General features: G+C 41.9%; 2 protein-coding genes and 1 long non-coding RNA gene across 5 annotated transcripts; 1 reads left to right on the top strand and 2 right to left on the bottom strand.

Annotated features, from left to right (window-relative positions):
- The first annotated feature begins 21,206 nt into the window (after positions 1 to 21,206).
- Positions 21,207 to 27,158, top strand: mterf2 (mitochondrial transcription termination factor 2). Of its 2 annotated transcripts, none has more exons than XM_034177007.1 (2): positions 21,207 to 21,384; positions 25,831 to 27,158. In XM_034177007.1, exons 1-2 carry the CDS (start codon positions 21,296 to 21,298, stop codon positions 26,984 to 26,986), a joined length of 1,245 nt encoding a protein of 414 aa, XP_034032898.1. In that variant the 5' UTR covers positions 21,207 to 21,295; the 3' UTR covers positions 26,987 to 27,158. The 2 variants fall into 2 exon arrangements, with proteins under 2 accessions (XP_034032898.1, XP_034032899.1); XM_034177008.1 differs by lacking the exon at positions 21,207 to 21,384 and adding an exon at positions 21,510 to 21,532 and having other exon boundaries at positions 25,833 to 27,158.
- Positions 27,159 to 36,468: 9,310 nt separating this feature from the next.
- Positions 36,469 to 50,828, bottom strand: zgc:153031 (uncharacterized protein LOC557552 homolog). 2 transcript variants are annotated; one of them, XM_034175630.1, is made up of 7 exons: positions 50,689 to 50,828; positions 43,621 to 43,670; positions 43,336 to 43,441; positions 38,856 to 38,982; positions 37,346 to 37,461; positions 37,030 to 37,154; positions 36,470 to 36,834 (listed from the first exon to the last, which is right to left on the bottom strand). In XM_034175630.1, the coding sequence occupies exons 1-6, from the start codon at positions 50,799 to 50,801 to the stop codon at positions 37,055 to 37,057; spliced, it is 612 nt and encodes a 203-aa protein (XP_034031521.1). In that variant the 5' UTR covers positions 50,802 to 50,828; the 3' UTR covers positions 36,470 to 36,834; positions 37,030 to 37,054. The 2 variants fall into 2 exon arrangements, with proteins under 2 accessions (XP_034031520.1, XP_034031521.1); XM_034175629.1 differs by having other exon boundaries at positions 36,469 to 37,154.
- A 1,150-nt stretch (positions 50,829 to 51,978) lies between these two features.
- Positions 51,979 to 59,894, bottom strand: LOC117515146. Its single transcript, XR_004562080.1, has 3 exons — positions 59,862 to 59,894; positions 58,389 to 58,397; positions 51,979 to 52,104 (listed from the first exon to the last, which is right to left on the bottom strand). It is a non-coding gene; the product is annotated as an uncharacterized LOC117515146 (long non-coding RNA).
- Between the last annotated feature and the right edge of the window lie 12,195 nt (positions 59,895 to 72,089).

The raw sequence follows: 72,089 nt of genomic DNA, 5'->3' as shown, positions 1-72,089 counted from the left end.
CCTCAAGCGACCAAGCTGTTTTAGCGACTAATGTGGTGGGATAATTATAGCATCAAATATAGAAGAACAGGTGACTAGCAAATATGCCAGTACTTTAACACAAATCTCAATGAACTCATCAGTCTTCCTTCCTGATGATCATGAGCTATTTTCATCCTTACTCTGGGCATCAAGAATCAGTCTTAATGCTTGTACAGCTGTAAGGCCCCATAAATAATAATAATAATAATAATAATAATAATAATAATAATAATAATAATAATAATAATAATAATAAAAAAACAGTTGATCATCCTTGACATGAGAAAAAAATGGTGATGGAAACAGGTGCATACAACATCATTTCAAATCCAAAAAAAACGACACATACAGCACCTGCATACCAAGTGAGGAACAGAAAATATCAGATATTTTTTAAATAAATCGTGTTTCCATGAGCTACACGCTAGTAGCATGATAAAAATGCATACTGTGTGTGAGTGACACGAAGCAGCTGACTGGTGTGGTTGTGTGTTCCAGGCCCGTCTCGGTAAACTTTGGCCGCCTACAGCCAAAGCATACTCGCCACTTAGCAGACGTGCCGGGTAGAGGTGGGCGGATGGATCCTAATATCGATACCAACGCTGGTATTGATATTGAATGATCCTCGTGTAAAAAGATCGCTACTCAAGATTTTTTTCTCTCCCTCCTGCACTGACTGCTGAGCACGCAGATTCATCACAGTCTACTCTCTGTAAGAGCAGCACTGCGCTGTGTCACACAACATGGAGCAGCGCACCCTTGTATTGTGGTTTGTCAGCCCTCTACCTCAGGAGATTTTGTTTTAAGTTGTGTTGAGTGATATTTTTTTAAACAAAAATGTTGATTGTGATAATAAAGTATTTTGTTGTCACGTACAATGTTTGGCGAAATTCTATCTGAGGTCTTTTGGATCCTTTGGATCGCCAATATCGATATCGATACCGATATTGGCGATATTGGGCCTGTATTTACTTGGTATCGGACCAATACCAAAATTCCCGGTATCGCCCACCTCTAGTGCCGGGTCTTGCACCAGCTGTACCACTGTGAATAAAGTTCACAAAAAAAAAAAAAAAATTGATGTGGGCTGATTTCGGCATGCGGGCGGGGATGATAAACAAATGTTTTGTTTTATTATGGGGCCTAAATCTTGCTATGCTAGGTCTATTGGCCATGCTTCTGTGCAAAAAAAACAAAATATAATGATTAGAGTTGGCAAATTACAATGCTATCTGAAGCTATAATGTCAAAAATCTCATAGATCTTCCCGGGGGGGTCATAAGTGACCCCCGCACAAGTTTGGATTATACTTGCCACACAGACTGGTTGATCCTTGCAAAATTCTATGACCAAATGCAAGACAAATAGATTGACAAATTCATGGTAGGAAACTTTTTTCAAATTAAAATTAGACAAAATGGTACACAAAAATATATGCCCAGGCTCATAAATGACCCCATTCGGTCGCTTGAGGGTTAAGAGACTTTTTTCTTGTGATGGACCAATGAATTTGCAGGAATGTCACCGTGGAATGCGATACTACTTGGTGCCTGTGAATGCTGCTGGGACGCACTGAAGAAGTTTTCAGCAGAAAAAGAAAATTGGGAGAGTTCAGGAAGTGTGGACGTCAGGCTCTTGATGCCATTTTGAAGAGTGGATGCATTTTGTAAGAAGCAGTTTTTACACCAAAAGTTGGAGCTTTTTTTTTTTTACTTTTGGTGACGGCTGGACTGTGAATGGACAGAAGCTGTGACAGGAAAGTGATGGAGTACGAAGTGTGCTGTGGATGGGGAGGGTCCACTAGTCCTAACCTCTTTATATTATATGAGGGTGTATATTACAAACCCAAACTGATTTTAAAGTTCACAAATAAATGTAATACTTTCAAATAGTTAGCAAACCAGATCCAATTTTGTTCATTTTACAGAAATAAAAGATGATTCTGTTGACACACACCATTAATCACCTTTAATAGTACCATTGTCTATAAATATGTTGAATTGAAAATCAACATGTAGTAGTAATTTACCATAATGAAATGGTTTTGTTTTGCTTTTTTGTTGTTTTTAAATTGTCGCACTTTTGTAACATTACTTAACCTACTTTAGTGCAACATACAGTCTACCATAAATGTAAAAACAACTTCAACATGCTCTCTTTATAATAGGACTAGTGGAACCTAGGATTAATGGATTCTAGGACTAGTGGGAAGTTCCCAGATGGGGGAAGGCGTGAATGGTAAAGAGTGGAATAGGGGGAATAAATGGAAGAAAAACCAGAATGAGCATATTGAGGAGGAAAATGTTGAGTCAAATGTGATGGAAAAGAAAGAGAAGGTGTTTATTTCACTGGGGGAGCTACTTTTGATGAATGGAGTCCTGTACAACTACCAAAGTGGTACACAAAGAAACTGGGGAGGTTAGGAGTGAGGGAAATTTAAGGAATGGGTGATTGCTTGTGGAGTGCAGGGATGAAGAACAGCAGAAGAAAGCAGTCAGGATGAATACAATGAATGGTCAGCGTGCGGCATCTACTACAGCCCACATCAAAAAATTATCAGAGGAGTAATAACAGCAATTCCTGTGAAAGAATCTGTGGTAAAGAACAGTGGAAACATCAGTGTGTGAGAAGCCAAACAATTAAAAACAAAAAAAAGAATGGAATTGTGTGTGACAGCCTCTCAAGTTTACTCACATTTGAGGAAGAAAGACCTCCAGAGAAAGTGTTTATAGGGTATATCAAGGCGTACCTCCCCCTCCAAGGTGGTTCAGCTGCTAAAGATTTGGGCACGTGGCAGTGGTACGTAAAGGAAAATTAAGGTGCCGTAAATGCAGTTTCAATTTTTCAATTTATTTTCATTTATATAGTGCCAAATCACAACAAAATTGCCTCAAGGCGCTTCAATGCAGTGGAGAACATATGGGGGCCGGGGGCCAGGGGGGTCCACCATGCACCCCCCAACCCCCAGATGAATTTTCACGGGTGACAAATTGTTCCCTAGGGTTTACAGAATGAGAAGAATATTTGTTTCCAGGAATAAACTCATTCCCACTATGTTGTCATTTCCATGGCAACCTTTATTCTTTCAAATAGTAGTGGCTACAGACTTTAAATCACTCATATCTTGCTCATTTCTTAAGCTAAACTGACAAAAGTGGCACCAAAATGAAGCAGATGCATCGTTTTTTATCATACTCTATCAGTATTCTAATTAGCCCATTTGCATATTTATGCATATTTGTTATAATTTTTGGGGGGAGGGGGGAGTTCAAATTTTGTACAAAATCCAATTTCCATCATTTCTGAGGCCTGTTGCAATGACAAGGTTTATACTGTAGACAAAAATGCTCCAATGTCCTCACTGAGATAGGAATATGATGATTAAGCTAATTATATGCCTGTAAGTGAGTGAATTTCAGATAATATTCCATAATACTGTTTTTATGGCAACCATTAAGTAAAAGTAAGTAAACCATCTCTGACAGTTTTAAGGATACAATACTAAGCATTGTACTAAACTAGAGAAGAGATATTGGGTTCTAATTTGAGGCATAGGTATGTTGATTGTGTCATTTGCATACTCATGAATATTCATGTAAAAAATAAAAACAAACACAAAATCCACATTTATTAAATATCTATATATGGAATTTTGTTAAAATTTTCCACAAATATGAACTTACAAATATGAACTTTCTGTCCTACATTTTTATTACATTGGCAGATTTTTCTAGTGCCCCTTGAGACAGTTCTCTCTCCCTTAATACTTATAACATTTCCTTATCCTCAGCCTTGTCTGACTCTCCCCTAGTCACTCATGAGACAACTCTTAAATCCCACTATTACTTATGAGACAACACATCCTCCTCAGTCCTCAGTCACATTTACTTCTCCAAATTACTGATGAGACAACTCTTTCTTCAACGATCACTCACTGTCACAATCACACATCACTTCAGTTCTCTCTATGACTTCTTCATCCTCTTTAGTACTTTCCTCATCCAACGTTTCCTGAAGTATGCCAACCACTGATGATGGAAGAATATCTCCTTGTATCCACAGTGGTTCAATCATTCCATTCACCCAGTGTCCAGCCATGATCTTCTGATGGGGTTGGAACATCTGGCTGTTCGATGTAGGCATTCTTCCAAAGTGACACTTAATAAGTCACATGCCTGATGTGTTGAATCAGTTTCTGCAAGGAGGAAGGTTGCCATGTCGACATTGCGTAAGGCATCAGTAGGCTTGTCGTCACACTTCTCCTTAATCCCAAACGGCCTTAGATATACTTTATTGATCTCACAGTGGAGAAATTCTGTTTACACTCCAGTTACCTCAGACAGCAATTAGTCCATAATTATTACTTGTTTACCATAATAACGGCACACATCAGAATTAAAGGCAACACATACACATTTGACGTTGTTTATGTGCACTTATTTTGAAGAAGTCCGTTATCTGAATTGAGGCAAGTGGGTGAAGGTCACGCAGCAACCCTGAGATGTGCCGCCATCAGCTTGGGGGGGAGTGACGGGGGCTGCAGCTAAAACTGCACCGCCTCCACCAAAGGGGGAAGGAATAACGTTTAGCAGGTGCCGGAAAGGGTGGGGGGGGGGGGGGGGGGGGGTTGTGTTGATGGGGGAAGGAGGGGGTGGGGGAGAGAATGGAGCATGCTTCAGTCCTGTGAAAAGTAGTTTATTGTCTTTGTGAGATGAGATAAGAAACAGCCAATGTTCCCCAGGCCGAAACAAATCCCTCTGGAGGAAAAACAGTCGGGCAATTTGACCTTCAGGCTTGAAAAACACTTTTAAACAGTTCCACTTGCACAACCAAATCCCAATTATGAATTAAGAATATTCACCGGCCTCTGCAATCTTCAGCTTCAACTTAGCTCATTGACTGAACTGAACCTGTGGTTTCTCTGACTCGACTAGTAGTTCAACTGCAATGTTTCCCTGTTGCCTGTATTCAGCTACCTTATTCTTTGATGACTTGATTTTTACTGCCTTTCCCGTACGCTCCATTGTCTTTAGAATAAGCATCTTCACAGGTTCAAAGAATGTGTCATTTGCTTCTAATCTAGCTTTAATGAAGGCTTCCTTAGCTTCCTTTCCTTGAGTTTCAGCCATGAGAATATCACTCTTGTTGGCACCGGGCACTTGAGCTCCAGTGGATATACAACTCGTCACTTAGACTCATATAATTAGCTTAATCGTCATATTCCTATCTCAACAAGGACACTGGAGCATATTTGTCTACAATGGAAAACTTCTTGTCATTGCAACAGACTTCAGAAATGATGGTAATTGGATTGTGTAAAAAAAAAAATTGCACCCAAAAATAACATGCTAACGAATATGCATACATATGCAAATGAGCTGATTAGCATACTGATATAGTATGATAAAGGACAATACATTGGTTTCATTTTGGTACCACGTTTGTCAATTTATCTTAAGAAATGAGCAAGATATGAGTGATTTAAAGTTTGTACCCACTACTATTTGAAAGAATAAAGGTTGCCATGGAAATGGTAACATTGTATATAGTGGGAATGAGTTTATTCAAGGAAACAAAAATTCTGTAGACACTAGGGAACAATTTGGCACCCGTGAAAATGAAGTATGGTGAGTGTGGAGGTGGCAAAGCAAAAAAAAATGTTGTTATTGTGGAGGGGAGCATAATGCTGGTGGATGCAGGGTTTACAAAAGAACGCAAGAGGTCCAGAGAATTAAAGTGATGCAAGGACTTTCACATACGGAAGCTGTCAGGAAAGCACCAAAACCGCCAGAGATGGTGACAACCAAAGAAAAGACTAAAAGCATCAGTGTGTGTATGACATGTGACAAAAGAAGAAACACTGATAGTGAGGTATGGGGACTTTCTGCTTATCATGATAGATATTATTAATTGCTCAGGCCAGACTACTAGCAGAACGGAAATAATTTAAATAATTGTGAAGTCTGCAGAGAAACTTTTGGATAAGGAAGGGCCACAATAGAAAAATGTTAGAGACACTCACTCCACAGGAATCACAACAACAACCCCATGCACAGGATCCTCCTAATGGTTTTAATAATGCCCAAGTGAAATGCAAGGAGTTTAAGGGTGATTCTTAGACTACGGGCACTTATTATGTCCTTTGATCATATTGTATGAAAAACAGAAAAAAGGGGAAATTTCACACTTTTATAGTTATCTTTACAATGAAAGTGTGTTAAGAAATTTGTTCTAGTAGTCTATGATGACTTATATTGCCGTTTTGTGCTTGTCCCACACCCAGACTTTTGAGCTTCAATGATAAAAATGAATGGTAAAAAAAAAACTTTTTTCTAATGTTTTAAAATATCTCTGAATAAAATATCAGTAAAATAATCAAAACATAACTGGGGTATTCAATGTCATACAACTGTTGTGATTTTTTAAACAAAATGTAGTTGTCCCACACTATTGCTGTAATTTCCACCACAACACTGTAATGTCCCTTTAAACAGTTTGTATGAAAGATTGTTTGGGTAGTTTCTATGGAGATAAACAGTGACATCAGAGCACATGTATATTGCACCAAATCACAACAAACAGTTGCCCCAAGGAGCTTTATATTGTAAGGCAATGGTGTGGTGGAAATTACATTTACAAGGCCAATAGTGCCCATAGTTAAAGAATCACCCTTAAGTGGAAATGATCAGGAGTTTAAGAATTATATGGAAGATGTTGTGTGGGCCGCTGAAGAGGAGGTACGGCTGGCCCACCACCAGAGGGCACCCTGCCTGAAGTGCGGGCTTCAGGCACGAGAGGGCGCTACCGCCTCACAGGAACAGCCGGGGGTGACAGCTGTCATTCATCAACTCCTGACAGCTGTCACCTATTACCATCTCATCAACCACTCCATAAAGGCCGGATGACATCTCCACCCCGCTGCCGAGATATCACCTACCATTGGAGGTAATAATCCTCAGCCATTTCTGTGCTGTATCGCACACCAACAGTTTTGTCTGTCTATTACAGGAGTACCTGATTACTTGTGTCAGCTGGAGGCTGAGCTGGTCGGTGACGGCAGGGTGACTGATCGCACCCTTCACGATCAGTGAGACAAGTGTCTGTTTCAGGTTCTGTAAAAGAACTGTGTGTTTCGTAATTGCGGAGGTGGAGGAGTAATTCCCACTTGGATTGCTGACTGTTACTGGGTGTGCACACACCCACACCTCACTGTTTCTGTTTCCTGCCAGCAGTACCAGATCCGACAGCCGGAGACGGTGGCCACCTGGGGACTCGGGACTTGGCGGCTCCAGTATCTTCCGGGTTCAGTGGCAGTGGAAATCGTGTGGGATTCGGTTCCTGTCTGGACAGACGTCTTCTATCCTCGAGCCTGCCCACACATCACCTCTGTGGATTGACTACATATAAATTCCGTATTCGTCTGTATTTTGTTGTGCACATTCACAACAGTAAAGTGTTGTATTTTGGCTCATTCATTTGTCCATTCATTTACGCCCCCTGTTGTGGGTCCGTGTTATTACACTTTCACAACAGAAGAGTTTAATAACAACCCTAGTATTATTTGTGTCCAAGACTTGACTTTATATAATGGGATATAATGCAGTAAGGAAGGACATGTAAAATGGTAAAGGTGGATGAGTCATAACATTTACAGAAAAAAGAGGGCTTCAATATAGAGAAGGAAAGAGCGGAGATGCTATGGAATACAGCATTGTGGAGGTTTGGTTGAATGAAGGTAAGATAAAAAATATAAACTTTTACAACCCATGTAGGCAACTCAGCCAGTTAGAAGAAATATGGAAGAATCTAGAAGGTAAAACGATTTGGTGTGGTGATCTTAATGGGCACAGTACATTGTCGGGTGATAGGGATGATATAAATGGGCAGGTTTTGGAGAAACTTATAGAGGAGGAAGAATGAATCTGTCTTAATGATGGATCTGGCACTAGACTAGATGTTACAAAGGGAACAGAATCAACAAATAGATTTAATTATAGGCACTAGAACCGTTGCTGATAAGTGTGAATGAGAAGTATTAAAAGAAAATACAATAGGAAGTGATCACTAACCTATTAAATTATAAATGGCGTGGAGCTAGAGCAGGAACTGGACGATAAAGAGCTGAGATGGATTTTAGAAAAAGCTGATTTTAGAAAAATCAGTGATGAATCTCTATCTTTTCTTGAGGGTGATGAAACCACTGAGGATTTATTTGATATCAGCACAAGTGTATAGTTGGTGCAGCGGGTATGGCAATTCCAAAAACTAAGCCTAAATACTTAAATAAAATAGTGCCATGGTCATCAAGGGAGTGTAAGGAAGTAATAAAGAAAGAAATAGAGCATTTCGAATTTTAAAAAGGATACATAATTTTCCAAATTCAATTGAGAACAAGAACACTCATGTAGTTGTGCAGAAAACTATAAGGAAAGCAAAAAATATTGGAAGAAGGTTTGTGACTGTTGGTCAAACCACTCCAATAGAGAGGATTTGGGGTATGATTAAAAATGGAAAAGGAAATGGAAAGGAATATGGACGCCCAGTGTTGATTAATGGCAAAGAAGTATTAGTATTACTAATAGTAGGTACTAACACAAACATGAGTAAAGTTACATGGTTCTGAAAATTTAAGTAATAAGGAAAAGGAAAGAAGATATGAAACAGTTCCAAGGAGTCTGTTTGTAACTGACATTGGAACTAGGGAAGAAAATAATATTAATATATTATTTACTATAACAGAATTGAATAATGCAGTGGGAAGATTAAGGAAATCATCACCAGGAAATAATTCAGTCTGTTAAATAAAATGGACTGCATTTATACGTATATATCAGGACTGGTTCCACAGAAAAGCTGGACACAAATGCAGGACTTGATAACAGAGCTCTGTGAGTAAAAACAGTTTACTGGAGCAGTAAACAGGGTCCGGTACACAAAAAGGCAGTCCAACAAGAGCAGAAATACTTGGAACATCAGGCTTAGACGTGGTCGATAATACAGGTAGGTGGTCATTACACATGAGAGGCAAGCAGGTCAGGAATACACAAAAACAGAGCTTGAGAGAAGGCACAAGGCACATCAATCTGGCGAAGGAATAAGGCAAACAGAGGAGCTTAAATACAACCAGGTGATGAGGTGCTGATTGGAAGCAGGTGTGCATGGAATGCACCAGAAAGGGGGTGTGGCCAGAGAGAGGAAAACACCCACCACCAAGAGCCAGCAGAGACAGACAAGAGAGAAAGGGACAGACAGACCCAAATGGGAAAAACCCTCACAAGAAAAGCAGGCGAACAATAAAAAAGCAACCAAAACACCACAATAGCTCACATCCTGACAATATAGCACTTTTCCATCTGCATCAGACGCTCAAAGTGCTTTACAATTATGCCTCACATTCACCCCGATGTCAGGGTGCTGCCATACAAGGCGCTCACTACACACCGGGAGCAATAGGGGATTAAAGACCTTGCCCAATGGCCCTTAGTGATTTTACAGTCAGGCAGGGATTTAAATCCATGATCTTCTGGACTCAAGCCCAACACCTTAACCACTAGACCAGGGGTGGCCAAGTTCGGTCCTCGAGAGCCACCTTCCTGACACTCTTAGTTGTCGCCCTGCTCCAACACACCTGAATCCAATGAAAGACTCGTTAGCAGACTTTTAATGAGTCTTTCATTGGATTCAGGTGTGTTGGAGCAGGGCGACAACTAAGAGTGGCAGGAAGGTGGCTCTCGAGGACCGAACTTGGCCACCCCTGCACTAGACCATCACCTCCCCCAAAACTGGACTGGACAATAAAACATACGGTGATAGATATGGGGGCGTGTACACTAAAATGAGTCCCACTGTGATATACCCAGCTGTGTCAACCTTGGTTACTTGGTGAAATAAATATATAACCCCAATTCCAATGAAGTTGGGACATTGTGTAAAATGTAAATAAAACAGAATACAATGATTTTCAAATCCTCTTCAACCTGTATTCAATTGAATACACCACAAAGACAAGATATTTAATGTTCAAACTGATAGACTTTTTTGTTTTTGTAAAAATATTTGCTCATTTTGAAATGGATGCCTGCAACACATTTCAAAAAAGTTGGGACTGGGCAACAAAAGATTGAGAAAGTTGACGAATGCTCAAAGAACACCTAATTGGAAACAGGTGAGTGTCATGATTGAGTATAAAAGGAGCATCCCCAAAATGCTCAGCTGTTCACAAGCAAAGATGGAGCGAGGGTCAACACTTTGTGAACAACTGCATCAAAAAATAGTCCAACAGTTTTAAAACAATGTTTCTCAAGGTTCATTTGCAAGGAATTTTGGGATTCCATCATCTACAGTCCATAATATAATCAGAACTTTCTACACGTAAGCAGCAAGGCCAAAAAACAACATTGAATGCCTGTGACCTTTGATCCCTAAAGGATCTTACCGCGTGGGCTCAGGGACACTTCAGAAAACCATTGTCAGTTAACACAGTTCGTCGCTACATCTACAAGTGCAAGTTAAAACTCTACCATGCAAAGTGAAAGCCATATATCAACAACATCCAGAAACGCCACTGCCTTCTTTGGGCCCGAGCTCATTTGAAATGAACAGACGCAAAGTGGAAAAGTGTGCTGTGGTCTGATGAGTCCACATTTCAAATTGTTTTTGGAAATCATGGACGTCATGTCCTCCAGACAAAAGAGGAAAACGACCATCCAGATTATTACCAGCGCAAAGTTCAAAAGCCAGCATCTGTGATGGTATGGGGGTGTGTTAGTGCCCATGGCATAGACAACTTACACATCTGTGATGGCACCATCAATGCTGAAAGGTGCATCCAGGTTTTGGAGCAACACATGCTGCCATCCAAGCAACGTCTTTTTCAGGGACGTTCCTTCTTATTTCAACAAGACAATGCCAAGCCACATTCTGCACGTGTTACAACAGCGTGGCTTCATAATAAAAGAGTGCGGGTACTAGACTGGCCTGCCTGCAGTCCAGACCTGTCACCCATTGAAAATGTGTGGCGTATTATGAAGCGCAAAATACGACAACAGAGACCCCGGACTGTTGAACAACTGAAGTCGTACAACAAGCAAGAATGGGAAAGAATTCCACCTACAAAGCTTCAACAATTAGTGTCCTCAGTTCCCAAACGTTTATTGTGTGTTGTTAGAAGGAAAGGTGATGTAACACAGTGGTAAACATACCACTGTCCCAGCTTTTTTGAAACATGTTGCAGGCATCCATTTCAAAATGAGCAGATATTTGCAAAAAAGCAATAAAGTTTATCCATTTGAACATTAAATATCTTGTCTTTGTGGTGTATTCAGTTGAATATAAGTTGAAGAGGTGTTGTGAAAGTGTAGTGACACGGACCCACAACAGGGGGCGTAAATGAACGGACAATGAAAGAGTCAAATATGAACACTTTACTGTTGTGAAAAGCACAACCAAACACAGCAGATAACAGAATATGTACAATAGTCAATTAGCAAAGGTGACGTGTGGGCAGGCTCGAGGATAGAGGACTTCTGTCCTGAGAAGAACCGGAACCACACGATTTCCTCCGCCACCGAACCTGGAGAATACTGGAGCCGCCAAATCCCGAACACCCCAGGTGGCCACTGTCTCCGCGTGTCGGATCTGGTACTGCTGGCGAGGAGCAGAGACAATCAGATGTGGGTGTGTGAACACCCAGTAACAACAACGGTGGGAATTCCACCTCCACCTCTAACACACACTCGTGCAGTGTCTGAGTAACCACTTATCTGGATATGCAGGCTGAGAAGGTTACCTCCTAAGGTAGACGATATCTCGGCAACAAGGTGGAGATGACGTCCGGTATTTATGGAGTGGGATGATGAAGTGTAGATGGGTGACAGCTGTCAAGAGATAATGAGTGACAGCTGTCACCCCCGGCTGTGGCCGTGGCGGCAGCGCCCTCTCGTGCCTGAAGCCCACACTTCAGGCAGGGCGCCCTCTGGTGGTGGGCCAGCAGTACCTCCTCTTCTGGCGGCCCACACAACAGGACCCCCCCCCCTCAACGGGTGCCTCCTGGTGCCCGACCAGGCTTGTCCGGGTGACGGCGGTAGAAATCGGCCAGGAGGGCCGGGTCCAGGATGAAGCTCCTCTTCACCCAGGAGCGTTCTTCGGGTCCACACCCCTCCCAGTCCACCAAATACTGGAACCCCCGGCCCATCCTACGGACGTCCAGGAGCCGGCGTACTGTCCAAGCCGGCTCCCCGTCGATGATCCGGGCAGGAGGCGGCACCGGTCCGGGAGCACAGAGGGGTGAGGTGTGGTGGGGTTTGATTCTTGACACGTGAAAAACCGGGTGGATCCGCAGTGAAGCTGGGAGTCGGAGCTTCACTGCGGCAGGACTGAGGATTTTGAGGATTTCATACGGTCCAATGTACCTGTCCTTGAGCTTTGGAGAGTCCACCTGGAGGGGGATGTCCTTTGTGGATAGCCACACCTCCTGCCCAGGCTGGTAAGCAGGGGCCGGGGACCGCAGGCGGTCTGCATGGGTCTTCGCCCTCGTCCGGGCCTTTAACAAGGCAGAACGGGCGGAGCGCCACACCCGACGGCACTTCCGCAGGTGGGCCTGGACCGAGGGCACACCGACCTCTCCCTCCACCACGGGAAACAATGGGGGCTGATACCCCAAACACTCCTCAAATGGGGAGAGGCCGGTGGCAGAGGACACCTGGCAGTTATGTGCGTACTCGATCCAGGCCAGATGTTCACTCCAGGCCGTCGGGTGGGCGGACGTCACACAGCGCAGGGCTTGCTCCAATTCCTGATTGGCCCGTTCTGCCTGTCCATTGGTCTGCGGGTGATACCCGGACGAGAGGCTCACAGTGGCCCCCAGTTCCCGGCAGAAGCTCCTCCAGACATGTGAGGAAAACTGGGGACCATGATCAGAGACGATGTCAGTAGGTATCCCATGCAGACGGACGACGTGGTGGACCAGGAGGTTTGCAGTCTCCTGGGCCGTGGGGAGCTTCGGGATGGCCACGAAGTGGGCCGCCTTGGAGAACCGGTCCACTATCGTGAAGATGGTTGTCATGCCCTGGGACGGCAGGAGGCCCGTGACAAAATCCAGACCGATGTGGGACCAGGGGGGATGAGGCACAGGAAGTGGCTGAAGAAGTCCCTGTGCCTTCTGGTGGTCTGCCTTGCCCCTGGCACAGGTGGTGCAGGCCTGGATATATTCCCGGACGTCGGCCTCCAGGGACGCCCACCAGAAGCGCTGCCGGACCACTGCCACGGTCCTTCGCACCCCTGGATGACAGGAGAGCTTAGAACCGTGACAGAAATCCAAGACAGCAGCTCTTGCCTCTGGTGGGACGTAGAGTCTGTTCTTCGGCCCTGTTCCGGGGTCCGGGCTCCGTGCCAGGGCCTCCCGGACGGTCTTCTCCACATCCCAGGTGAGGGTGGCCACGATAGTGGACTCCGGAATGATGGGCTCCGGTGGATCCGACAGCTCAGTCTTGACTTCATCTTCATGCACCCGGGACAAGGCATCCGATCTCTGGTTCTTGGTCCCGGGGCGGTAGGTGATCCGGAAGTCAAAACGCCCGAAGAACAGTGACCAGCGGGCTTGCCTGGGGTTCAGCCGCCTGGCGGTCCTGATATACTCCAGGTTCCGATGGTCAGTGAAAACCGTGAACGGCACAGACGCTCCCTCCAACAGGTGTCTCCACTCCTCAAGAGCCTCTTTCACCGCAAGGAGTTCTCGATTGCCGACGTCATAGTTCTGTTCAGCTGGGGTCAACCTGCGGGAAAAATAGGCACACGGGTGAAGGACCTTATCGGTCTCTCCGCTCTGGGATAGCACGGCTCCTATCCCTGAGTCAGAGAACCGTCGTTTCAACTCCTTGAATGCGGCTTCGCACCAATCCGACCAGGTGAAGGGGACTTTAGGAGAGGTCAGGGCTGTCAGGGGGCTAACTACCTGGCTATAGCCCTTTATGAACCTCCTGTAGAAATTTGCAAAGCCGAGGAACTATTGCAGCTTCCTCCGGCTTGTAGGTTGGGGCCAATCTCTCACCGCCGCAACCTTGGCCGGATCAGGGGCGATGGAGTTAGAGGAGATGATAAACCCCAGGAAGGACAAAGAAGTGCGGTGAAACTCAAACTTCTTGCCCTTCACAAACAGCCGGTTCTCCAACAACCGCTGCAGGACCTGATGTACATGCTGGACATGAGTCTCAGGGTCCGGGGAAAAGATGAGAATATCGTCCAGATATACGAAGACGAATCGGTGCAGGAAGTCCCGCAAGACATCGTTTACCAAAGCTTGGAACGTTGCGGGGGCGTTAGTGAGGCTGAACGGCATGACCAGGTACTCAAAGTGACCTAACGGGGTGTTAAATGCCGTCTTCCATTCGTCTCCCTTCCGGACCCGAACCAGGTGATACGCATTCCGAAGATCCAATTTTGTAAAGATTTTGGCTCCATGCAGGGGGGTGAACACGGAATACAACAAGGGCAATGGGTATCGATTGCGAACCGTAATCTCATTCAGCCCCCTGTAATCGATGCATGGACGGAGTCCGCCATCTTTCTTGCCCACAAAAAAGAAACCTGCACCCATCGGGGAGGTGGAATTTCGGATCAACCCGGCAGCTAATGAGTCCCGGATGTAGGTCTCCATTGATTCGCGTTCAGGTCGTGAGAGGTTGTACAGCCTGCTGGACGGGAACTCCACGCCTGGTATCAAATCAATGGCACAATCGTACGGACGGTGCGGAGGAAGGGTGAGTGCCAGATCCTTGCTGAAGACGTCAGCAAGATCGTGGTACTCAACCGGCACCGCTGTCAGATTGGGAGGGACTTTGACCTCCTCCTTAGCCTGTAAACCGGGAGGAACCGCGGATCCTAAACACACCCAATGGCAGGTTTCGCTCCACTGAACCAGCACCCCAGACGGCCAATCAATCCGGGGATTGTGTTTCAACATCCAAGGGAAGCCCAAAATCACGCGGGAGGTAGAAGGAGTCACAAAAAACTTGATCTCCTCCCGATGATTCCCAGACACTACCAGAGTTACTGGTTGTGTCTTGTGCGTGATTCAAGGGAGAAGGGTGCCATCTAGTGCCCGCACCTGCAATGGTGAAGGAAGCGCCACCAGAGGGAGCCCTGCTTCCCTAGCCCATCTACTATCCAGCAGATTCACTTCTGACCCCGTGTCCACCAGTGCTGGGGCTTGAAGGGTTAAATCCCCACTCAGGATTGTAACTGGGAGTCGTGTGGCAATACGTGTGTGTCCCACGTGCATGTTATGACCCCCCTTTAGCCCAGTCTCTAAAGGCGAGTGTTGTCGTTTTGGCCGTTTGGGGCAGTTTCTCTGTATATGCTCCTTTGAGCTGCAGAAAAAGCACTCCCCGTGGACCAGCCTCCTCATTCTGTCATTTGATCTTATATTGGCCCTGCGCGTTTCCCTAGCAACACCAGCAGGGGGTGCTGTTGCCCCACGGAGCGCTGCGGCTGTGGAGCGTGGGGAGGGCGGAACCTTTTCAGACCCGGAAGGGAGAGGGACGGCGCGTGCCCGGCCACGTCCTTTGTCTCGCTCCCGACGGCGTTCCTCTAACCGATTGTCTAACCGTATAACGAGATCAATAAGTCCATCCAAATCCCGCGGTTCGTCCTTGGCCACCAGGTGCTCCTTCGGGACCGACAACAGTCCGTTTATGAAGGCGGCGCGGAGCGCAGCGTTATTCCAGCTGGACCTCGCAGCCACAATGCGGAAGTCGACTGCATAAGCGGCTGCGCGCCGGCGTCCCTGTCTCATTGACAGCAGCACAGTTGAAGCGGTCTCTCCCCTGTTAGGGTGGTCAAACACGGTTTTGAACTCCCTCACAAACCCAGTGTACGTATGAAGGAGCCGTGAATTTTGCTCCCAAAGCGCCGTAGCCCAAGCGCGTGTCTCTCCTCGAAGCAGATTAATTACATAAGCTACTTTACTAGCATCAGACGCGTACATGACGGGACGTTGTGCAAAGACGAGCGAACACTGCATGACAAAATCCGCGCACGTCTCCACACAACCTCTGTACGGCTCTGGGGGGCTTATGTATGCTTCAGGGGATGGTGGGAGGGGTTGTTGAACGACCAGTGGAATGTTTATATCCTGCACAGGGTCGGCAGGAGGAGGAGCTGCAGCAGCACCCTGAGCGCTCGCTGCCACCTGTGCGGAGAGAGCCTCCACCCTGCGGTTCAGGAGGATGTTTTGCTCGGTCATCTGATCCAACCGAGCCGTAAAGGCGGTGAGGATGTGCTGCAACTCACCAATCACGCCTCCTGCAGACGCCTGTGCACCCTGCTCCCCCATTGGCCGTTCAATGGCTGGGTGACGCCCCTCGGAGTCCATGACGCTGGCCGAGATATCCTGTTGTGAAAATGTAGTGACACGAACCCACAACAGGGGGCGTAAATGAACGGACAATGAAAGAGTCAAATATGAACACTTTACTGTTGTGAAAAGCACAACCAAACACAACAGATTACAGAATATGTACAATAGTCAATTAGCAAAGGTGACGTGTGGGCAGGCTCGAGGATAGAGGACGTCTGTCCTAAGAAGAACCGGAACCACATGATTTCCTCCGCCACCGAACCTGGAGAATACTGGAGCCGCCAAATCCCGAACACCCCAGGTGGCCACTGTCTCCGCGTGTCGGATCTGGTACTGCTGGCGAGGAGCAGAGACAATCAGATGTGGGTGTGTGAACACCCAGTAACAACAACGGTGGGAATTCCACCTCCACCTCTAACACACACTCGTGTAGTGTCTGAGTAACCACTTATCTGGATATGCAGGCTGAGAAGGTTACCTCCTAAGGTAGACGATATCTCGGCAACGAGGTGGAGATGACGTCCGGTCTTTATGGAGTGGGATGATGAAGTGTAGATGGGTGACAGCTGTCAAGAGATAATGAGTGACAGCTGTCACCCCCGGCTGTGTCCGTGGCGGCAGCGCCCTCTCGTGCCTGAAGCCCGCACTTCAGGCAGGGCGCCCTCTGGTGGTGGGCCAGCAGTACCTCCTCTTCTGGCGGCCCACACAACAAGAGGATTTGCAAATCATAGTATTCGTTTTATTTACATTTTACACAACGTCTCGACTTCATTGGACTTGGGGTTGTAGATCTCGGGTTACTTGAGTTAATGATTACTTAAAAAGCACAGATAAGCTGGTGGGAGTGGCACATATTTTCCTTGAGATGGGTCTTGCAATAGTTAAAAGAATTACAGATGATTTGGTTGTATACATCGCTGAGTTTATAGCTATATGGTTAGCACTGATTATGGATAGAGAGTAATAGATGTATGCATGCAGTGATTGCCACAGTCTAGTTTGGCTGTAGCCAACCTCCAGACTTCCCACTCTGAATCAAGGAAGGATATTTTAATAGAATTTTTTTACAGTTAGTCAATAATCTTAAAAGGTCGGGTATAGACATAACATTCCTGTGGGTACCAGCTCATTTTGTAGAGGATGGGAATGGGTTGGCGGAAAAGTACGTGAAAATGAAATTGAAATTGACATAGTAACATAGTTGCTATGTTACTATCAGTGTTGCCACAGTTACTTTGAAAAAGTAATCCAATTACTGATTACTGATTACTCCTTGAAAAAGTAACTTAGTTACTTTACTGATTACTCAATTGTAAAAGTAACTAAGTTAGATTACTAGTTACTTTTTTAGTTACTTTTCCCAGCTGCCGAAAACAACCCTCTGCCACCTCAACATGACAATACCTGTTTTGCCAAAACTCACTTTATAGTCACCCTTTCTTGACTTCAATGAAAATAAATACTTGTTTTATAAAAAGTAAAATAAAGACCTCTTTCTTGACCTCATATTTAACTGTTGACAGCACTGTAACAGTAAAACTTGCAATTTCGAACCTACATTGTTTATAAATGTAACTATTAAATTCTAACATTTTTCTAACATTTAAATTCTCTATAAACATTTTTCTTGTCGAAATTATTATTATTTAAGCAATATTAGTAGTTGTAGTAAAAAACGGCTTCAAAACTGGACCTTTAATCTAGGGGTGTTGTGGGGGAGGGGGGGGCACATCCTTGCCCCACGCCCCCATTCCATCTGGATTCGCCCCTGCTTTGGCGTTTGAGCACAAAGAATGGATAACATTTATTTATGCAGAAAACATGACCAGATTTACAGGTAAGAAAGTTTTATTGCGTTTTCACATCATGTGGTCCTCAGAAAGAGTGTTTAGGTGCATTTAAGTGGAAAATAGTGTTAGTTGTTGACGCATCGCGGAGGATCAGCTGTTTTTAACGAGACGATACAGAGTGGCTCAGCTCAGAATTCTAAATAAAGGAGAAAAATAAAGCATAAAAATGTCTTTGTAAAGCTCAGTGCAGGTGTGCTGATCACCGCGCTTTAAGAGGTGAGGATGAGTCGAGCAGCTGCAAAAAAACGCGGATGAAAAGCTCACAGCTCGCTTAAAGTGGGCAGTTCAGTCGAACCCCGACCTCCTGCCCACAGACCAAGTTTAATGCTGCTATCGACCCACAATGAAAAATAATAGTAACGCACAGTGACATGGAGAAGTAACTTTAATCTGATTACTGATTTGGAAAGATTAACGCGTTAGATTACTCGTTACTAAAAAAAGTGGTCAGATTATTACGACAGATTATATTACGCCATTCGAATATTTCTGTGTAGGCTCTCAGTTGTCCAGGTGGTTTCCACAGTAGAGAAGCTTGAATCTTCGACTGGACTGGGTTGCTTGATGCGAGGATGTTTCGCTTCAAATCGCAGAAGCTTCCTCAGCAAAAATTCTTGCTCTGGTAGTCTGACTTCTGTCTCACCCTTGTCGAGAAGAACAAACAGAAGCCACAAAAGCTGGAGTTTTAAACCTAACCAGACGCCTCCTACCGAGAGGCAGACTGCTGTTGGCTAGTGACTAAACAATTGCTTTAATTAGCACCTATTGTGCTCTAGTTTTCACAATAGGTGAAAAGAAATTACATTTTGAAATATTAACTAAATAACCATTTTAACCATTTTAATAATTGTAGACAAAGTTCATTAATTTATTAAAATCAGAAAATTAAACATTTTAACATTTCAGTCTATAGAAATAGTGTGATATTTGTGAGTTTAATAATATTCTGATTGATTTTTGATTTTATTTGGATGATTCTAAATACATTTACCAGCCTTGTTACTCATTTTCCCAATCATTTCATTTTTTAATCTTTTATTACTTTTAAACATTTTTTTTCATCATTTTGACATATTGTTTGCTGAATAAATTTCTAACTTTTCACTTACTTGGTGCTATGCAGTAAAGTCTATCAGGCCTGTAATGATGAGTACAGTCTCTTGTCACGTTATTTGAACTTTTGAAAGGGGCTTGACTTAAAGATAATTAAAAGCCGCTCCTTGATGACTTAAAATAAAATCGACTTTGGTGCTCAGCCCAGGTCACGTGTGAAGGTTCAGCAGGGTTATCTCTAGACCCTGAATAACAATAGTTCCCTGGATAACAATGAATATTCATATCCTTAAAAAAAAACCCCAACATATTTTACAGCAACACTTTGAGGAGAAATCTGTTGTGAATCTGAAGGATTTTATACGCAAATGTAGATATGGGCCAGCACATTTGTTAATAAAATTGAAAATGGTAAGATTTCAGAGACAGATGACAAATAGCCTGTTGGACTGAGTCTCTCCCACCCACAGCTTATGTATTAATGAGAAAATTACTCTATAAATAGGTGAGATAATTAATGAGTTGAACAATTTGATTAGTGAGATGAACAAAAAATATAAATGCAACACTTATGTTTTTGCTCCCATTGTTTATGAGCTGAGCTTAAAGATCTAAAACATTTTCTATGTACACAAAAAAACCTATTTCTCTCAAATATTGTTCACAAATCTGTCTAAATCTGTGTTAGTGAGCATTTCTCCTTTGCCGAGATAATCCATCCCACCTCACAAGTGTGGCATATCAAGATGCTGACTGGACAGCATGATTATTGCACAGGTGTGCCTTAGGCTGGCCACAATAAAAGGCCACTCTGAAATTGACATTAGACCTACAGAGTATGTTTCGAGGGGGGATTTATTTTCATTTCTTATTTTTGTTCCTGAAAGAGACAGGGGTTATTTAGCAACAGAACTAACATTGCATGACAAAATCATTTGCCCAGGAGTTTTGTGACCTCTTGTTCCTTTGTGGCAGCTAGAGATACCCAAGGTTGACCTTGCACTACTTGAACTTAAGGCACTGAATAATAATGGGGTCCTAGTCAATGCATTTCATGAGCATGTAACAGAGCGGTATCAAGAACATGTTTTACTTTATACTGACAGGTCAAAGGATCCAGAAACAGGTGTTACTGGAGCAGCTTTTGTAGTCCAAGGATGGAATACTGAGTGATGCAAGAGAACATCAGATCTCCTGGATGTATTCACAGTGAAGTTATTTGCTATTATAATGGCAGTCCAGTGGACAGCATGGACTTATCATCGTAAAGTGTTGATGTACAGTGACTCTGTGTCATCTATCAATAGCACTGGGACCAGTTCATCCAGGAGTCAGCAACATCAACTCCTATATGAACCTTATGACATTGTTTTGGCAATTAGGGATGTGGCAAGGAAAGTGGTGGAGGTAACACTGATGTGGTTCCAGCGCATATAGGTGTCCCAACAATTAAGAAGGTGGATAGGCTGGCCAAAAAAAGCTGTGACAAAAGAACACCCAGACATCAGTATCAATCTTTCCAAAGCAGAGGGCAAGTGTATTGTCATGGGGAACTTACAAGGGCAAAAATACTGGGAGCAGGAGATTAAGGGTAGGCATTAATTTTCAATAGCTAGAAGAATGACAGATTCACTAAATAGTTGTAGAAGAAGAGGGTGGAAAAGAAATGATGAAGTGACTATTGCCAGACTCAGAACTGGTCAAAATTTATTGAACAGTACTTTCTTCATCCCAGGAAAGCACCAGGATGGACAATGTTTGGAATTTCCAGAGCTAGAGACAGTGCAGCGTGCTCTCGTGTACTGCAATAAATATTCCAGTGAAAGGTAAGAACTTCTCTCAGAATTTAGAAGAATAGGCCTGAAAGAAGTTTTTGTAGAAAGTGTTTCAGACTAAGGTCAAGTGGGAGAGGGAAGTATTGGCTTTTTAAATACATAAAAGACGCTGGACTCGGCGAGAGGATTTAATACTGCTATAATAGACTGATGCATAAGGTGGCAGCAATGCAACAATAAGGATGCTGGCTGCCGTTAAACGCCGAAGAAGAAGAAGAAGAAGAAGAAGAAGTTTCAGAACAGACGTCACTTCCTTTCTCTTCTGCTTAAGGTAAATTATTCTGTCGATGTCTTTGCTGTAATCTGCGCTGATTTACAAACGTCAGTCGAAGTATAAATGATAATAAAGGCGCTACATCTCTCACGTGTTGCTCATGTGATGTTCTGCGCGGACATGATTCAGACTTTTATTTTGAAAGGTTAGCTTAGTAGTGAGGTGGGAAATTGTTTTGATAGCAACTCGTGTGTTTCTGTCGCTTTCTGTTATATTCATGTGCAATAATTCTTTTCTCATGAGACTGAGATCATGAAAAAAATCATTTCTGTTTTTTTGGAAGGACAGAAATGTCTCTGCCTTTTTGCCCAGAGACTAAAACAGAACTTTACACCATAATTAAAGGGGTCATATTACGTACTCTGCATTTGTCTCCCCCTTTCAGTTAAATGTGGTTGTGCTTTCAAATTAAGCGTCAAAGTCTCACATTTGTGTGTGTTCATATAGAAAATCTGTGATAATAAGCGAAACACGGGCTGCTCTATGACTTTGCAGGTGTGACGTGTTTCTCCAGACAAGGATGTGGTGAGGAGGATATGGTGACACGTGGCATTAGTTGATGCTCCAAGACCACACCTGATCCAATGCCACTTTATCTCAGACAATAACACCAGCTTCTCTTCCACCAAAGGTTGAGACACGGTCTAATTCGTTATTGAGGGGTTAGCTAATAACGTAAACACCTTTAAACAACACGGGGAGTCATCAAAACTATATTAATAATTTCTGGACCAGTGGCCTTTCACATGCAAAGAGCCAGAGGTACAGTGTATCTGGAAAGTATTCACTAAGCTTCACTTTTTCCGCATTATGTCATGTTTATCCCTTAAAATTCTACTCACAACACCCCATAATGACAACATGAAAAAAGTTGTCTCTTTTATTTTCTGCAAATTTATTAAAAATAAAAACCTAAGAAACCACAAGTACTCACACCCTTTGCTCAATACTTTGTTGATGCACCTTTGGCAGCAATTACAGCCTCAGGTCTTCTTGAATATGATGCCACAAGCTTGGCGTACCTATGTTTGGGCAGTTTTACCCTTTCTTCTTTGCAGCACCTCTCGAGCTCCATCAGGTCGCTCAGTTTAAATGGGTGGCCATTTCTAAAAGAGTCCTGGTGGATCTGAACTTCTTCCATTTACGGATGATGGAGGCCGCTGTGCTCATTGGGAGCAGCGGAAATGTTCCTCTACCGTTCCCCAGATTTGTCTCGAGACAGTCCTGTCTCAGATGTCGACAGGCAATTCCTTTGACTTCAGGCTTGTTTTGTGCTCTGACAAGCACTTTCAACTGTGGGACCCAGGGGCGGTCCTGGAGGCGGGGCGACCAGACAGCCGCCCGGGGCGGCATTGCGAAGGGGCCACAAGACCGTGTGGGGGGAAAAAAAAAACAAAAAACGGGGTGGGGGGGTTGTCCTGACGGGGGGGTTCGTGGTTACGTTACGTTATAGCAGAGCAGCACCCCCACCTTCCCGTCCCATGGCGGCTTTCCTCTTACTCATTCCCGCAGCTTCACAGTGCTATAAACAGTAGCGAAGCAAAGACTGCAGCGAAAAGAGACGAGTCATTGGATAAATGCTGGGCTTTGTCCCGCCCATCGGACACTCAGCGTGTCTGGGGGTCTATGGGGCAGTGGGCGGGCCTCGGCCGGCCCGGACACTCAGCTTCTGCATGATGATTGGATGATCTGTCTGAGGCTGAATCCCTTTTTGATTGACAGCAAAATGAGCGAATCAGCGATCTTTTGGTGTAAACATCCGTGGGAGCATTTTCATTCTTTTCTGAGTTGAACCAGAGACTTTCCTAATCCTGTTAGCGGCATTTTCTTTGATAAAAACGACTAGCGACAAATCGAGCTTCTATTTCTGGTGTTTTTTTTGTTTTGTTTTTTGTAGCTGCTTGTGTTTGGAGACTGACTTCTATCACTCTTTCTGACTTCTATCGCAGTTTCTGTCCCTACCGAGCAGTGGGTGCTGCTGAGTTCCTCTACCGTCACAAAACACTCAAAGGCGGACAAACTTCACACTAGCCTCGTGCCAGTCCCAGCTAGCGAGCTAGCTAGGTAGCAAGCTGCACATAATGGCAGACAATTTGAATGTTGTGGACCAGATTTTGGTGAAGCCATTTGATAGTCTTCCTTACGAAGAAGCCATGGCTGCTGTCGTGGCTTCAGCTCTCAATGGTTTGCAGGCCAAAGTTAAAGCAACAGCCCCCAGTGCAATGTTTGTGCACTGTTATGCACACAGACTGAATCTGGTTCTGTCTCAGGGGGCTAAATGCTTATCTGAGTGCAGAATATTTTTTGCATCACTCTCTGGGTTTGCCACATTTTTCTCAAAATCCACAAAGAGGATGTCTTTTCTTGAGTCTGCAGGCTGCTCAAGGTTGCCCAGAAATGCTCCTACTCGATGGAATTTCACATCATGGATAGTGAGCACTGTGGCAAACAATTATGATGCCTCCTGCAAACTTTTGAGATGATCATTGCAGATAAGTCCATGGATGATGACACATTAGACTGTGCCATTTTCTTTGTGTTTGTTATTGCAGTACTCATTAAAACTGGAAATTTGTTCTTGAAAATAGCTGTTGTGAGTTAATTTGTGGGATTGTGGGTGTTCTGGACGAAGTTAATGTTTTCATGGGTGGTGGAGCGGAGGTGGTGGCCACGTTATTGTGCGCGGGGGGGTGCACGCAGGGGGTTTCGCCCGGGGAGTAAATCACTCTAGGACCGCCACTGGTGGGACCTTATATGTAGACAGGTGTGTGCTTTTCCAAATCATGTCCAATCAACTGAATTTTGTAGAAACATCTCAAGGATGATCAGTGGAAACAGGATGCACCTGAGCCAATGGTAAAGGCTGTGAATACATGTGATTTCTTAAGTTTTATATAATAATAATATAATAAATCAGCCAACCTCCCATTGTCATTATGGGGTATCGCGTGTAGAATTTTATTTTTTTTTTTTTGGGGGGGGGGGACATGAATTTCATCAATTTTGGAACAAGGCTGTAACATAACAACTGTGCAAAATGTGGAATAAGTGAAGCGCTGTGAATACTTTCCGGACACACTGTATGTATTTTGAATTAATTTGTGAAAAAGGTTAATGGATACTGGGTCAATAATGTTGATAAGATTGCAGAAGAGCTTTGTTAATCAACTATAGTTCAGGTTGGGGCGACATCCAAATTGAATCCCTTTCCGCAACCCCCCCCCCCCCCCACACACACACATACATTTGTAAAATTATTCAGATCAGTTCAGTTATATCTTGTGCAACACACACTGCAACAGTTGTACATGTCTGTTGTAGAAACAGTCGTTTGGGAACTTTTAACCTGTTTCAACACATTCTTCATTATGTTTCACGTGCAAAATTATTTGTTAAAATATTACAGGACTGGATGTTTTGGCTGTTGACAGAAATATATTTTGTGATGAGGGTCACTGTAGTTCATTTAAGGTAGATTAAAATTTGCATTCTTGAAGTTCGTACAGAGAACCTTGTGCTGTGGCTTTTATAACAGCTATGACATTGAATTTGTCCATGTGCCCTATAATTGAAAAGATAATTATAAAACCTGCATGAAACTGTGAATTTTTTTTCAAAAACATCCCTTGACTCAAAGCTTCTAAAGTTGCTTTACTGGTTACAGTGTTATTTATTTGCTTTGTATAAGTTACAGAGATGTTCTTGGGCAAAAATGCGAAAGACCCAAAGGCCCACTCATCATTAAAACGACGGCCCTTTTCCAGCAACGCATGGCCCAACAATGCGTGCATGTCCAGTCTTGATGCCTGTTGTAATAATGAATGATTACAATATTTATGTCAACTATTGTTTTAACAATGGTGCATTTTCTGTTTTTAGGTGCATGCATGCATGCTTTCTAGTTACTACCTAACTGAATAAGAAGAAATAAAACCAATATCTCCATCAAAATTATTTCCTTTTTTTTATTTCTAATGATAACAAATTCTTCAAAAGGAAAGCTTGTCTTTAAAGTTAACATGGTTCAGACGAGATTATCTTATTCTTAAGTCAGTTAAGATCCACAGTGTCCATCATGACCACCATTCTGCTACTTTCACAAAAATTAGATTCAAAACTTATTTTTTTGGTGCCATTGTGTAGAGGCGGGTATTCACCTTGGTATGTCATGAACAGAAATGATAATTGTTTTGTTGCACTCACTTGCTCTGGGTCAGATTCAGGGTTTATCACTGTATACATTTGGGTTACATCTTAGTTTCATGGTAGTAATTCTAAAATATTTTCCGTGCCACCCAGCCTCACAGTGCTGGAATTAAATTTGTCTTTTGTGATCATGGTGCATTACAGGTGCACTCCACATGCCCAGGAAGGTCTCTGTGTTACATCACCTACGCTTTGCTGTCACTACAGCTTTTTATTTAATCGTCATTTTGCCCCCTTAGGTGATCTCCTTCAGGGATTTGCATCAATGTTACGGGTGATTGCAACGTTCTTCTGCCTCCAGTGCCAGCATCTCCCAGCCCTTCCTCTAAACCTTAGGTATTGTTCGACCCTGAACTCAGCCGAGAACCAGCAGACTGTGGAGGCTCTCTGCGGTCTCTCTGTGGATGTCCAGAAAGTCCGAAAACTTAAGGGCTGGGTCCTGTGTCGGAACCCAGCCTTCGTCAAAGATGTTGCTAAACTGCTAAAGGACATGGGTGCCTCTGGCGCCATCATCACCCAGGTACTAGCTGCTTACCCTGAGGCAATCCTCTGCAGTCCGGAGCAGATGCAAGCTCAGAAGGAGCTGTGGACAACAGTCTGTCCAAACCAGACAGAACTGGTTTCAATCATTGAAAAATTTCCAGCTTCTTTCTTCTCCACTTTTGCTCATGGTGCCAACCAGCGGAACAATATTGCTTATTTTCAAAGTCTAAACCTCAACAAGCGAATCATTGCCAAACTCATGGCCAGTGCTCCTCTGAGTTTCAGTCGGCCGGTAGAGCAGAACGAGGAGATGGTCCGCACCCTCCAGGAGGCCTATCAGGAGCTTGGTGGAGATGAAGTCAACATGAAGATCTGGCTTCTCAAACTGCTGACCCAGAACCCATTTGTTCTCCTCAAGGCCCCAGACATACTGAGGGACAACCTGCTGTTCTTAAAAGACATGGGTTTCAGCCCTGTGCAACTCCTGCACCTCCTCTCCAAGCTCAGAGGTTTTGTGACTGAGCTGAACCCAGACAGCATGCGTCGCACCCTGGCTTACTCACGGGCCACCATTGGCTGCTCTGAGACAGAGCTGCGGAACATCATCCTCGAATGTCCGGCTCTGCTTTCCTACTCAGATGTCATTCTGGATGAGCGTTTTAAGGGGCTCCTGGGTGCTGGCATCAGCATGTCTCAAATCATAGAGACTCCAACTGTTTTGGAGTTGACCACACAGATAGTAGATTATCGAATCCAGAAACTTAAAGCTCATGGTTATGATGTCAGAAAAGGTAGTCTGGAGGTATTAAATGGGACTAAGAAGGACTTTGAGATGAGCTATGGAAAGCTACAGCTGCGTAGAGTGAGACCACTCTTTAACCCTGTTGCCCCTTTAAAAGCAGATGACTGACGTGTTGTAGATTAATGCAAAGAAATTAAACTACCTAAATTCATAAACTTTGTTTTTATTTTTTAATTCTACTGTCTGAGATTCAGATAGAACTTGTCAAGCGGTTTACTAATGGGAATGGAGGACAGTAATTTAGGGATTACAGTTAGGTTTTGTGGCGAGCTAACCCCTTTGGCCATTTTTATCGTCATCAGAATCACACTTTTTTTCCCCACTTTTTTTTCCAATTTCCTTTTTAACAATCTGAATTATGACTGTCCTCTGGATAGCAGAGGTAATCGCAATGAGTCATTATGACCCAGACAGAGGTGTGCACTGTCTTAGTGCTCTTCTAGGTGTGCATTTTGTCTGTCTCTAATCTAATCCTTGATCTGCAGTGTACACATACAGCCAGTGACCACTTCATTAGGTACACTTTGCTCGTGTCATGTTTGACAGAACTTCCTTAATTATTTGTGGTATAGATTCAAACCCAGGTTACTTGCTTTGATTCCTGGTTATGCTCTCTGCCTGTCTTTGAATAAGACATTGCATTGTTCCAGTTCACCCAGCTGTAAATGGGTCCTGGTCTTGGCTGGGGAAGTAACCTGAAATGGACTGGTGTCCAATCCAGGGAGAGTCGTAAACTCATCTGCTTCACGCTGTGGAAGCTGGGGCCAAGCGCTGGCACCAGTGGGCCTTAGGTCCTGTACACAACTTACCGTACTTTTACTTATTAGGATGAACATGGTGCATAAACATTCCTCTGAGATTTTAGTCAATTCAATTTATTCAATTTATAGAGCGCCAAATCATGACGTCGCCTCAAGGCACTTCACAGAAAACTAAACAAAAACCCAAAATGGACCAAAAGATCAATGATCATAATTAAAATATTAAATGAGTAAAGTTTTAAAAAAAAAAAAAAAAAGCATAATACTGTAGGCCTCCGTCAGTCAAGATTGACCATGGATAATTTCATCCTATCCTGTGTCTGGTAGATTGGGGCAGCATCTCATGTGACTATATAGACCGATCCGAGAGTGATAGTCCACATCTGATCACATCTGTAGGTGGTCTTTGGTCTGTTGGAGCTGTTCTCCTTCCTGCGCACACGCCTTTCCATCGCATCCGTAACCAGCTTCTGTTCCCCTAACGTAAGTTGTTGGTTCAGGGTACATTTCCACCTCGGGCGGTTTTCTGCGAGGCTCTCCCAGTTGTAGATGTCTATATCAAGAGCTTTCATGTCTCTCTTGCATACGTCTTTGTATTGCAGCAGAGGGCGGTCGATGTTTCTCCTGCCCATTGCCAACTCGCCATAGAGGACATCTTTGGGAATATGCCCATCCTCCATGCGATGAACATGACCCAGCCAGCGCAGTCTGCGTCGTCTAAGGAGAGTATGCATGCTCGGAAGGTCAGCGCGAGATAGCACCTTGGTGTTTGGCACTCTATCCTCCCATGATATGCCTAGAATGTGGCAAATGTTACGTAGGTGGAATGTATTGAGCTTCCTTTCTTGTCTGGCATATGTGGTCCAGGTCTCACTACTATACAAAAGAGTGCTGATAACACAGGCGTTGTAAACTGCCATCTTGGTTCATACAGTCAGTTTGGGGTTTGTCCACACTCTAGTTGATAGGCGAGCGAATGTTGTGGCTGCCTTTCCAATTCTCTTGTCAATTTCAGTGTCAAGGGAGAGGTTGTTGGTGATAGTAGAACCAAGGTAGGTGAATTGGTGGATGACTTCCAGAGCATAGTTGTCAATGTTGATGTTAGGTGGCGTCACGGTATTCTGTCCTAGGATATTGGTTTTCTTCAGGCTGATTGTCAAGCCAAAGTTTTTGCAAGCCTGGGAGAACCTGCTCATCAGTGACTGCAGTTGTTGTTGAGAGTGGGCAACAACTGCTGCATCATCGGCAAACAGCATATCTCTGATGAGAATGTTGCGAACTTTAGTTCAAGCTCTGATGCAGGAAAGGATGAAAAGCCTGCCCTCTGATCTGGTACGTAGGTGGACTCCCTCAGTTGCTGTTCCGAAGGCATGCTTCAGCAGGACAGTGAAGAAGATACCAAAAAGTGTGGGGGCCAGGATGCAGCCCTGCTTAACACCACTATGTATGTCGAAGGGCACAGAAGATTGACCATTGAACAGTACTGTCCCTTTCATGTTAGAGTGGAAGGATTCAATCAGGCTCTGCAGCTTCGGAGGGCAGCCAATCTTTGATAGAATCTTGAACAGGCCGTCTCTACTGACCAGCTCAAAAGCCTTGGTGAGGTCAATGAAGGCAATGTACAGTGGCATTTGTTGTTCTCTGCACTTCTCTTGGAGCCGGCGAAGAGAGATCATGTCCACCGTGGATCTTTTAGAATGGAATCCGCACTGTGACTCTGGGTAAACACGCTCCGCCAGCTTCTGTAGACGGAGAAGGATGACCCGTGCAAATACCTTGCCAATGATGCTGAGGAGTGAAATTCCCCTGTAATTGTTGCAATCGCTCCTATCCACTTTGTTCTTGTAGAGAGTGATGATCGTAGCATCTCTCATGTCTTGTGGGACAGCTCCTTCCCGCCAGCACTGGCACAGAACTTCATGGATAGGATGAAGAAGAGACGTTTTGCAGTGCTTGACAGCGGTGGGGCTTTGCCTGTGGCCAAGCTGTCAATGGCCTTGCTGAGCTCATCCAAAGTTGGATCCACATCCAGTTCTGCCATCATTGGCAGGCATTCAACTGCATCAAGTGCTGATGGTGTCACAATGTTCTCCTTGGAATAGAGTTTGGAGTAATGTTCTACCCATCTCTCCATCTGTTGGCTCTTGTCAGTGATTACTTCCCCAGTGGATGACCTAATTGGGGCTGTTTTACTCTGAACAGGGCCAAGAGCCTTTTTAATACCGTCATACATCCCTCTGATGTTTCCTGTATCAGCAGCCGTCTGAATGCTCAGGCTCAACTCTGTCTAGTACTCATTAGCACAGCGTCTGACAGTCTGCTGAACCCTGCAACGCGCAGTTTTGAGAATCTGCAGGTTCCTTGCAGTTGGAGACCTTTTGTATTTGGCACAGGCAGCACGCTTAATATCAGTGACAGGTGTCAGCTCGCTAGAGTTGGCTTCGAACCAATCGTGTGTTTTTCGGATCTTTTTTCCAAAAGTTATTAGAGCTGTTTTATGCATTACATCACGAAGGGCTTCCCATTTAGCTGTTGCGCAGTCCTCAGGTTTAGTGGCAGGAAGTTCCTGCTCAAAAGCTCTGGCGAACCGTACTACAAGGTCTGGCTGGGACATCTTGCTGACATCAATGCTGGAGTACCCCGGCATCTTGGTGTGATGGAACTTTTTTGGCTGTAGCCTGATTTTGCAGAAAACCAGCGAATGGTCTGTGTCACAGTCTGCACTGTGGTAGGAGTGTGTATGGAGAACACTCGTGATGTCAGTGTGTCTGACCAGTATGAGATCCAGCTGATGCCAGTGCTTTGATCACGGATGCATCCAGGAGACCTTGTGTTAGCAATGCACAGATTGTGGTAGGCACACAACTCGAGCAGACGTTGCCCGTTTTCGTTCGACTTGCCAACGCCAAACCGTTTGTAGAAGGAACCACTTTATTAGACTCTTCCGTGGTGATTCATCCCTTCATTACCATTTCAAATGCATCCACACAATCAAATAAAGAACCAATAAATCTGATCAAAAGTGGTTTGTTTCAATGCGGTTATAATCAGTTAAGCTTCATTTCATTTGTGCAAATTTTTTATTTTAGGATTTTTTTATGTTTGTCTTCATTATATCAAGGTGACAGTCTGAGTTCATGCCCACATTAGCATAGGTCATAACATTGATGTCTTCTAGCACCTGAGCCTTCCACGCCTTCCTCCTTTAAATTTGTCTTCATTTTCTGAATCCTGTAAAAAGCCCTTGAAACATACTTAAAAGTGCCGTTTAATGCGAGCGAGCGTCATAGCTAATGAAGCCATGACTTTATGCCTCAAGGTTCTCTGGCGCCATTAATGGGGAAGATGGGGGTCACAACAAAGAGAGCGGGGACTTGTGTGTCCGGAGGGAGAGGTGGGAATGTACATTATCAACTTCACTTCCCATCTGCTGCCGTCTGCATCACTCGTGTCATGGAGATTGTCTCTGGGCATATGATGCATCTGGTAATGAATATGCACTCAGCAGATGGAAGCATGACTTTTTATATTCAAACCGTTCACAACAAGAAAGTCAACTATGCCACAACTGCCATGTTGAAGGTGAGTAGTTTTCCACGGTGACGGTTGTATTTATTTATGTTGCATGGTGTCCTTTCATTATAAAAAGCAAAGAAATTAGGATTCAGGATGCACCAGTGTGGTGCCGCTGAGACGAGGCCTCAGATGTTTAAGTCACCTCTATTTCTCACTTTGTGTCCTCTTGTTTCCTGAGCATGACTCCAGCTGAGTGTTCTGTACTCTTGAATTATGCTGACACGCCAGAAAGGTTAATAAGAGAGAGCATAAATTGTCACTTCCATTTCACACAGGACACCAGTTGATATTATCTAAGTTTTATGGATCATATCTCACCAAACATGACATCTGCAATTAAAATCTGACTTCTAGCTGATGCCAGAACATGGAAAACTGTCACAGCAATATCTTGAAGGGCACATGGGTGGTGGAGCACACTGCAACACCCAGACTTCAGTCCCCTTTACATGAGAAGTAAAACAAATTCTAATCCTTAGTACCCTGTAGACTAGGACCACCCAGCCTAAGAATCAATTTTGAGCACCAGATCATTATGTGGACCAAAGTACACATATGGATAGGTATTCTTGGAATCCTTAACATTTGCCTTTGATCCTGATTGTTCACCTTTGATCCTAATTAAGCATGTTTGATCTGATCTTGGATCCTGATAACTCATTATTTCCCTAGCCCTTGGTCCCTTGAACTGTCACCAGTGATCCCGTTCTTGAGCTTGATCCTAACCATGACCCTCATTGATCACCTTTAATCCTAATCACATTTATAGCTTTTGCTGAGATTTGATCCTGAACCACCAACCCACCCAGTGTTCATGACCTTGATGCTGATCACTGAACTTTTCCAAATGGACACTGATCTTTGATCTAGTCCCTGGCTTGTGAAACTGAACACATCTTTGATCCATATCATTCAATTTATTTCCTAAACACCAGCATTGAATAGTGATTGCTGACCTTTGATCCTGATCACGCATCCTGATAGCTAAACGAGCATACCAAAAGGGTTTCTTCCATGGCTTATTCCCCACACCTCCTAGTTTCTTTAAAATTGCTTAAAAAAAAAAAAAAATCCAAAAATCTGATTACCATATAACCTCCATCACGAGACCAACTAGAAGGCAACTCTGTAGACCAGCGGAATGCTCCACAAACTCTTAAGTTCCAAATGAAATTCCAGTCCTTAATCTGCTCTCGTGGAGCACCATGTCTAAAAAAATGCATTTTTAGTTGATCAAATTGATTATTATTCATTACTCCACCAAATTACCTCTATGGTGAGACAATCATGGGCTCAGTACCCTTTGATCCTGGTTTTTGAGTTGTTCCTCTTTGATCCTGATCGGTCATTTTCATTCGTTTTTTTTTGGGGGGGGGGGGGGTGCTTTGATCCAATTGCTGGCCTTCATCTCAATCTGTACTAAAATTTAATGGGCCTTTTATTGACCTTGTGTCTCACCAGGTTTCATTAAAATGGATTCATTTATCATGTAACTACTAATTATTGAGCAGGTGTGGGTGAAAAGATAGCTTCAGTTTTTTTAAAAAAAAAAAAAGACATTTTGCTCAATTTGTATCTGTTTAGCAATCAGTATATAAACAGATCGCTCACGTTAAAGAGTATGACTTTACTGTTGTTATGGCGCCATCTAGTGGCTTGAAAACATTTACACTTCCAAAAAAGTTTCATGTCAATCATTATGTTGGTAAAATAATATGCATTTATCCTGAAAATACGATACGATACACTTTATTGTCCCCTCAGGGAAATTTGTCTTGGACTCATGCTAAGTGCCTTTACAAAAGGAAAACAAACATACAAGTAAAAACACAACCACATCCATAACAAATTAACATGACAGGAAGTCAGGAGAAACACCATAAGTATTGCACAATTCCAGTTTTATACATTATTGTTTAGCAATTTGATGGACATGGGGATGAATGAATTTGAGTCTATTCAGTCTGCTCCGAGGGACTCTATACCTTCTACCAGAGGGAAGGAGAGTGTACTCTGTGTGAAGGACATGAGCTGAATCCATCAGTATCCTCTGAGCTGCTTTCAAGACAGACTCTTCATAGAGTGAGCTGAGGGACTGATATTGTTTCTTTCCAATTATCTTCATTGCAGTCAATTTGTCTATTAAGTTTTAAGTTGTACAGAGAGGTTGCCGTACCAGGCATTCATGCCATATCTGACTAGGCTCTCTAGCGCTGCCTGGTAAAACATTATTTTTTGATTGACTCCATACAAACGAAGTCTACGAAAGAAATAAAGTCTCTGATGGAGTCGAGAACACAAACTGTCCACATGTGGGTGATTCTTAGACTACGGGCACTTATGTCCTTTGATCATATTGTATGAAAAAAAGGAAAAAAAAAAAAGGGAAATTTCACACTTTTATACGAGGGCTGTCAAAGTAACGGTCCTTTTAATTTTTTTCAAAAACTATATGGATTTCATTCATGTTTTTACGTCAGACATGCTTGAACCCTCGTGCGCATGCGTGAGTTTTTCCACGCCTGTCGGTGACGTCATTCGCCTGTGAGCACTCCTTGTGGGAGGAGTCGTCCAGCCCCTCGTCGGAATTCCTTTGTCTGAGAAGTTGCTGAGAGACTGGCGCGTTGTTTCATCAAAATTTTTTCTAAACCTGTGAGACACATCAAAGTGGACACGGTTCGAAAAATTAAGCTGGTTTTCAGTGAAAATTTTAACGGCTGATGAGATTTTGAGGTGATTCTGTCGCTTTAAGGACTTCCCACGGAGCGAGACGTCGCTCAACGCTCTTAGGCGGCGTCATCAGCCTGTTCAAGCCGAAAACCTCCACATTTCAGGCTCTATTGATCCAGGACGTCGTGAGAGAACAGAGAAGTTTCAGAAGTCGGTTTCAGCATTTTATCCGGATATTCCACTGTTAAAGGAGATTTTTTTTTTAATGAAAGACGTGCGGACGGGTCGGCTTGCTCCGCCACAGGAAAAACACCTCTGTTGAAAGCCTTAAGGACAAGTTGGAACATGTCCTGCCTGTTAAACAATTTCTCATATACTCACTCCACTGAAAGCCATCAAAAGCCGCCTGGATTTTACAAATGGTTATCAACACGGAGGTGTTTTTCCTGTGCCGCCGCACCGCGTCGGCTGCGTCCCGACGCGCGGATCCGTCCGCACGTCTTTCATTAAAAAAATCTCCTTTAACAGTGGAATATCCGGATAAAATGCTGAAACCGACTTCTGAAACTTCTCTGTTCTCTCACGACGTCCTGGATCAATAGCGCCTGAAATGGAGGTTTTCAGCTTGAACAGGCTGATGACGGCGGCTGAGAGCGCAGCGTGACGTCTCGCACCGTGGAAAGTCCTTAAAGCGACAGAATCACCTCAAAATCTCTCATCAGCCGTTAAAATTTTCACTGAAAACCAGCTTAATTTTTCGAACCGTGTCCACTTCGATGTGTCTCACAGGTTTAGAAAAAATTTTGATGAAACAACGCGCCAGTCTCTCAGCAACTTCTCAGACAAAGGAATTCCGACGAGGGGCTGGACGACTCCTCCCACAAGGAGTGCTCACAGGCGAATGACGTCACCGACAGGCGTGGAAAAACTCACGCATGCGCACGACGGTTCAAGCATGTCTGACGTAAAAACATATGAATGAAATCCATATAGTTTCTGAAAAAAATAAAAAAGGACCGTTAACTACGAGGGCTGTCAAAGTATCTTTACAATGAATGTGTGTTGAGAAATTTGTTCTAGTAGTCTGATGACTTTTTCACCATCATATGCAAATATTGCCATTTTGTGCTTGTCCCACACCCAGATTTTTGATCTTCAATGATAAAAATGAAATGTTATAGAAATGTTATTTCTAATGTTTTAAAATATCTCTGGATAAAATCAGTAAAATAATCAAAACATAATTGGGGTATGTTATACAACTGATTTTTTTTTGTTTGTTTTTTTTTTTAAACAAAATGTAGTTGTCCCACACTATTGCTGTAATTTCCACCACAACACTGTAATGTCCCTAAACAGTTTGTCTGAAAGACTGTTTGGGTAGTTTCTATGGAGATAAACAGTGACATCAGAGCACAAGTATATAGCGCCAAATCACAACAGTTGCCCCAAGGCACTTTATATTGTAAGGCAATGGTGTGGCGGAAATTACATTTACAAGGCCAACAGTGCCCGTAGTTAAAGAATCACCCATGTACAGTCCAGCTGAGAGTATTGTCTATGTGCAGCCCTGGTCAATAGGAGTACCATGTATGACCACAGGAGTATGGTCCCCAACAGTCCTTGGATCCAGAATCATTTCCTTGGTTTTATTAACATTTAAAACCAAGTGGTTGTCATCACACCACTGCACAAAGTGTTTCACTTCAGTGAAGTACTTGGACTTTAGTCTTTGTGCAGTAGGCTCAAAATGGCTGTGTCATCAGAAAATTTAAAAACAAAGTTATTACAGTAGTTATTAGTATAAAGAGTGAAGAGGACAGGAGAACTGACACAGCCTTGTGGTGCAGCTGTGCTTGATTTGAGTACCGAAAGAGCTCAGTTAACTCTGACTTCTTGTAATCTATTAGTTAAAAAAGAATACCATCAAATTAAAAATGGGTTGACATTCATTTCCTTTAACTTAGACAGCAACAGGTATGGTTGTAATGTATTAAAGGCTGAACTGAAATCAACCAATAAAATCTGTGCATATGCAGTAGGATCTTCCAAATGCTTAAGTGAAAGGTGGGTTAAGCTGTTGATGGCATCATCAGTGCCTCTACCCTGCCTATAAGCAAATCGGAATGGGTCAAGTACGGGATTAACATCCGTTTTGAGGAAAGATAGCATAATCTTTTCGAAGCACTTGCTTACAACAGAAGTTATTGGCCTATAGTCATTGTTTCCAGATGAGCACGAGTTTTTGGCAATTGGAACAATAATGGATCTTTTCCAGAGGGTTGGTACAGTATGAAGGTCTACAGACTGCTGGAAGACAGGACACCAAGCAGGGGCCAATTCTTCATTCATCCTTTAGTCATATTCTTTCTAAAAAGCTTTTTCTTTTCACAAAACTATGATGTAACATACAGTTCCAAAATCTTGGACACACCTGTATATAAAAAAAAAAGTCACCGTAATAATGAAAAGCTTGTCAGTCAAATTTAAAACAAAGCTTAGTAAGCATGAAAACAATATCATCTCTGTACTTTTTAATCCTTAAAACTGAGTTATTTGGCTGAAGTATCCCAGCTAAAACTAATGTAATGAACTTGGTGTCAGGATGTTTAAGAGCTACTAAAACATTATGGTTTAAATCTCCACTGATGTTTCATTTGCAAACTGTACTATGACATATCTTCACAAATCATCACTACAATACTGATAAATACTATGCTACTAGTAGTAGAATCACTGCGCAGCAGATAGAAACTGATTTAAGCTGTAATAATTGAAAGTCATTTCCATAAAAACATGCAGATTAAATTTTACACATTATGAGACTGAATGATGATGTGACTTTTGCCTCTTATTTAATTTTATTTTTTTAGGGTGGTACAGCACTGCTGGAGTTGGGGGTGATCTGAGATGTTACTACTCTAAGTCCCGTTGCACTGCACGGTGTATCTGAAGATCACAGAACAACAACAAAATATCAAACATGGTGCCACAGACATCAAATATACATGCTCATTCATTCTTCTGTTCAAGGAGAAAGATGCATATTGCACTTCAAGTGGTTACAGTTTATACAGGAAATGATTCTTCAGTATGTGTTGAAAGTTGTCAGAGGTTTGAGGACTAAAAGGAAGAAGAAGTCACCAGTAAAGTCTGTTTTCTTCATATTTTACTGACTCGACACCGCCTCACAAATTTCTTTCTTGTAGACTTGAAATTTGTACTTGATGCCGTTCTCTTCCTGAATTCCCGTTGGTACGCCAGGAAAACTTATTGGAAAGAAAACAAGAGACAGGGAGGAAAAAGTGAGACTTTACAAATCCCACGTAATCTGAACTAACACGAGGTAAATAAGCAGACTGAGTCGCCTAAAGTCCTGTTTATCAGACAGAAACTTAACTGCAGAATGATAATTGGAAAAGTTACCGTTTGCATGTTTCACAGCACTGCAAACTCATACCTGTCTTGCACTTTAAACACACTCCTGTCAAACTGAGGGAAGAACACGTCACAGTCGAAATCGGCCATGATGTCCGTCAGGTAAATCAGGTCACACCAGGGGTGCATCAGGGCATCCTGACAGAACAAGTCACAAAGCTGCATCGTTTATATTCACCAATGAAGAAAAATGCAACAGTATTCAACTTTAGTGGGGATTCCCCAACGCAGTATCAAATGTCATATGATTCAACATTGTATCACATCTCAAGTCTTGCTGTGTGTCTATTTTGAGAGAGTGTTCTTGTTCCTTATGAGCAAATAAAAACAAGTACCGTATTTTCCGGCGTATTAGTCACTTTTTTTAAACTAGCATTAGAGGTCCTGCGACATATACGGGAGTGGGGAAAATCTCGGTTTACGACCACAAATTTTCTTTACACGGCATGAGAAACACACCATTAAACTGCCTTTTTGTTTTTAAGCAACAAGGTGGAAACTTCCTAACAGGGCTCGATTACTTTCAGCACATGTTTAAAACCGAGTCGGGCAAATAAACATGAATAAATTTCTATATCAAAGAGTGTTTAATGACAGGAAGAACTGCGCCGTAAAAACGCACAGGAACAGATGTTCACGTCTGTGTGTGTTGTTACGACAAACAAACTGATCGGTACACTGTGCACCGTAATCACTTGAATGACATCATTGGGCAGCACGTTTGGTTGTCATCTGTGCCTATGCTACAAACAAACACATACTGTGTGTACCCTATGTTGAAACTATTAATAAACAGAGTTAATGAGTTCACCTACACGTTTCACATGACACCCATTACTGCCTACATGCCCATGGGCACTATTACCTAGGACCTGCTCGTCATGAAGTGCAGACTGAAAATCACAGGTTAAGAATGCAGATGATAGAGGTAAATACTTCTCACTGAAGACAGTATAAATCCTATATAGGACCTGGGGCCAATTGGACTGGTGCTTATAAAAGGGATCCGTTAGAGTGAAACAACTCCTCCTGAATGGGAGGCCAGTCCATCACAGGTTACTCCCCCAGCCAAGGCTGGTACCCATTTGCAGGTGGTGTAATAAAAAAAAAAAAAAGGACATGATTTAAAAGCAGGTTCTCACCCAAATCTGAGGACTTGAACTGTAATGTGTGGCTGTAAACAACAGATGGTGCTATGGACACCAGAGAATGACACCATGTTGCAGGGCTGATAGTTTTGGAATAGGAAGTTGAACAAACTGACATGTAGGCTTGACGGTCAGGCGGCCACATACTTTTAATCATGTATCTTCCTCTATGGACACTAGTGTGTCGATGACAAACTGAGCAAGTTAAAACTTTCACATCTAAAGTTGAGGCCACACCCCGTCAATGTCGCTCACGTGTTATGCCTATAAAATCCAACGGATGATGTGATTTGAAGTATGCACATCAATCACATGTCAACACTTTTCCAACTTCAAATGGCTTCAAGTGTGTGCTCTCGTTTTGATGCCTTTAGGCACATTTACCTCGTACACCCGAGTTCCACCTGCAACCCAGATGGTCTCTATGAGGTCAGCGAGGGGCAGCTGTGATGCCAGTCGGGTTGCACTCTCAAAGTCCTGACACACAAAGTGAGCGTGATCGGGAACAGAGCTGCAAAAACAGAGATGCCACAACAAGGAGTGAACACGTGAAGCAAAATTAAAAACTTGCACTCTGCACAATTTTCTCAATCACAGCCAGAGAAGCCTATAACTTCTTCAGGGTTGTCTTGGTGGCTTTCCTCACTTGTCTCCTTCTTGCATGGTCCTTTAATTTTTGAGAACTGTCTCCTCCACACAGATTTACCATAGAGTACATATTGTTAGAATTTATTTACACCAATTATGAAGAAATACAAAGACAATCAGTGTCTTGGACATGTTCATGTATCCATCCCCTGACTTGTCTGAAGACTGGATGTAAGAGTAATTGCTTATGTTATACTGGAGGGGGCACTTATTCATACCATCGTTTTGGCTTTTAAGATTTTTTATTTCTTTGAATTCATGATGTAGAGATAACTTTGCACTGAGTTTAAAGAGCATCATTTTAGAAATTTTAAATATAAAAAAACCTGGATTTTTTTTTTTTTTTTTGATGTCCTATAAAAACTCAAACATGTAAAAGCTCAAGAGGGTATTAACTTTGCACAGCACACACTGTGTGTGTGTGTGTGTGTATATATATATATATATATATATATATATATATATATATATATATATATATATATATATATATATATATATATATACACACACACACACACACACATATACATACATATTAGGGGTGTCACGATTCTCCAAATCCTTGATTCGATTTTAGGGTCACGATTCGATTCTCGATTTTGTTTTTCTTACAACAGAGGCCTATGCCAGTTTTAGATTAGTCTATGATCAGTCATTGGTTTGATTCATCAAAGTTGGGCTTGGTATAAGTGATACTTTTTGTAATACATCACATTAGGCACTAAAGGTAAAATTTTAATAATTTAATTAAGATATAATGTAACAATCTTCTCAGTCAAGTGGAACAACAAAAACAAATAATAAAAATTAGAGGTCAGAGGGTAGCTGCCATCTAGTGGCTTTTTTGGTAGCAGCAGTGTGCGCTATTAAAATAGCAATGTGCAACATAACAAAATAAAAAAAAAAATACAGTAACAGTCATGTGCAAAGTAATAGAACAATTAGAGCCATAACAAACTAAACTCTATCCTACAACAGTTGAACATAAAAAAATAAAACTTGGTCCCTGAGAATGACAACTGTCATTTTTCTTTAACTAAGGTATAACTTTATGTGGGGAGAAAGATGCTCCTTAAGGTACCAAAACTATTAACATATTTGTGGCTAGACAAGACAGTTATTTTTATATTTTCAAGTTTTTGTTTAAGAAGATGAGAACGTCCACATTCTCTGGAGAAAGGGCTGCTCTATGAGCAGTCACAATGTCCCCTGCTGTGGAGAACACTCACTTGCTACATTTGTTGCTTGCACAGCAAGATAATGTTTGGAAAGCTTGGACAAATTTGGGTACTGATGCTCATTGTTTTTCCACCATTTCAGTGGATTTGCATCCACAGAAATTACTTTTGCCATCCTGTATAGCTCAATCTCCTCCTTGACAACATCAGGCCATGATTTTGGTGTTGTTGATGTAGTGGAGGCTGTGCTATAAAAGTCACCAAACAGTTCACTGAGTGTGATTCTCTTTGCTGGGGAGCTGCCTTCACTGGATGCTACAGTTTCTGGGTTCTCTGCATGGTATTGGCTGGTCCCTTTTCCTGAGGCCTGAGTCTAAAAAAATAATATAAATTTATAAATGTATCAGTATTTCAATTACAAGATAAATTTGCATCACTATTAATAGCTGACATTTCATCATATGAATTTCAATTGGTCACATACCTGTGTGGGATGCTTTTGTAGGATTTTCTCAGCCAGACTGTTGAATATCTCTTTCCGAGAGGGGTCATCCAGATGGGGTAAAGACTTGAACCGAGGGTCCAAGGCAGTGCGCTCATTCAGGAACTATTGAAGACTGGGATCTGAATACCTCCCTTCAATGTTGGTTGCTATAGCAGATTTAACATCCTTCACAATCTGTGAATCTGTGCCACTATGTTTCATTGTTGTGAGAATGGAGTGTTTGAGTGGCAGGATCATAGACACAGTAGGCTGCTGTTCTGAGCTCAATAGAGTTGTGATTGTTTTCATGGGCTTCAGAACCTCAACCACATCCTCCAGAACAGTCACATCTTGATCAGAGAGTGTGATGAGATCTTTGGCATTCTTTAACATCTTTTTCTGTGAGTGCAGAATAAACAGCAGCTTGTTGCTCTAAGTAGCGTTTGAGCATGTCATAGCTGGAGTTCCACCTTGTAGTGACGTCTTGAATCAGCTTGTGAGGAGGAAGCTGGAGCATCTCGTTTGGCCTTTAAGACAACTGCTGCAGTCGTGCTCTTATGAAAGAAGGTGACGACTCTCCTGACTTTGCTCAACAGACGAGAAATCTGGTTTACTCCCAACCCCTTCTGGGATGCCAGGTTTACTGTGTGTGCAAAACACCCTATATGCGGTGACAATCCAGCTGCATTTGAGGCATTGACAATGTTTTTGGTATTATCAGTGGTCACAGGGATGGTTGTATTTTGTTTATCCAGTTTCCATTCTAATACTGCTTCCTTTAGCACTTCTGCCAAATTATCACTTGTGTGTGATTCATAGATAGGGCGAGTTTGAAGTACTGGACTTTCAATCTCCCAATCATTATTGACGTAGTGTGCTGTCACTGTAATGTAGCTCTCAGTTGCTCTTGAGGTACAGCCATCTGTTGTTATGGCAACTAACTCTGCAGTGCTTAGACCCCTCAAAACTTTTTCTTTAGCATCTTCATACATGGAGGGCAACAATTTGGTTGTAAGATGCGATCTGCTGGGAATACTGTAGCGCGGCTCAAGTACGCTAATTAAATGTTTAAACCCAGCGTTTTCCACCACTGAATAAGGCTGCAGGTCTGCTGCTATGAATAGCCCTATAGCGTTAGTTATTGCTTTAGCGCGAGCTGAGGTCTGTGCAAGTTTCATTACAAACGAAGAGTCAATAGTTGGCTGGACCAATGATGATGTTTTTCCAGCCAAATCAACATCTTTGTGATGACGGCGAATGTGTCCAGCCATGTTCGTTGTGTTTCCCGTAGCCGGGTAAGGCACACGCGTGTAGCACATTTTGCACACTGTTGTCTTCTTGTCGACAACACAAACGCTGTCGACATAACTCACCGTGAACACGAAATATTTCCATACTGCTGATTTAAGAGAAGCAGGAGCGGCTTCCAGCTCCAGTAAGGCGTCCTTATCTGCACTTGCCATGGTGACATACTCTGCAGGTTAGCAAACTAGCGGCGTCGGCTACAGTGTACTGCGTCGCGTGCGTGCTTGCGCAGCTTAGGGGGCGGGATCGTCGATCCCCTTTTTGACTTCGAGGCTCGAGACCATGACGTAATTTCGATCGATTTCAATGAAATATCGAAATCGTGACACCCCTAATATATATATATATATATATTTTTTTATATACACACACACACAGCAGTAAAATCTGCCTCAACAGTCATCGTATAAACCGTATATTCACACTTTGTACTAAATGATAAATAGACTGCATTTATGTAGCGCTTTTCCATTTGCATCAGATGCTCAAAGCGCTTTACAATAATGCCTCACATTCACCCCAATGTCAGGGTGCTGCCATACAAGGTACTCACTACACACCGGAAGCAACTAGGGGATGCAGGACTTTGCCAAGGGCCCTTTGTGATTTTCTGGTCGGGTTGAAAAGATCGATTCGCTGATTTTAAATTCTCATTTTAATTCCCACAGATAGATTCATACATCCAAAGATTGATTTAAATATATATGCACGTCTCGCCAGTATTATAACAGCGTGCCTGAGAAAATTACACTGCTGTTACGCCATTTCTGAGGGTGTGTAACTGGAAAAATTAAATAATTTCTCTACAGTGATTGTGGATGTGCTGGTTCTGATTTCTGGTCCTCTGTCAAAGGCATTTAAAGATGTCAATCATGACTACTGGGACTATTGTTGCAGGCAAGAAAAGGGGAATCGTCCGGCGTTTTTAATTCACAGTTTTTTTTCTCGTTCCTCAGTGTGTCATTTCCATGGGACAGCGTATGAAGGTTCTCTGGGATGGAGTGTAGGAGAACTTCTCATAACTGCCTTCTCCTGCTCATACCAGTGAATTTGATTTTCAACCCAATGTGGACTAAATGTGACCCACACTTAGGTAGGTTCCAGAATTACAAGATCAGTCAGATGTCAGTCATGTTCAGTGAGGCCAGGCATCGGAGCCCTTACTGTGTTCATGCCAACAGGTATTAATACACTAGTAATAAGAAAATAAAAGTTTAAAGAATTGTGCATGAGAGTGCAAACTCACCTCAGTGTTTTACTCAGCACCACATGAAGAACATTGGGCATTGGGAATAGACTTTCCGGGCAGGAAAACCAACTCAGTCTGCCAAATACCAACATATTCATCCTTCCTGTGGTAAATAACATTGGACATAAATTTACTTGCATCAACTTTCTTGTCACCAATCTCAGCTATGGTGCTATAGCACCTTCACTGCAAACACTGAGTGACAGCTAGAGCTACAGGTCTGATTACTACACTAAAGAAATCTTTCACTTTGGAACATTTTCATGTTTAAGAACACCGTACCTGGTCGTGACACTCTGCTGACACTTGTCAGAAAGTACTGGAACTCAGCTCTGTAAAGAGTCAGATTCTCAATATTAAAAGAAGTGGAAATGAGACAGTTCAACACTTGAATCTGAAGACCAATTGTTTAAAGTTAAGCACAAGGAGAGAGAGAGAGAGAGAGAGAGAGAGAAAAAAAAAAAAGACATTCGTATGTTACACAGGATGCAGTCATGTGCTGCCTCATCCTGACACCTTTGCACCACATGGTCTCAACCCTAAGCTGGTTTTTAAAAATGGCTGAAAGTTTTTCAAAGTGTCTAAGGGTACAGAAGATGTATCCCAAAACATGAATTCTGCAGGTACAATGCAAAAGTAGATGAAGCAGAAACAGCTGCTGTAATGGAAATTTTTGTATACAGGGGCAAGAATTTTAAGTCCCGTGGATGACAGTTGGACTTATAGCGTTAAGAAATCGGCCATATCCATAGAAACATTTTTTCTGTGTAGGGAGACTTGTTGAAGGTCTGGTCTTTGAGATATTTTACTGATGCTTGAATGTGGATGTAGTAAAGAAGAATATTTATTATCATTGCATGTACATAAAAAAACCTTTTCAATTAACTTAACCTAATTACAGTTTGACACAATCCAACCATTAGGAAAAGTGGGCATCCACAATTTTGTACCTGGGACCAACTGCAGATCTCAAGATCCTGTCATGGTCAAGGGCAGGGAACTGAACATGTGACCAAAATATGCATGATTTATTTTATTTCAGTAAATAATTGGTAAGAGGACACTTGCATTCCCTGAAATTTAGAGTATGATGGTGCTGTACCTCTACACATGCAGGAATGACAGTATTGTTTATTTGGGTACTGGTAGATGTTGGAATAAGTGAAAATTATAAAACTGTTGTATGGAATAAGACGAAAATATGGCAGCATATGTGAGATAAGGAACAGACAAGGTGGAATTTATATAACACCTGATAAAATGTGTGACAGTGAACATAACACCAGGTAACAAATTGGTCACACAGGTCTGAATGCAATTCTTTACATTATGGGTAAATACGACAATGACCAATGTACTGGATGCCTACTTTAAAGTTAAGGTGGGAGGTTGGCCCCCTTACACACGTCATAAAAATTCTGACCAATCAGATGCATTCTTTATATTTTTAATGATCAAAAAACAAACACAAAAAAGTCAGAGTTTTTATGCATTCTGTACTCAGTGAAGCATAAAACCTGTGGTATTTAAAGATTGCTTTGTCTGGGTACAGTGTGTCACCAGATAACTGGAAATTGCACTGTTTGTTCTTGAGTGCCTTCAACAGATTAAAATACGAGGGTAGGCTGAAAAGTTCTAAGGCTCATCCCTCGTACAATGCAATGCTAAAATACCCTCAACCGTATGAGCATTGTGTTCTTTATAATTTGCAGTTGTGTAATTAATTAAGATCGTATTTTTTTTATCTTGTTGAGATTTAGAAAGTCCTCCATGCATTTGTAATCACTTGCCTGGATTATTGTAATGCCCTTTATGCTGGTATTGATCAGGCTTCGCTATCACGTCTACTGACAGGAACACGTCGATGTGAGCACATTACCCCTATTCTTGCCTCTTTTTTAGAATTAATTTTAAAATTTTGTTTACTTTTAAAGTTTTGAGTGGCTTGGCTCCCATGTATCTGGCAGACCTCTTATAGTGCAGCAGATAATATTTAGAGCATAATCCTGCAAATGGTGATAAAAGCATCAAATTCAGCAGAAATACTCCTCAGACAATCTTCTTTTGAAAAAACCGATTGGCCACTTGAACTTTCAGTTGGCCAATCGGACACTTGCATCCCCTGTTACACAGGGGTTAAAATTAAAAGATGCTCTAGTTATATTGAAACCTATGCCACATTACTTGCCTGATCATAAAGATTCCAAAAAGGTATGGTTTGGGCAGTCTGTAACTGAATTCTATGGAGTTATGGGATAAAAACAGCAAGAATGGTGACAAAGGTCAGTGTCGGTTTGTACAGGGGTCAAAAGTTAAAGTTGCTCCAATTTTGGTAAAAAGTGATGCAAATTACTAGTTAATACGGTTTTAAAAATGAATAGTTTGGACCATGCATCATCCTTATCACGGGGTAACATATGTCACATGTCATAGAATCCAATAGACGTAGACCTTGTTTGACCTTTACTTTGGAGACCAAGCATTCAACACTGTCAACACTATTCCATTTATTAATTCTATTAGCTCAAATCATTTGTTCATGTTATGCAAAACAAGGAATATTTCTAGATCACCCTCTGTGCATTTGCAGTTAATGAGTCAAATTTAAGGGAGGTAAAGTGTTAATTTCACCTGGTTCTTACTGTAATACTGTCCCTTACAAAGTGAAACTATTTCTCAATTTAAATTTATTCAAATTTACAGTGGAAAACACGGCTGGATTCTGAATAACTTCTCTCTCGTAGGAGATCCAGCCATTCAGAACCCCGAACAAAAGACAAACTTTTTATAAAACACAACATGGGTGTGACAAATGTAGACCTTATTTCACAAAATATTTCCTTTATTGGTCCCTGTGGGCATTAAAGGGAGGTCCAGCCCCCGCCCATAACAGGACATATTATAATTTATATTGTAACTTGAATCTCTTTGTTCTAGGTGGAAAACCGGTTCTGCCCAGTTTAACATGCATGTTTAAGCAAATAGACTAAAAATATACCAACCTAAGAATATAACCATTTAAGTAATTATGTAATACCAAAACAAATTGCAAAGAATGCAAAATAATAAAATGATATATAAATACAGGACTATATCTAACAAAGTTAGCATGCAAGTTAACATCTGCAAAATGTCTTGTAAATGACTCCATAGGTGTTTATCAGGTTACAGTTTTGGAAGTGTTTATTTCTTGCTAGCTTTTACATAATATACCAGAAATGAAGCCGTTAGCAAGAAGCTACATTAGGAAGTGACATCCTATGCTGACCTTAATAAAATGATATATAAATACAGGAATATATCTAACAGAAAGTTAGCGTGCAAGCTAATGTCTGCAAAACTTCTTGTAAATAAGGTCAGAGGTATTATTAGGTCCCAAAAACAGCGGTTTCAGTTTTAGAAGTGTTTATTTCTCGCTAGCTTTTACATAATATGAGAAAGATGTATATACGAAGTCTATTAGAAAAGAAACCGACCTTTTTATTTTTTCAAAAACTATACGGATTTGAATCACGTGTGACTGCGTCAGACAAGCCTGAACCCTCGTGCGCATGTGTGAGTTTTTCCACGCCTGTCAGTTGCGTCATTCGCCTGTGAGCAGGCTTTGAGTGAGGAGTGGTCCACCCCCTCGGCGGATTTTCATTGTCGCGGAATGATTTGGGCTTTTTTTCCCCCATCAGAATTTTTTCAGAAACTGTTAGACTGGCAGCTGGAAACCATAGAAAAATTTATCTGGCTTTCGGTGAAAATTTTACAGGCTTCACAGAGAATAAGGACTGTTACTATAGCTTTAAGGACGCTTGAGCGCCGTGCCGCCATCAAGAGCCACAAACCACCGGATCATTTCTAAACAGATGGCTCTGTGGATCCGAGACCGTCGTGTGCACTTTCTCTGGTTATCACAAGAGCTGGACATCAACAATTTTCCAGCAGATTTCACTTTTAACAAGAGATTTTGTCATGGAAAGCCGAGCGGAGGCTTCCTGCGTCATGACCGATTTGCTGATGGAGCGAGACAAAGAACACCTCCGTTTTGGTCTCACAGGACGGCTTTGAGATGGCGTTCAGACAGCTGTCGGTGGTTTTTACATCGAGTGATTATCTGAGAAATTGTGGATGTGCCTGGACATCCACATCATTTCAAGAGTCTGACAATAGGACTGGACTTATGCTGAGCACAGATGGACGGACGACTTGTGGGGCATATGCACTGATGGCATTCATCACTACTCCTGTAATTTCCAACTTTGCACTCCTCACCCTGTTAGACACTTGCTTAACCTCCACCACACTCTTAATGGGTGATTCTTAGACTACGGGCACTTATGTCCTTTGATCATATTGTAAGAAAAACAGAAAAAAGGGGAAATTTCACACTTTTTATAGTTATCTTTACAATGAAAGTGTGTTAAGAAATTTGTTCTAGTAGTCTATGATGACTTTCACCTTTTTTCAGCATCATTATATGCAAATATTGCCGTTTTGTGCTTGTCCCACACCCAGACTTTTGATCTTCAATGATAAAAATGAATGGTAAAGAAATGTTTTTTCTAATGTTTTAAAATATCTCTGAATAAAATCAGTAAAATAATCAAAACATAATTGGGGTATTCAATGTCATACAACTGTTGTGATTTTTTTTTTTTTTTTTTTTAAACAAAATGTAGTTGTCCCACACTATTGCCGTAATTTCCACCACAACACTGTAATGTCCCTTTAAACAGTTTGTATGAAAGATTGAGTAGTTTCTATGGAGATAAACAGTGACATCAGAGCACATGTATATAGCGCCAAATCACAAACAAACAGTTGCCCCAAGGCGCTTTATATTGTAAGGCAATGGTGTGGTGGAAGTTACATTTACAAGGCCAATAGTGCCCGTAGTTAAAGAATCACCCTAATATACTCTTCCTTTGGAATGACAACACCATTTCTCCTCCCATCCACACCATGATGCAACAGTTTGAACAAGCCTCCAATGCTTAAATGGACTGCATTTATATAGTGCTTTCCATCTGCACCAGAGGCTCAAAGCGCTTTATAATAATGCCTCACATTCACCCTGATGTGCCGCCAAGGTGCTCACCACACACCAGGAGCAACTAGGGGATTAAGGACCTTGCCCAAGGGCCCTTGGTGATTTTCTGCTTGGTCTCTTGCACATAGGGTATGCCTACTTTTCTCCTCTCCATCATACCAGCCAACTTTGTCTCTTTATCAGTCATAATGCCAACATTCAAACATCCCAACTCATAACTTTCTTCATCTCTCACTGCCTCCTGACATGTTCTTTGCCTCTTCTTTGAAGAAGAGAACAATTTTCCCTGGCACCACGTTGAGCAACAGCACCAGTGGTGGTCGTCGTTAATCCGGACCCTGACTCATCCCGATTGAAAATTCAATTTGTTATTGTATCAGATGCGCTTCCTGATGTAGCCCTACGTATTTATCCAGGCTTGAGACAGGCACTCCAAATGCACCCAATGTGGCCGAGATTTGATAAAAATTCCAGTGTATGCCCTTTCTGTTTCTTCCCACCTCATTTACCTGTGCATGTAATGTACACCCCATGTGGCTGAGTTAATTTTGTCTTGTATAACTATCTAATTTTCCCACAAATACCTTTCTGTTTGGCGATTAAAAGTTAGGTCAGCCTTTTGTCTGGTGTAAATTTCTTCAGTAATGAGGCACTGTTCTTTGTAGCCACATGGAATGTTTGGCACTGTGACTATCCCCGTAACCAGGCAGGTCTACACATGCAAGTCTCCAACCAGATGGTAACTCAGTAAATTATTTTCCTTAGGCAGTGTTTTGCATTCATATTTCCTATTTTTTTCCCCTTTTTAACCATTTTAAATGACTGTTGTAAGTCCCTTCGGCTGCTCCCTTGTTTTCACTTGGGGTCACCACAGTGGATCTACATGTTGATTTGGCACAGGTTTTACAATGTGCCCTTCCTGACGCAACTCCACATTACATGGAGAAATATGGCAAATTTCTGCACTGAAACCACACGCACTAACCACTTGGCCACCACCCCTGTAATTGCTCAAAGTCAACTTTCAACATAAAGCCCTTTGAACGCTTGCTTTTCCGATATACTTCTTTCCTCCAGCGAAACTCATTCATGGTATTATGATACTCAACTCAAAGTTCTTTTCTTTATCTCTTTCTATGGCAATGTGTCATAAATTTTCTTTTGAACTCTATAATGCCATCTTGCCTTGTGACACGACAAAGCAAGGGCACAGTGGTTGCCAATTATTACCAAATATACATGTGCCATCTCAATGCACCGCAGTTAATAATAAAAAGAATCTGTTTAGAGCAGGGGCGGGCAAAGACACAGTAGGTTTTCCTTGCAGCCAATCACCTCAGCAGGTGGGTTGCTGATTAGCTTCTCCCCTAAGCATAAACACCTGATCATTAATGAAATCACCTGCTGAGGTGATTGGTAGCAAGGAAAACCTGCAGGGTCTCTGTCCTTCATGGCACATGATTGCCCACCCCTGGTTTAGACTATATTAAAGTGAGGCCCTTAAACCAAGCATACTAACCACTTTGCCACCACTAGAGGTGGGCAATACCGGGAATTTTGGTATTGATCCGATATCAAGAAAATACAGGCCCAGTATCGCCAATAGATATTTTCATATTTAAGCTTCATAGATCTAAAGGATCTAAAAGACCTAGGATAGAATTTCGCCAAACACTGTACGTGACAAGAAAATATCACAATCAACATTTTTGTTTAAAAAAAAAAAAATATCACTCAACACAACTTAAAACAAAGTCTCCTGAGGTAGAGGGCTGACAAACCACAATACAGGGGTGCGCTGCTCTGTGTTGTGTGACAGTGCTGCTCTTACAGACAGAGAGTAGACTTTGATGAATCTGCGTGCGCAACAGTCAGTGCGTACGGGAGAGAAAAAAGCTTGAGTATCGATCTTTTTACACGAGGATCGTTCAATATTAATACCAGCGTTGGTATCGATATTAGAATCGATCTGCCCACCTTGCCTGCATAATCTGTTTAGATTTTGGTATTGAAACAAACCTGACAATTCTTTGTAGCTGATGCCAAACTTTTGAGTTGTATTCGCAAGACTATCTCATTTTCCAGGATCAACATTAGTGGTGCAGAATCAAATATTGACATTGATACTAAAAAAAAAAAACGCCAGAGCCTTTCACTCAGTAAAAGATTGCAAAAACATAAAAAAATACCGTGTGTATATATTTTGTTGCCTTTTTTTTTTTTTTTTTTAAAGGGACAGCATTACAAAAGGAGCGGTTTTCCGCGTTTTCATTGATCAGGCTGCAGACGTAACGACCAGCATGTTTTCTTACGGTAAATTCCACGGCAGGTTTCCGTTCTTCCCGATCCCCATGCCGTTACAGGCCGCCGCTATGAGGCGGACAGGCTTCCGATGCACGCTGCCGTCCTCGTGCTTCCTTTCCATCTCAGGTGTGTGCAGGCTGTGCGCGTGCAGGAAAACTAAATCATCAATGACACGGTCCGCCCACCGCACGCACGCTGCAATTGGACGTTGTAGACACGCCCTGAATCGATCGCTCCTCCCACAGCACAGCAACGTCAACCACTGAGCATCAGATTCATGACAGCACTGTTTTTGTTTTTTTGTTTTGTTTTAAATGGAGGAATTTCCTGAAACAATTGATAGAGCTTGAAACAGATCCGATCATTAAAAGCCAGACAGGGAACCCGGCGGCTCTGGGTTATTTCTCAGTGGGGGGCATGATTATTTCAGGTGAGGAGAGATAATATGTAGAAAATGTGCAAATATCCATAAGAAGAAAAAAGTGCATACTACATATGTTGTTAATACAAAATTGCAGGAACTAACAGGAGCAAATTGTTTAAAAACCCACAACGACCAGCCCATTGGTGCATAGTTACATTTGCACTTTCAATCATTATACCTCCATCAAAGATTTCATCAGTGTTTGTCTGTTAGTAGGATAACTCAAAAAGTCAGGATGGACCACAATGGAAATAAGTGTGTTCATCCATGTATTGTTAATGTACTTACAATTATATTATGTACTTACACTGAACTCTACTAAACAAAATCACTCAATCAATCATTAACAGATTCAAATAACATTTGGTGAACAGATAGATAATGTTGCGGGAAAATGTGATTCAATTATTGGAAGTAATTTCATCAAAATACAAATAACTCAGAAATTAATCAGACATTATGAGTTAAAAATGGATCTGAGTCTAAATCTAATTAACTCCGTGCACGACAGCCCACCTTGCCACCAAGATGATTAAACCATTACTTAAGAAATCTAATCTTGACCTTAGTGTATTGAAAAATTGTAGGCCGATAGCAAATCTTATCATTTTGTTCTAAAACTCTGGAAAAAGTGGTTTCACAGCAGCTCATGGACCACCTTACTGAGAATAATCTCTTTGAGCCACTGCTGTCTGCATTCATATTATTTCACACTGACAGCTCTCATGAAAGTGGTGAATGATTTTCTGCTTGCAATGGATTCAGACACCACTACAGTTCTGGTGCTGTTAGATTCTACTGCTGCATTTGATATGGTGGATCACTATACTCTACTTGATAGGTTGGAGAATCATTTTAGGATTACTGGGAATACCCTTGCATGGTTGACATCATACCTAACCAGTCATTCTCACTGTATTTTATATAACAACACTACCTCTAACCTTGGTGATATGAGATATGGGGTCCCACAGAGGTCTGTCCTAGGCCCCCTGCTTTTCTCCCAACAAAATTGGGCAGGTGCATAAATTTGGGCTCCCTTGTCATTTTATTGATTTGAATACATTTAGCACTAATTATTGGAACACAAAATTGGTTTGGTAAGCTCACTGACCCTTGACCTCCTTACACAGGTGAATCCAATCATGAGAAAGAGTATTTAAGGTGGCCATTTACAAATGTTTCCCCTCTTTGCATCTCTTCTAATGAGTGGCAACAAGGGAGCCTCTAAACAACTCTCAAATGACCTCAAAACAAAGACTGTTCAACATCATGGTTTGGGGGAAGGATACAAAAAGCTATCTCAGATATTTCAGCTGTCAGTTTCCACTGTGAGGAAGATAGTGAGGAAATGGAGGACCACAGGCACAGTACTAGTTAAGGCCTTAAGTGTCAGGCCAAGAAATATCTGATAAGCTGAAGAGAAGGATGATGAGAACAGTCATAGTCAACCCACAGACCTGCTCCAAAGACCTACAACATGATCTTGTTTCAGATAGTGTCTCTGTGCATCATTCAACTATACAGCACACTTTGCACAAGGAGATGCTGTATGATGCTGTAATGCAGAGGAAGCCTTTTCTGCGTACATGGCACAAACAGTCGCTTGAGGTATGCTAAAGCACATTTGGACAAGTCAGCTTCATTTTGAAATAAGGTGTTGTGGACTGATGAAACTAAAATTGAGCTATTTGGACATAACAAGAGGTGGTATGCATGGCTAAAAAAAAGAACACAGCATTCCAAGAAAAACACTTGCTACCTACAGTAAAAATTTGGAGGTGGTTCCATCATGCTGTGGGGCTGTGTGGTCAGTGCAGGTACTGGGAATCTTGTTAAAGTTGAGGGTCACATGGATTCCAGTCAATATCAGCAGATTCTTGAGAACAATGTTCATGAATCAGTGACAAAGTTGAAGTTGCGCCGGGGCTGGATCTTTCAACAAGACAATGACCTTAAACATTGCTCAAAATCTACTAAGGCATTCATGCATAAAAACAAGTACAATGTTCTAGAATGGCCATCTCAGTCCCCAGACCTGAATATTATTGAAAATCTGTGGTGTCATTTTAAGTGGGCTGTTCATGCTCAGAAACCATCAAACCCAAGATGTTTTGTAAAGAAGAATGGTCAAAAATACCTTCAACCAAAATCCAGACTCTCATTGGAAGCTATTGCAAGCATTTAGAGGCTGTTATTTCTGCAAAAGTAAGATCTACTATATAATGATGTATTTTTCTGTTGGGGTGCCCAAATTTATGCACCTGCCTAATTTTGTTTAAAGAATTATTGCACACTTACTGTAAATCATATAAACTTCATTTCACTTCTCCAATATGACTGTGTTTGTCTGCTAGATGATATATTTAACTGATATTTCTGATCCAGACAACCAATGATTTATAAAGGAAAATCATGAAAATTATCAGGGGTGCCCAAACTTTTGCATACAAAAGAGCACAGCGGTGTTCTGCTGTATCTGTTAGCTGTTTGAACTGAGCTGTTTGAGTTCTTTGAATTAACAGTCTTTTTCAAGACTTTTTTTTTACCGTGCTCCAACGCCTAAAGAAGACCTCTAACGGTCGAAGCATCGCGACGGAGCTCTTTTATCAGCTAACCTTCATCAGCGTTGGCAAGCTAACTAGCTTGCTAACGCTTTTGTTTTTATTTTATTTTTTAGCACTGTTGTCGTGCTGCTCCACAGCCTGCCTAGTGGATTTTTATTTTATTTTAGCACTGTTGTCGTGTGTTACCTGTGCTGCTCCACAGCCTGTTCAGTGGATTTTTATTTTATTTTTTAGCACTGTTGTCGTGCGTTACCTGTGCTGCTCCACAGCCTGTCCAGTGGATTTTTATTTTATTTTTTAGCACTGTTGTCGTGTGTTACCTGTGCTGCTCCACAGCCTGTTCAGTGGATTTTTATTTTATTTTTTAGCACTGTTGTCGTGCGTTACCTGTGCTGCTCCACAGCCTGTTCAGTGGATTTTTATTTTATTTTTTAGCACTGTTGTCATGTGTTACCTGTGCTGCTCCACAGCCTGTCTAGTGGATTTTTATTTTATTTTTTAGCACTGTTGTCGTGTGTTACCTGTGCTGCTCCACAGCCCGTCCAGTGGATTTTTATTTTATTTTTTGGCACTGTTGTCGTGCGTTACCTGTGCTGCTCCACAGCCTGTTCAGTGGATTTTTATTTTATTTTTTAGCACTGTTGTCGTGCGTTACCTGTGCTGCTCCACAGCCTGTTCAGTGGATTTTTATTTTATTTTTTAGCACTGTTGTCGTGCGTTACCTGTGCTGCTCCACAGCCTGTTCAGTGGATTTTTATTTTATTTTTTAGCACTGTTGTCGTGTGTTACCTGTGCTGTTCCACAGCCTGTCCAGTGGATTTTTATTTTATTTTTTACCACTGTTGTCGTGTGTTACCTGTGCTGCTCCACAGCCCGTCCAGTGGATTTTTATTTTATTTTTTGGCACTGTTGTCGTGTGTTACCTGTGCTGCTCCACAGCCTGTTCAGTGGATTTTTGTTTTGTTTTTTGGCACTGTTGTCGTGCGTTACCTGTGCTGCTCCACAGCCTGTCCAGTGGATTTTTATTTTATTTTTTTTTATTTTTTTTTTTTTTTAAGCACTGTTGTCGTGCGTTACCTGTGCTGCTCCACAGCCTGTCCAGTGGATTTTTTTTTTTTTTTTAGCACTGTTGTCGTGCGTTACCTGTGCTGCTCCACAGCCTGTCCAGTGGATTTTGATTTTTATTTTATTTTTTTTTTGGCGCTGTTGTCGTGCGTTACCTGTGCTGCTCCACAGCCTGTCTAGTGGATTTTTATTTTGTTTTAGCACTGTTGTCGTGCGTTGCCTGTGCTGCTCCACAGCCTGTCCAGTGGATTTTTATTTTTATTTTATTTTATTTTTTAGCACTGTTGTTGTGCGTTACCTGTTCTGCTCCACAGCCTGTCTAGTGGATTTTTATTTTGTTTTAGCACTGTTGTCGTGCGTTACCTGTGCTGCTCCACAGCCTGTCCAGTGGATTTTGATTTTATTTTTTTTTTATTTATTTTTTTTTTTTAGCACTGTTGTCGTGCGTTACCTGTGCTGCTCCACAGCCTGTCCAGTGGATTTTTATTTAGCACTGTTGTCGTGCGTTACCTGTGCTGCTCCACAGCCTGTCTAGTGGATTTTTATTTTGTTTTAGCACTGTTGTCGTGCGTTGCCTGTGCTGCTCCACAGCCTGTCCAGTGGATTTTTATTTTTATTTTATTTTTTAGCACTGTTGTTGTGCGTTACCTGTGCTGCTCCACAGCCTGTCTAGTGGATTTTTATTTTGTTTTAGCACTGTTGTCGTGCGTTGCCTGTGCTGCTCCACAGCCTGTCCAGTGGATTTTTATTTTTATTTTATTTTATTTTTTAGCACTGTTGTTGTGCGTTACCTGTGCTGCTCCACAGCCTGTCTAGTGGATTTTTATTTTATTTTAGCACTGTTGTTGTGCGTTACCTGTGCTGCTCCACAGCCTGTCTAGTGGATTTTTATTTTATTTAGCACTGTTGTCGTGCGTTACCTGTGCTGCTCCACAGCCTGTCTAGTGTCGGATTCCCTGTTTGGGAATCCGCTAGCTTAGCGTAGCTACTAGCTCTTAGCCGTTTTAGCATGGCGGCTTCTCCTGTCTCTCCCGTACTTTTCTGCTCTGGGTGTGAAATGTTTAGTTATTCCTCGGCCTCTTTTAGCAGTAACGGTACTTGTAATAAGTGCAGCTTATTCGTAGCTTTGGAGGCCAGGCTGGGCGAATTGGAGGCTCGGCTCCGCACCGTGGAAAATTCTACAGCTAGCCAGGTCCCTGTAGTCGGTGCGGACCAAGGTAGCTTAGCCGCCGTTAGTTCCCCCCTGGCAGACCCCGTGCAGTCGGGAAAGCAGGCTGACTGGGTGACTGTGAGGAGGAAGCGTAGCCCTAAACAGAAGCCCCGTGTACACCGTCAACCCGTTCACATCTCTAACCGTTTTTCCCCACTCGACGATACACTCGCCGAGGATCAAACTCTGGTTATTGGCGACTCTGTTTTGAGAAATGTGAAGTTAGCGACACCAGCAACCATTGTCAATTGTCTTCCGGGGGCCAGAGCAGGCGACATCGAAGGACATTTGAAATTGCTGGCTAAGGCTAAGCGTAAATTTGGTAAGATTGTAATTCACGTCGGCAGTAATGACACTCGGTTACGCCAATCGGAGGTCACTAAAATTAACATTGAATCGGTGTGTAACTTTGCAAAAACAATGTCGGACTCTGTTGTTTTCTCTGGGCCCCTCCCCAATCAGACCGGGAGTGACATGTTTAGCCGCATGTTCTCCTTGAATTGCTGGCTGTCTGAGTGGTGTCCAAAAAATGAGGTGGGCTTCATTGATAATTGGCAAAGCTTCTGGGGAAAACCTGGTCTTGTTAGGAGAGACGGCATCCATCCCACTTTAGAGGGAGCAGCTCTCATTTCTAGAAATCTGGCCAATTTTTTGGGATCCTCCAAACTGTGACTGTCTAGCGTTGGGACCAGGAGGCAGAGCTGTGGTCTTATACACCTCTCTGCAGCTTCTCTCCCCCTGCCATCCCCCTATTACCCCATCCCCGTAGAGACGGTGCCTGCTCCCAGACCACCAATAACTAGCAAAAATCTATTTAAGCATAAAAATTCAAAAAGAAAAAATAATATAGCACCTTCAATTGCACCACAGACTAAAACAGTTAAATGTGGTCTATTAAACATTAGGTCTCTTTCTTCTAAGTCCCTGTTGGTAAATGATATAATAATTGATCAACGTATTGATTTATTCTGCCTAACAGAAACTTGGTTACAGCAGGATGAATATGTTAGTTTAAATGAGTCAACACCCCCGAGTCACACTAACTGTCAGAATGCTCGTAGCACGGGCCGGGGCGGAGGATTAGCAGCAATCTTCCATTCCAGCTTATTAATTAATCAAAAACCTAGACAGAGCTTTAATTCATTTGAAAGCTTGTCTCTTAGTCTTGTCCATCCAAATTGGAAGTCCCAAAAACCAGTTTTATTTGTTATTATCTATCGTCCACCTGGTCGTTACTGTGAGTTTCTCTGTGAATTTTCAGACCTTTTGTCTGACTTAGTGCTTAGCTCAGATAAGATAATTATAGTGGGCGATTTTAACATCCACACAGATGCTGAGAATGACAGCCTCAACACTGCATTTAATCTATTATTAGACTCTATCGGCTTTGCTCAAAAAGTAAATGAGTCCACCCACCACTTTAATCATATTTTAGATCTTGTTCTGACTTATGGTATGGAAATAGAAGACTTAACAGTATTCCCTGAAAACTCCCTTTTGTCTGATCATTTTTTAATAACATTTACATTTACCCTGATGGACTACCCTGCAGTGGGGAATAAGTTTCATTACACTAGAAGTCTTTCAGAAAGCGCTGTAACTAGGTTTAAGGATATGATTCCTTCTTTATGTTCTCTAATGTCATATACCAACACAGAGCAGAGTAGCTACCTAAACTCTGTAAGGGAGTTAGAGTATCTTGTCAATAGTTTTACATCCTCATTGAAGACAACTTTGGATGCTGTAGCTCCTCTGAAAAAGAGAGCTTTAAATCAGAAGTGTCTGACTCCGTGGTATAACTCACAAACTCGTAGCTTAAAGCAGATAACCCGTAAGTTGGAGAGGAAATGGCGTCTCACTAATTTAGAAGATCTTCACTTAGCCTGGAAAAAGAGTTTGTTGCTCTATAAGAAAGCCCTTCGTGAAGCTAGGACATCTTTCTACTCATCACTAATTGAAGAAAATAAGAACAACCCCAGGTTTCTTTTCAGCACTGTAGCCAGGCTGACAAAGAGTCAGAGCTCTATTGAGCTGAGTATTCCATTAACTTTAACTAGTAATGACTTCATGACTTTCTTTGCTAACAAAATTTTGACTATTAGAGAAAAAATTACTCATAACCATCCCAAAGATGTATCGTTATCTTTGGCTGCTTTCAGTGATGCCGGTATTTGGTTAGACTCTTTCTCTCCGATTGTTCTGTCTGAGTTATTTTCATTAGTTACTTCATCCAAACCATCAACATGCTTATTAGACCCCATTCCTGCCAGGCTGCTCAAGGAAGTCCTACCATTATTTAATGCTTCAATCTTAAATATGATCAATCTATCTTTGTTAGTTGGTTATGTACCACAGGCCTTTAAGGTGGCAGTAATTAAACCATTACTTAAAAAGCCATCACTTGACCCAGCTATCTTAGCTAATTATAGGCCAATCTCCAACCTTCCTTTTCTCTCAAAGATTCTTGAGAGGGTAGTTGTAAAACAGCTAACTGATCACCTGCAGAGGAATGGTCTATTTGAAGAGTTTCAGTCAGGTTTTAGAATTCATCATAGTACAGAAACAGCATTAGTGAAGGTTACAAATGATCTTCTTATGGCTTCGGACAGTGGACTTATCTCTGTGCTTGTTCTGTTGGACCTCAGTGCTGCTTTTGATACTGTTGACCATAAAGTTTTATTACAGAGATTAGAGCATGTCATAGGTATTAAAGGCATTGCGCTGCGGTGGTTTGAATCATATTTGTCTAATAGATTACAGTTTGTTCATGTAAATGGGGAATCTTCTTCACAGACTAAAGTTAATTATGGAGTTCCACAAGGTTCTGTGCTAGGACCAATTTTATTCACTTTATACATGCTTCCCTTGGGCAGTATTATTAGACGGTATTGCTTAAATTTTCATTGTTACGCAGATGATACCCAGCTTTATCTATCCATGAAGCCAGAGGATACGCACCAATTAGCTAAACTGCAGGATTGTCTTACAGACATAAAGACATGGATGACCTCTAATTTCCTGCTTTTAAACTCAGATAAAACTGAAGTTATTGTACTTGGCCCCACAAATCTTATAAGCATGGTGTCTAACCAGATCGTTACTCTGGATGGCATTTCCCTGATCTCTAGTAATACTGTGAGAAATCTTGGAGTTATTTTTGATCAGGATATGTCATTCAAAGCGCATATTAAACAAATATGTAGGACTGCCTTTTTGCATTTACGCAATATCTCTAAAATCAGAAAGGTCTTGTCTCAGAGTGATGCTGAAAAACTAATTCATGCATTTATTTCCTCTAGGCTGGACTATTGTAATTCATTATTATCAGGTTGTCCTAAAAGTTCCCTAAAAAGCCTTCAGTTGGTTCAGAATGCTGCAGCTAGAGTACTGACGGGGACTAGCAGGAGAGAGCATATCTCACCCGTGTTGGCCTCCCTTCATTGGCTTCCTGTTAATGCTAGAATAGAATTTAAAATTCTTCTTCTTACTTATAAGGTTTTGAATAATCAGGTCCCATCTTATCTTAGGGACCTCGTAGTACCATATTACCCCATTAGAGCGCTTCGCTCTCAGACTGCGGGCTTACTTGTAGTTCCTAGGGTTTGTAAGAGTAGAATGGGAGGCAGAGCCTTCAGCTTTCAGGCTCCTCTCCTGTGGAACCAGCTCCCAATTCAGATCAGGGAGACAGATACCCTCTCTACTTTTAAGATTAGGCTTAAAACTTTCCTTTTCGCTAAGGCTTATAGTTAGGGCTGGATCGGGTGACCCTGGACCATCCCTTGGTTATGTTGCTTTAGACGTAGACTGTGTTTCATAATTATTGTATGGCTTTGCCTTGCAATATGGAGCGCCTTGGGGCAACTGTTTGTTGTGATTTGGCGCTATACAAGAAAAAAGTTGATTGATTGATTGAACTGTAGCACCCCTTGGGCACGTATTGCTAAGTTTTGGGATTACCTTTCATTGCTATGCTGATGATACTCAGTAGTACATGCCGTTAACTGCTGGTAATTTCATGCACATAAAATCCTTAGATGATTGCCTTGTGTTGGTGAAAAGCTGGATGTCCAGCAATTTCTTACTTTAAACTCGGTCAAGACCGAAATGATGGTACTTAGTCCAGCGAGACATCAGCATCAGATTGGTCAATTAACGGTTAACATAGATATGTGTCATACATCACACTGACAAAGTGAGGAACCTTGGGCTGATTTTTGATCCCACATTGTCCTTTGACTTACACATTAGAGATATTACGAGGACTGCTTTCATCCACCTGTGAAACACAGCGAACATGTGCCCCATCCTGTCTATGGCTGATGCCGAGACCCTGATCCAAGAATTTATTTCCTCTAGGCTGGACTACTACAATGCTCTATTTTCTGGTTTACTGCAGTCCAGCATTAGGGGTCTCCAACTGGTTCAAAATGCTGCTGCCAGACTCTTGACAGGAAGTAGAAAGTTCGACCACATTACACCCATTTTGGCGTCTCTTCATTGTCTACCTGTTTCTGTGACGTTGGATTTTAAGCAGGGCTGGCCCAAGCCTTTATGGGGCCTTAAGCAGAATTTCATTTGGGGGCCCTCCTACCATCACCTCAGCGCCAGATGCCTCATTATTCCATAGGCTACACTGTTATGTGTGTAACGTACCCACAATCATTAGCATTATTTGTAATTATCTTACATCATACAGGTGTCATTCTTGTTTTTAACCTTAAAGGGGTAGCAAACTCATAAATACGTTTTAATTAACTTCTACATACAGAGTGATGTATAAGTATGGCCCATTTATTTAACTATTTGAAAGTAAAATCAGCAGGCAGGAGACTGCATTTATAGTAAACACGTTAAATAGTTTAATTTCTTTCAGATGTGCAATGGTGTGCAAAATGTTCAATATCCAAATACAAAATAGAATCAAATGACATTCACATTATCTTACAGAAAAATAAAGTTGTAATCAAAATTAAATACTTAAATAATAAATACAATACTTAATCTCCAAAATGAACATAGAAATCCACAACATAACAGCAATGTGTGTGCATAGCAATGCACACACATTGCACTGAGGGCTATTGCTTTAACTTTGGCCTGCAAACCATTGAGAGCTGAGCTACTTTTCCCCACTTTTTGCACCAAATTAATCCGAGGAGCTGATCTGCCCTGCTGTTTAACTCAAGATTTTCTTCGTAAGACTATCAAATGGCTTCGCCAAAATCCGGTCCACAACATTCAAATTGTCTGCCATTATGTGCAGAGTGCTTTGTGACGGTGGAGGAGCTCAGCAGCACCCGCTGCTCGGTAGGGACAGAAACTGCGATAGAAGTCAGAGTGATAGAAGTCAGTCTCCAAACACAAGACGCTACAAAAAAACCCACCAGAAATAGATGCTCGATTTGTCGCTAGTCATTTTTAACAAAGAAAATAAACTCAGAACAGAATGAAAATGCTCCCACGGATGTTTACACCAAAAGATCGCTGATTCGCTCATTTCGCTGTCAATCAAACAGGGATTCAACCTCAGACAGATCATCCAATCATCATGCAGAAGCTGAGCGTCCGGGCCAGCTGAGGCCAACCCACTGCCCCGTAGACCCCCAGACACGCTGAGTGTCCGATGGGCGGGACAAAGCCCAGCATTTATCCAATGACTCGTCTCGTTTCGCCTCCCCCTTGTGTCGCTATTGACGTTAAAGCACTGTGAAGCTGCGGGTTTGAGTGAGAAGAAGCCGATTCAGAACAAAAGTTGAGCGCGTTGTAGCGCATATTTAGTCAATGACATGTACACACAACAGTATATATTTGATCACTTATTTTTTGACATTTTAGAGGAAGCTGAGCTTCACTTGCAGTCTTAGAGCAATCGCCTCTGACTTTAAGACACCTAAAGTACTTTACACTAAACGAACGGAGCATTTCGCAAATAATGACAACAAAAATTGTAATATTGCAAACCTACCTTTGTCTTGTTTTTTCTCGTCTTCCAACTTCTTTTTTCTTTTCACCGCTCCAGAGGGATAATTTCTTTTCTGAGACATGACTTGCACTCACTTCTTTCCTCACGATTAGTCACCGACCACCTGACCCAAGCGGTGCATCTAAATTTGGCCAACGGTGGCAGCTGCCAACAGGATCGGCATCAATTAACCTAGTATTGGTATTTTGTCAAAATGAATTAATTTTTTTCGGATGTAATACAATTTCATTTAAATTATTCAATATTTTAATTTCATGTATATATTTACTTTTTTTTATCACAACGTCTCGGTGCTCTCGGGGCCCCTTGGTGGCGTGGAGGCCCTAAGCGACCGCGTAGTTGGCGTATGCCTTGGGCCAGCTCTGATTTTAAAGGTTCTGCTATTAACTTATAAACTTATTCACGGACTAGCACCTCCCCCCTTAGCTGACCTAATCAAACCCTACGTACCGGGTCGGTACGTAGTGCTTATTAACCTCGCTTGCTCGGTCTGTACGGAAATATCAGACCTCTTGTGTTTTTTGCAAGGACCTCGGTAATGCTCAGTCCATACTGTTAACCTCAGGTTGACATTTCCCCATACAGACCTCTTGCTTGGTTAATAATCCTTTAATATCTGTTCCTTTTTTTTCTGTTTTTCTTTATGTTCTTACTCTTCTGTAAATACCTTTTATGCTGCCTCTAGAACAGGTCCTCACTGTAAATGAGAACTGGTTCTCAAATGACCTATCTGGTTAAATAAAATAAAAATAAAAAAATCTTTGGCTTTGTGAAACACTGACTGACATCATTCTGCAATTTTTGGGACATTTTATAGACTGGATATTGAATTGATTAATCAAAAACTAATCGAGGGATTAAAGGACACATCACATGTTATTTAACATCCAGTTAGCAACACAATATCAAAGTATTCACGTTTGTAAGTCTATCTGTGCAAATGCGGTAATAATTACTGGTCTCTGATGTATTTTATTACTAATTATCCCTCTCGATCAGCGAGTCAGCAGGTGCGTTTCTCTGTGTGTGATGTACATTTTAGGAAAGGAGAAACATCCCACCCCTACAGACAGATTGAAAGAAACGCTGTCCACTAAAGAAGCTTCTGAGCTTTCATTCGAAAGTGATGGCACCGAAACTCTTAATATTTTTTGAGGGACTCTGCTGTCTGTGTCGCAGTGAACGCGTGTGATTGTGTCCGTGACACTGTTTTTACATCCTGCCTGAACATGCAGATGTATTTCTTGCATTGGAAAAAGTCAGAATACATTATTTTCAGGAGATAATGGACTTTCTAGCTAACATACCAGAATCATGAGAGAACTTTGTGAGGAGCTGACGGCTGAGATCATGGAAATAGAGACTGGAATGGACGTCACGTGACTAGCGGTGTGTCGCATGGCGGCCATTACTAAGGGTGGAGAGAGCGCCTTGAGCCTGTTAAACAGAAGTGAGCTTTTAATCAGCATGAATACAACTTACAAGGCTTCATTTATAAAAATCCACTGAGAATTATGGACAGGAAAAAAAAAAAACAGTAAATGAACAGAATGGCATATTTTCCCCAAATCCACACTTTACATAAAACATTTTTTTCTACCCAGACATGTATGGGTTCATTAGAAAGAGCAATTAAAGGGCTTTAAAATAAGCCTACTTTTATTAAAATCTGTTAACAAATCGCGATGAGAGAGAAAAGCAGCACAGTTTGTCATAATTTCCCAAAATTTCTGCATTTTACATAAACATTTTTTTTCCACCCACACATGCATAGGTTCATCGGAAAGAGCTTTCAAATGGCTTTAAAACAAGCCTACATTTATTAAAATCCGTTAAGAAATAGCGACGCTACTGCAAAAAAAACAAAAAAAAAACGGTCCGTTTATTATAGAGGGTTTTCATGTGACGTATCGGTCACGTCATTTTGTGCGGCCATTCTGGATTACGACGCGGTGGCCGCTGCGATACGCTACGTGCATTTGGTGAACAATTGCAGAAGCTTTAACGTCGATGTGAAGAAGCCTCACGGCACCGTGGCGCTGAGAGAGATCTGTCACTACCAGAAATTTACTGTTTTATTATATTATATATTACAATTTTATTCGGCAATAAAATTATATAAGAATACATAAAAATACCACTGAGGATGCCTTATTGTGCCTTATTGTTTCATGACATCTTGCCCTTTATTGTTCCATGCAAGTGCTATGTTGAAGATTGGCCAGCCGATTTCACCATATTTAATTTTATTGCTTCAAAACACTGAACCATTTCAACACAATTGCTTCATACTGATTCAGTGGTTCACAAAGCTTTGGTTTCTCCATCACTACCAACAAGTAGTGCTATTATTCTAAATAAAGCAAAGGCTCTTTAAAGAGCAACTATTTGAAAAAGCTGTTTTCTTTTATATATTACCATTAAATGAATGAATCATTAAACATGTCCATGAAGTCAAAGTTCAGTTAATAAGACTCTTGCACAGGTAGAAGCACCGACTCTATTGTGCACAATTTCAAAGCATTCACAGTCACTAGAATAGTCAAATTCATATTTTAGTAATTACTCTGTCCCGATTACAACATTAACAGCAATCACATAGTCAACAAGGCTGTCTCATTAGCAGCTACAAAACATTCAAGCGCCGGCTGGACTTTTCCTCAAAGCTATGGAAATGCTGTCGGAAACAATTGGAAAAACAAGCACTTACGAGTACTTAGTTTTTGGCAGTTTCAGTAGCAAATTTCACTACCAGCTTGACAGTGATTGTCCACTGACTGTTGTTGTGTTAGTGCGAATGGCCACACAATTTGTAAGTGCCAAACGAGCGGTGTTATATGTTCATGTGTGTCACCTGGAATTTGGCCAACACCTGTCACGAGGGCGCTCAATGGGCTTGCACAGTGCACACTGGCTTTCAGCCGCTGGTGTGCGCAAATAGTTGTAGCAACAAGTGTATGAGGCAGCTATGATTTTTACACGTTTTGCACATGATTCCTGCTTCATGCGCACTTTAGGTGCAAATCGACCAAATTCGCACTGTGTGAAGGGGCCCTTACTAACAGCTGGACCAGACTCCTGATCGATGAAGTGTGTACACACAAGGTGGCCACACGGGGTCTCTGTATTCTGCCTTCATTTGCTCTGCTATCAGTCTTTCAAGCTGTTCTGTGGGTCAACATCTTCATCGTGCCGTTTCTGCATCGAGTGTCCTCTGTCTGCATAGGACAAACGCAAAAAAAAAAAAAAAAAAATTTAGATGACTGGTAGCCAACTAACGCATGCTGTTATGAAAGCAACACAAAAACAGTGTCTTCATTATTTTCTGGAAGATTAAATGTAACAGTTGAAGATTTGACTTCTCCATTTCAATTTACTTTCATTTATATAGCGCCAAATCTCATCTGAGTTGCCTCAAGGCGCTTCACACAAGCAAGGTCTAACCTTACTAACCCCCAGAACAGCAGTGGTAAGGAAAAACTCCCTTTGAGGAAGAAACCTCAAGCAGACCAGACTCAAAGGGTCTGCTCTCCTAGCATAGCAGATTATGGCACAATATTCAGGGTTTCCCCCTATGATCCTCTTCATGGAGAGCTGGTTAGAAATGCAAATATTCAAAAAAAAAGTCTGGGATGATGTGATGGTGCCATGCATCGCTGCCTTCACCACACCATAGAACTGCCCCATGTCCTGGATGGATAACAAAGAATGCTTCCAATACGGATGCTTATCTACATTGTGGTCCTCGAGCACCGAGGTGCTGATCCGCAAGGTGCACTTCCAGCGCCTGGTGAGAGAAATCGCTCAGGATTTCAAGACCGACCTCCGCTTTCAGAGCTCCACCGTGATGCTCTGCAGGAGGCCGGCGAGGCTGACCTGGTCGACAGCTTCCTAGTTCACAATATCGCAGTGTGACACTGTCGGCCAGTTCGTTACATCACCACAAAATTCACTATCTGGTATAAGATACGGATCCACTGAACCAACTGCTACACATCTATCACAATAAATAGCTTTATCTCGAGCATTTAAAGCATTGTAATAACCGTACATTCTCCATTTTTCTATCACGCACCAGCCTCCTTGTAATCCAGAATGGAGACGGCACCTGTCCTGCAGCAAATTGGTCACGTGATTGAAAACCCTCTATTGATGATCTGCACATCTCCACCCTTAGTAAAGGTGCCTTCCTGTTCTAAGTGACGCTAACAGATTGACGTGCACATGTCCATTCCAGTCTATATTTCCATGGCGGAGATGCCGTGGGCCCACACCAAACTAGCGAAGATGATCAGGGGAGAGGGCTGCTTTTGGAAGTGGCCAAGAGTCTCATGTTATGTATACTGATAAAAATACAGGTGCTGAGTATTTTTTTGAGTGCTCATCAAGTATGCACATATGCACGCACACACACACACTCCTGCTACTTCCTCTGACTTCTCTTTTCTTCAGCTCTCCACTTCATCTTTTTCTTTAAGACTTCCTGTACAACTCAGAGATATGCATAATTTCTGAAAAAGATTGCTTATATGTGCAGTTCTAAGCAAAAAAAAAGGCAAAGCTCATCAAATCTTGTCTTTGAAATAGCCTGTTTTCTTATGTTGACATGACACTAAAATAACTATGTGCAGACGGTGCAGCTTTCAGCAAGGTTGCATGACAATTATTCCATAACAGAATGAACCATGACAAGTGTCCAGCAGCCATGGCTCACGGCCAGTGGGCTGGACACACCTGTCTGCACCAGCTGGGATTATACTTTTTGTTGTTCTTCTAAATCAGGACCACAATGGGAAAATGTATCATGCTGGCGGCCGCGGTCAGCCCCCTTGCACAGAGGTGGGCTTAATCACATGTCCATAAAGGACATGGGTCCACAGTAGGATCGCGTTGACATGGACACAGTTCTCCAGCTGACAATCACATGCCCTCCATGTGTGATGGTGGCAGTTGGGACCTCTTTGATGGAGTGGACGTGGACATTATTCTCCGGCTGGAAATTGCATAAGATCCATGAGTGACGACTTCTTTGTGGGCATTACGTATTTAATCTTGGAAATCCCTGTTCCCTGTTCAGTTTTTTTTTTTCTGGTAATTTTACTTTGAGTCTGTCGGATTTTGGATCTTGATGTGTACACAGTCTGTTCTCTGTACTGGAGCAGCACACTGTTATAGCCCCGTTATAGCTACTGCCGCAAGGTTCTCGCCACCGCAGTTGAGAGTAGGAGACCCCTACGCTGTGATTCAACCAAGTGAAGAGGGGCTTTTCTGTTTTTCTTTTTCCTTTTTCAAAGGACATGTCGCACGGTATTTATTGTCCCAGTTAGCAACACAAAGTAGGAGGTCTATTAGAAAAGTATCCGACCGTATTATTTTTTTAAAAAACCATATGGATTTGAATCACGTGCGATTACATCAGCCAAGCTTGAACCCTCATGGGCATGCGAGAGTTTTTTCACGCCTGTCAGTGACGTCATTCGCCTGTGAGCACGCCTTGTGGGAGGAGTGGTCCAGCCCCCTCGTCGGAATTCCTTTGTCTGAGAAGTTGCTGAGAGACTGGCGCTGTGCTTCATCAAAATTTTTTCAAAAACTGTGAGGCACATCCGAGTGGACACCATTCGAGAAATTCAGCTGGTTTTCGGTGAAAATTTTAACGGCTGATGAGAGATTTTGGATTGTTTCTATGGCTGAAAATTAAAAAAGCAAGTCTGCGAGCCATAACCACAAGATTACATACATATACATACTTATACATATTAAGTACACATACAGAGAAAAATTAATAGGTTAGTTAGCACATAAGTGTAAAGTGTGATAATCTGCGTAGTGAGCGAGTGTGAGGAAAGGAGAAACAGGAAGTATGGAGGCAACCGTTTATCCAACTCTTTACAAGCTGGACAAAATCTATCTTCATATGCCACATAGAACCTTTATTATTAAGCATACATAACAGTGCCTTATTGTTTCATGACATCTTGCCCTTTATTGTTCCATGCAAGTGCTATGTTGAAGATTGGCCAGCCGATTTCACCATATTTAATTTTATTGCTTCAAAACACTGAACCATTTCAACACAATTGCTTCATACTGATTCAGTGGTTCACAAAGCTTTGGTTTCTCCATCACTACCAACAAGTAGTGCTATTATTCTAAATAAAGCAAAGGCTCTTTAAAGAGCAACTATTTGAAAAAGCTGTTTTCTTTTATATATTACCATTAAATGAATGAATCATTAAACATGTCCATGAAGTCAAAGTTCAGTCAATAAGACTCTTGCACAGGTAGAAGCACCGACTCTATTGTGCACAATTTCAAAGCATTCACAGTCACTAGAATAGTCAAATTCATATTTTAGTAATTACTCTGTCCCGATTACAACATTAACAGCAATCACATAGTCAACAAGGCTGTCTCATTAGCAGCTACAAAACATTCAAGCGCCGGCTGGACTTTTCCTCAAAGCTATGGAAATGCTGTCGGAAACAATTGGAAAAACAAGCACTTACGAGTACTTAGTTTTTGGCAGTTTCAGTAGCTGTGTGTTGCGAATGCCATATGCTTTGAGACGGGTCACGGAAGTGCACAAAGTAAATCCTAGTGTATCACCGGATGGTCACTAATAGCCTAAACATTTCTGTGTGACGTCCTTTAACCGATAATGATAATAATCATTAGTTGCACCTTAATTTAATTGATGATCATTCAAAATCCTGTGTTAAATTTTCTCTGCAGGACTGATACTTTGTAATGTGGTTGTGGAGTCGCTGTGCTCTCAGCACATTTGCTGTAGTTTTAAATGTTTTGCTCCATCTTGTTGCCAACATGGACATCACAAGCTTTAGCAGGCTCTTTTTGTATTTTGTCAAACCACAAGTTTTAGTCTCTTCAAACCATAGAACCATCCGTCCCACTGCTACAGTCTCAACATGCCACAGCTAGCTACATACTTGACCGTCAAATTTATTATCAGGGCTGTCGAATAAATATCTCAGAGCATCGTAATTGAAATGTAAAAACGATAAGAAGGTACAATAATGCTTATGACCTTTATTTTATTTTTTATATAAAAAATACATTTAAAATCATACAGAGTAGAAGAAGCATTCATGAGTTATTTTAGCACATTTACAAAATTCTATGAGAAAATATACAAAAAGTTGAATATCAAAAACATATTTAACAATTTTGAAGAGAAATGTGTCTGTCCATAAGGTTACGGTTTGTACAGTAGTGTTGCGAATAATAGTAGTGCTATGTAACTAAAAAGATGAATCCAGGTTTTGGGTATATTTCTTATTGTTACATGGGAAACAAGGTACCAGTAGATTCGGTAGATTCTCGCAAATCCAACAAGACGACGCTTTCATGATATGCACACTCTTAAGGCTATGAAACTGGGCTATTAGTAAAAAAAAAAAAAGTAGAAAAGGGGGTGTTCACAATAATAGTAGTGTGGCAGTCAGTGAGTTCATCAATTTTGTGGAACAAACAGGTGTGAATCAGGTGTCCCTTATTTAAGGATGAAGCCAGCACCTGTTGAACATGCTTTTCTCTTTGAAAGCCTGAGGAAAATGGGACGTTCAAGACATTGTTCAGAAGAACAGCATAGTTTGATTAAAAAGTTGATTGGAGAGGGGAAAACTTATACACAGGTGCAAAAAATTATAGGCTGTTCATCTACAATGATCTCCAATGCTTTAAAATGGACAAAAAAAAAACCCAGAGACGCGTGGAAGAAAATGGAAAACAACCATCAAAATGGATAGAAGAATAACCACAATGGCAAAGGCTCACCCATTGATCAGCTCCAGGATGATCAAAGACAGTCTGGAGTTACCTGTAAGTGCTGTGACAGAAGACGCCTGTGTGAAGCTAATTTATTTGCAAGAATCCCCGGCAAAGTCCCGCTGGTAAATAAAAGACATGTGCAGAAGACGTTACAATTTGCCAAAGAGCACATCAACTGGCCTCAAGAGAAATGGAGGAATATTTTGTAGACTGATGAGAGTAAAATTGTTCTTTTTGGGTCCAAGGGCCACAGACAGTTTGTGAGACAACACCCAAACTCTGAATTCAAGCCACAGTTCACAGTGAAGACAGTGAAGCATGGTGGTGCAAGCATCATGATATGGGCAACTAAATACTAGTGTAGTGATTCACAGGATTGCTTAATTGTGTATGACGTTTTGCACATGATTCCTGCTTCATGCGCACTTTAGGTGCAAATCGACCAAATTCGCACTGTGTGAAGGGGCCCTTACTAACAGCTGGACCAGACTCCTGATCGATGAAGTGTGTACACACAAGGTGGCCACACGGGGTCTCTGTATTCTGCCTTCATTTGCTCTGCTATCAGCCTTTCAAGCTGTTCTGTGGCTCAACATCTTCATCGTGCCGTTTCTGCATCGAGTGTCCTCTGTCTGCATAGGACAAACGTAAAAAAATAAATAAATAAATTTTAGATGACTGGTAGCCAACTAACGCATGCTGTTATGAAAGCAACACAAAAACAGTGACTTCATTATTTTCTGGAAGATTAAATGTAACAGTTGAAGATTTGACTTCTCCATTTCAATTTACTTTCATTTATATAGCGCCAAATCTCATCTGAGTTGCCTCAAGGCGCTTCACACAAGCAAGGTCTAACCTTACTAACCCCCAGAACAGCAGTGGTAAGGAAAAACTCCCTTTGAGGAAGAAACCTCAAGCAGACCAGACTCAAAGGGTCTGCTCTCCTAGCATAGCAGATTATGGCACAATATTCAGGGTTTCCCCCTATGATCCTCTTCATGGAGAGCTGGTTAGAAATGCAAATATTCAAAAAAAAAGTCTGGGATGATGTGATGGTGCCATGCATCGCTGCCTTCACCACACCATAGAACTGCCCCATGTCCTGGATGGTAGCCACCAGGCAGATCCATCCTCACATCTCAAAAGTAACCATCTATCTGCTGCAGGCAGAAGAAATCTAGGCCTCCCTTTGGCCTTCTCCAGTCACCAAGGTCCTCAACAATGAGGCACCTGCACGCTGGATCAGACACAGAGAAACGAGCCACATGGCAAAAATGTTGTAACTGACATTCCCTCACCATGCAAGTACTTCTGAGTGTCCCTAAGTAACCGCTTGTTTGACAAAAAGTCATTGCAGACAGGATTATTCAAAGTTTTAAAGAAGTTATCAATTTAGTAGTCTTTTGTGATCTTCAGTAGTATTTCAGTTAGATTCATCCCGTTTGCTTACAGCCTGCCTAAACAGTTTATAAGCTATACTACGAATTCATTCTGCATACAAATAGAATGCTTATCAAGAGGAAAGGCTGTAAAAGTGGGTGCAAACTCTTATGCATTCCTTTACGCTGTCGTTGACATTTGTATTGAATTTATATCATGTTTTTGAGATTTGTTTGCATAGTGAGCAAAATTTTAGATTTTTTTTTTTTTGAGAAGCTTGAAAATTATTTTAGTGAAATTTTAAATGTGTAAAAGCTTAAGGGTTCCCACAATTTTTAACATGGTAGTGTATAAAAAAAAAAAAAAAAAAAAAAAAAAAAAAATCATAAAAAGATGATAATACTTTAAAATCTCTACGATGCACACCAGGCCAAAAAAATCTCTCTGGACCATCAAATCTACATTAAGTACCTTTTTGAGATGTTTTGTCATGTATGGGGTCTTCAGGGGACCCACCTGGACCTTGGCCTGTGCCTGGAACTCCAACAATATTACTGCCATTTGAAGCTCTGTTCACATTAACAGGTACTGCTGCCAGAAGACCTGTAAGGAAAAAACTATTATATGTAACCCACCAGTCAACAAATGGCTGTCTTATGACAGGGGATACTTTATATTTCCTGTGACATAAAGCTAAAACAGATTTTTTTTTTTCCTGAAGAATTAATCTGTAGCTCAGTGAAATTATCAATGTGTGCTTGGAAATCTGATTAAAAAAATAATTTGCACTAAACATCATCAAAAACCTGAGATATAATGAACATACACACACCCCCCAAAGTTTTTGGTACATTCTTGAACAGCCAGATCAGGATTTTGTTAAATTGTTGCTGAACTTTTTCTGTGTAGGCTCTCAGTTGTCCAGGTGGTTTCCATAGTAGAGAAGCTTGAATCTTCGACTGGACTGGGTTGCTTGACGCGAGGACGTT

The sequence above is a fragment of the Thalassophryne amazonica genome, chromosome 8, assembly GCF_902500255.1.
Source record: "Thalassophryne amazonica chromosome 8, fThaAma1.1, whole genome shotgun sequence".
NCBI classification, from domain to species: domain Eukaryota; kingdom Metazoa; phylum Chordata; class Actinopteri; order Batrachoidiformes; family Batrachoididae; genus Thalassophryne; species Thalassophryne amazonica.
This window is presented reverse-complemented; position numbering and strand designations above follow the sequence as displayed.

What these genes read in the sequence shown, in the direction of transcription:
- mterf2 (XM_034177007.1), top strand. Translation starts at nt 21,296, where the DNA reads ATGCTGGCTGCCGTTAAACGCCGAAGAAGAAGAAGAAGAAGAAGAAGA. An exon ending in TCCTTTCTCTTCTGCTTAAG is followed by an intron (nt 21,385 to 25,830) that starts GTAAATTATTCT and finishes TTTTGCCCCCTT; the next exon opens with AGGTGATCTCCTTCAGGGAT.
- zgc:153031 (XM_034175629.1), bottom strand. Translation starts at nt 50,801, where the DNA reads ATGGAAAGGAAGCACGAGGACGGCAGCGTGCATCGGAAGCCTGTCCGC. An exon ending in AACCTGCCGTGGAATTTACC is followed by an intron (nt 43,671 to 50,688) that starts GTAAGAAAACAT and finishes GACTCTTTACAG; the next exon opens with AGCTGAGTTCCAGTACTTTC. An exon ending in GTGGAACTCGGGTGTACGAG is followed by an intron (nt 37,462 to 38,855) that starts GTAAATGTGCCT and finishes TTGTTCTGTCAG; the next exon opens with GATGCCCTGATGCACCCCTG.